The sequence below is a fragment of the Amblyraja radiata genome, chromosome 1 (assembly GCF_010909765.2).
Source record: "Amblyraja radiata isolate CabotCenter1 chromosome 1, sAmbRad1.1.pri, whole genome shotgun sequence".
In the NCBI taxonomy this organism is placed as follows: domain Eukaryota; kingdom Metazoa; phylum Chordata; class Chondrichthyes; order Rajiformes; family Rajidae; genus Amblyraja; species Amblyraja radiata.
This window is the reverse complement of record NC_045956.1, coordinates 175,433,667-175,505,755: the sequence shown is the minus strand read 5'-3', so window position 1 is coordinate 175,505,755 and position 72,089 is coordinate 175,433,667. Positions and strand designations below refer to the sequence as shown.

Here is a 72,089-nt window from a genome sequence, read left to right as displayed (position 1 = left end):
ATTAGTTTAGTTTAGACATACAGCAAGGATACAGGCTCTTCGGCCCACTGAGTCCGCACTGACTACACACTAGGGGCAATTTGCAGAAAACAATGAACCTACAAACCTGCACGTCTTTGGAGTGTGAGAGAAAACCGTAGCAGCCGGAGAAAACCCACACAGCCACGGGGAGAACGTACAAACTCCGTACAGACAGCACCAGTAATCAGGATCGAACCCGGGTCTCTTGCGCTGTAAGGCAGCAACTTTACCACTGCACCACCGTGTCAGATGTACAGACGGACAAAATGGATGGGCAAGAGCAAAGCAGATGGAGTATTAGGTGTGATGACGTCTACTTCAGAAGGAAAGGACAGAAATATCGCAGATTTTTAAACGTTGAGAGAAGAGAAAATCTTGATGTACAAAAGGACATAGGAATTAGAGGTAGGGGGCGCTCGGGTAGTGGAACTGCCGCTTCACAGCTCCACTGGCCCAGGTTCAATCCTTACCACTGGTGCTGTCTGTAAGGAGTTTGCACGTTCTCCCTCTGACCACCGCGTGCTCTGGTTTCCTTCCACATCCCAGAGACATGTGATTAATTGCTTATTGTAAATGGTGCCTCTTGTGCAGGTGAATGGTGGAATCTGGGGAATTAAGGAGAACGTCAAGAGAATAAAATGAGATTAGTGTAAATGGGTGCCTGATGATTGGCACAGACCCGATGGGCTGAAGGGCCTGTTTCCATGCTAGGTATCTGGCTTCTTGATGTTGAGGTTATCATGGAGATTTGGTTGAAAGGAAGACAGCGCTGGCAACTCAAGGCCAATTCATTATCACATGTACAAACGTACAGTGAAATTCCTTTCCTGTGAACAATATTGCCTTATCTAAGCACAATCACCGATTAGTACAAAGCGCATAGAAATCGTCCACTGGGACTTCAGTCACCAGGTTTTGGCACCATTTTCAAACCCCAGTTCGGTCATAAGTTCATAAGTGATAGGAGCAGAATTAGGCCTTCGGCTCTTCAAGTCTACTCCACCCTTCAATCATTGCTGATCTATCTTTCCCTCTCATCCCCATTTTCCAGTCTTTTCCCCATAACCTCTGACACCCGTACTAATCAAGAATTTGCCAATTTCCCCCTTAAAAATACCTATTCACAGTCTCCAAAGCCATCTGCGGCAAGGAATTCCACAAATTCACCACCCTCTTACTAAAAAGATTCCTCCTCATCTCCTTTATAAAGGTATGTCCTTTTATTCTGAGGCTATGGCCTCTGGTCCTAGACTCTCCCACTAGTAGAAACATTCTCTACACATCCACCCTACCCAGTCATTTATTTGGTAATTTTCGATGAGCTCCCCCCTTATCCTTCTAAACTCCAGTGAGTACAGGCTCAGTGCGGTCAAAGTCTCATGATATGTTAACCCAATCATTCCTAGGATCATTCTCGTAAACCTTTGTTCAGTGCTAATGTGTAGGAAAGAACTGCAGATGCTGGTTTAAATCGAAGGTAGGCACAAAATGCTGGAGTAACTTAGTGGGACAGGCAGCATCTCTGGAGAGAAGAAATAGGTGACGTTTTGGGTCCCATCAACCTGAGGAGCACCTTCAGCAACAGACTGGTTCCACCAAGATGCAGGACAGAACGCCACAGGAGATCCTTCTTCCCTGTGGCTATCAAACTGTACAACTCCTCCCCCTTCTGTCTTGGGGTAGACCGACTCCCCCCCCCCCCCCCCCCCCCCCCCAGTCTTTGCACTTCCCCAATCCTTCACTCATCACTTTAATTTCATGTTTCATGTATCTTGTGTTATACGACGTATGTTATTTGATCAATTTCTATGAGGGAAATTGAACATATAACATACAACAGTCATAGTGTGGAAACAGGCCCTTCAGCCCAACTTGCCCACACCGACCAACAATTCCCAGCTACCCTAGTCCCACTTGCCTGCGCTTGGTCCATAACCCTCCAAACCTGTCATATCTACAGTATGTACCTGTCCAACTGTTTCTTAAATGATGGGATAGTCCCAGCCTCAACTACCTCCTCTGTCAGCTTGTTCCATACACCCAACAACTGTGTGAAAATGTTACCCCTCGCATTCCTATTAAATCTTTTCCCCTTCACCTTGAACCTATGTCCTCTGGTCCTCGATTCGCCTACTCTGGCTAAAAGACTCTGAGCATCTACCCGATCTATTCCTCTCATGATTTTATACACCTCTATAAGATCACCCCTCATCCTCCTGCGCTCCATGGAATAGAGACCCAGCCTACTCAACCTCTCCCTATAGCTCAGACCCTCTAGTCCTGGCAACATCCTCGTAAATCTTTTCTGAACCATTTCAAGCTTGACAATATCTTTCTTATAACATGGTGCTAAGAACTAAACACAATACCACAATACCCCTGGGATAATAAAGTTATATTGTATCGTATCGTAAGGTAGCGTATTCCTTTTTTCCAGATATGCTGCTTGACCCATTGTTACCCCACCACTTTGTGTCTATCTTTGGTAGCTCAGGACCGCTCTCTAGTTGTTGATATGGATCAGTTGCCTGATATGGCCCAAACACAGACAAATGGGAGTAACTCTGGCAGGCAAATAAGTTGGCATGGACAAGTTAGGCTGATGGCCTTTTTCCATGCTGTATAATTCTACAAATTCAAATTGACAAAGAGACACAATAGCACTCTCCAAGGCTGCTACACTCTGCTCTACGATTAATCATTGGCGTTAAGCATCACTGCTCAAGGAGTAAATCACCAATTAATCCAATTATTGAGGGGGGGATCTGACTAATGCAAGTCTAGGAATGAGTTGGAACTCTTTGTGCACTGTGCACAAAGTTTGTGTAATTAAGGGACACGTGAAGTGGGTTTAATGCTCTCCCTCTGAATGACAAGTCCATTCCTATAAACCCATCTTTAATGTGAAATCACTGCCTGAAATTCATCATCAATGTGATCGTTCAGAAGTTTCAGGGGCCAGAGTGAGGGAGAAGGTCACACAAGGAACTGCAGATGCAGGAACCTTGTGTAGGACATAAAGTGCTGGAGTAACTCAACGGGTCAGGCAGCATCACAGGACCACATATGTAGGCCATGTTTTGGGTTGATATTCTTCTTGTCATATGACAGTCATATGAAGAAAGACTGGATAGGCTCGGCTTGTACTCGCTCGAATTTAGAAGATTGAGGGGGGATCTTATAGAAACTCACAAAATTCTTATGGGGTTGGACAAGCTAGATGCAGGAAGATTGTTCCCGATGTTGGGGAAGTCCAGGACAAGGGGTCACAGTTTAAGGATGAAGGGGAAATCCTTTAGGACCGAGATGAGAAAAACATTTTTCACCCAGAGAGTGGTGAATCTCTGGAATTATCTGCCACAGAAGATAGTTGAGGCCAGTTTGTTGGCTATATTTAAGAGGGAGTTAGATGTGGGCCTTGTGGCTAAAGGGATCAGGGGGTATGGAGAGAAGGCAGGTACAGGATACTGAGTTGGATGATCAGGCATGATCATATTGAATGGCAGTGCAGGCTCGAAGGGCTGAATGGCCTACTCCTGCACCTATTTTCTATGTTTCTATGTTTCTATGTTTCTTCGGAATGATTGTTGTGTAGGGATAAGGTGGGGAGGGGATAAAGCTGAGTGAGAGGTGGCACAGTGATGCAATAGTAGAGTTGCTGTCATATAGGCACTTGCATAGCCTGAGACCCGAGTTCTGCCATGGCGACGTTTCCACCTTTAACTTTCTGGGGTCATCAATAACACTGTGGCACAGCGGTAGAGTTGCTGGCTTACAGCGGCAGAGACCCGGATTCGATCCTGACTGTACGGAGTTTGTACGCTCTCCCTGTGACCAGCGTGGATTTTTTTCGACAACTTCGGTTTCCTCCCACACGCCAAAGACGTGCAGGTTTGTAGGTTAACTGGCTTGGTATAAGTGTAAATTGTAAATTGTCCCTCGTGTGTGTGCAGATAGTGTTAGTGTGAGGGGATCCTTGGTCAGTGCAGACTCGTGGTCAGTGCGGACGATAGGCCTGTTTCCGCAATGTATCTCTAAACTGAACTGGTATTATAGGGCACCTCTAGTCCAGTAGCCATTTTCCCAAGCTAATGGCACCAGAGAAATGTGGGAGCTGAGGCATGGAAGTGGGAATTGATGTGAATCCTAGCAAACTGCACATGGTTATAGGAATCCTAATGAGCTGCAGGCACATCCCAGCGGCAGACCTGGCGTGCCTACCACGTAACTGGGGAACTAGGATGGAGAGGGCGGCACGGTGGCGCAGCGGTAGAGTTGCTGCCTTATGGGCCGGTCCCACGAGCGATTTATTGGGCAACTGCCGCAAAATTGTCAACATCTTGGAAATTTTGGGGCGACAATGGCAACAATTTTTGCTATCGTTGGTTGTCGTAGCTTGTCACCAGGTGTAGTAGGTGAATTCCATTAAAACTAGTCCCTGGTAGTCACCTAAAGAGTCGCCTACGTGGGACAGGCCAACAGAGACCTGGGTTCGATCCCAACTACGGGTGCTTATCTGTACGGCGTTTGTACGTTCTCCCCGCGATCTGCATGGGTTTTCCTCCCACACACCAAAGACGTACACGTTTGTTGGTTAAATTGGCTTGGTGTAAATTTAAAATTTGTGTCCCTAATGTTAATGTGTGGGGACCGCTGGTCGGTGCGGACTCGGTGGCCTGAAGGCCCTGTTCCTGCGCTGTATCTCCACATTAAGCAAATCTAAAATATGGCACCTCGGACATATTTTGTGCCTCTGTGCTGCACTGGGTGACAACCAATATGCTTACTCAGATCTTCTATGTTTAAAAGCTGAGACAACAATGAATTTCAGTGGTGTCTGCTCATGCGTTACAGTGTACAATCATCGTTGTCCAGAAAAGCTCTTCAGACATAGAAACATAGACAATAGGTGCAGGAGGAGGCCATTCGGCCCTTCGAGCCATGGCTGATCGTCCCCTATCAATAACCCGTGCATGCCTTCTCCGCATATCCCTTGACCCCACTAGCCCCTAGAGCTCTATCTAACTCTCTCTTAAATCCATCCAGTGACTTGGCCTCCACTGCCCTCTGTGGCAGGGAATTCCACAAATTCACAACTCTCTGGGTTAAAAAAGTTTTTTCTCACCTCAGTCTTAAATGACCTCTCCTTTATTCTAAGACTGTGGCCCCTGGTTCTGGACTCGCCCACCATTGGGAACATTTTTCCTGCATCTAGCTTGTCCAGTCCTTTTATAATTTGATATGTTTATATAAGATCCCTCCTCATCCTTCTAAACTCTAGTGAATACAAGCCTAATCTTTTCAATCTTTCCTCATATGACAGTCCCGCCATCCCAGGGATCAATCTCGTGAACCTACGCTGCACTGCCTCAATCACAAGGATGTCCTTCCTCAAATTAGGAGACAAAAAATGTACACAATACTCCAGATGTGGTCTCACCAGAGCCCTATACAACTGCAGAAGAACCTCTTTACTACTATACTGAAATCCTCTTGTTATGAAGGCCAACATTCCATTCGCTTCCTTCAGACATTCTGGCCTGTAATCATTTGATAAATAATTAGACTTTGTTGTTTCACGTTTGAAATCAAATTAGCAAATGACCTTGGGGTGTACCTGGACAGTGAATTGGACTGGTCCAGGAACGCTGAGGCACTGTATAAGAAGGGACAGAGACGGCTGTACTTTGTGAGGAGGTTCCGCTCTTTCAACATCTGCAGTAAGATGCTGCAGATGTTCTAACAGTCAATGGTGGCCGCTTCTTCGCTGCCCTGTGCTGGGGCAGCAGGGCAAAAGCCACGGACACCAACAGAATTAACAGGCTCATCAGGAAGGCTGGGCTCTGGCCTGGGAGTGGAGTTGGATTCATTGGTGATGGTCTTGGATGGAGGGTGGTCCTCAAACTGTGGAGCATCCTGGACAATACATCTCACCCCCTCCATGACATACAGGTCAACCTGAGGAGCACCTTCAGCAACAGACTGGTTCCACCAAGATGCAGCACAGAACGCCACAAGAGATCCTTCTTCCCCGTGGCTGTCAAACTGTGCAACTCCTCCCCCTTCTGTCATGGGGTAGACTGACTCCCCCCCCTCCATCCCTCCCTCCCCAATCTTTGCACATCCCCAATCCTGGACTTTGCACTAGTCATCTTTCATGTATCTTGTTGTGTTTTATGACGGTTGGCAATTTTCCTCCTGGGATAAATAAAGTTCTATCAGAAGATCATAAGTGATAGGAGAATTAGGCCATTCAGCCCATCAAGGCTACGCCATTCAATGATGGCTGAACTCCATTCTCCTGCCTTCTCACCATAACCTATTGCACCGTATAGAATATCACACGGGGTAAACCTAAATATAAACCTCCAGAAATTAAAAGGGAAATTGCTGGAAACACTCCACGGATCAAGCAGATCAAGACTGCTTGCATCACGGCCAGGTTCGGCAGCTTTAAAGCCCAGGAACGAAGAAGACTGCAAACAGTGGTGAAAATTGCCCAGTCTGTCACGGGTTCTGACCTCTCCACTATCGGAAAGGATTTACAGTAGTCGCTGCCTCAAAAAGGCAGCCAGCATCATCAGAGAACCACACCACCCTGGCCACACACTCATTTCACCCCCGCCATCGTGAAGATGGTGCAGGAACCTGAAAACTGTAACGTCCAGGTTCAGGAGCAGCTTCTTCCCTACAACCATCAGGCTATTAAACTCGAAGATAGACACAAAAAGCTGAAGTATCTCCGCTGAGTTACTCCAACTGTTTGTGTCCTCGTATCTTCGGTTTGAACCAGCCTTCTTGCGCAGGCTATTAAACGCTACAACTTCCAAATAAGCTCTGAATACACACTGAACTTTTTTTTCTCGTTTATTATATTGTTCACAGAGTACTATGTTTACATATTCTGCTGTGCTGCTGCAAGAAGAGAATTTCATTGTTCTGGTCTGGGACTGATAATACAGGTGCACAACCTTTTATCCGAAGATCCAAATAACGAAAACCTCCGAATAGCGGCCATTTATTTCGGTCCTTGAAGAAAGGTCCTTGAAAACGTTCACCGAGGGCGGCCCGCAGAGGTGACAGCGGAACCTCCGGTCGGTCCTCGAAGAAAGGGGAACTAAATCCCCATTCATAAAAGAGAAGATGAGGGTATATTGCGCGGGAGGGTTAATAATTGACAATCTGCTGCTACCTGCCCGCTGAGTTAAAAAGTTCCCACGGTAGACTCACGATATACAGTGTTTCGTGAGTCTTGCGTGGGAACTTTTTAACTCAGCGGGGCAGGCAGCAGCAGATTGTCGCTCGCTTCAGTATCACCCCACCTACACCTCTCTGCTTCCCGGCCATGTGTGTGACCCCTTCCCTCCCCTCTCCAGCTCCCCGCTCATTGCACCGGCGCGGGGGCTTTGCACTGTCTTCACGTCGGCGATTGCAGCAGGACCGTGCCAGGACCAATTGGACACCGACCACCAGGCCCACCGCAAGCACGGAGATCCCAGAGACCCACAGCCAACAGCAGCCCAGCCCAGCCCCACTCCAACTACAGAGGAACCTGGGTTGCGGATGACGGGGCGCAGCTCGGGGCGTCGTAGGGGCCCATCGGGGAGCGGCCACTCAAAGCCACGCCGGGAGATGTAGGGCCCTGCCCCGGTCTTGATGTTGGAGCCCCCGGCGGGCGCTAGCAAGTCCGCGGCAATTTACAGCCGCGCCGGGCGTTGTAAGGCCCCCCTCCAGGTCACTCTCAACCTCTATGATCTTTGCTCTCAACCCCGTAATTCGGGCGGGAGAAGTCGCCGCTGCCGGTGCCCCGCAAAGCAGTCTCCCACCGGAGACCCGCGAGCTCCCGGTGTCACCATCCACCGGAGTCGGGTCGCAGCAGCTCGCCCCCGCAGCTCTCCACGCTCCGAAGCTGGCTAGCTCCACGGAGGTAGGTCCGTAGGTCCACAGCTCCCACCGACCCCCAGGCCCACTGCAAGCACGGAGATCCCAGAGACCCACAGCCAGCAGCAACTCCAGCCCAGCTCCGCTCCAACTCCAGAGGAACACGTAGGGGCAGAAGCTGATGGTGTGCAAGGTACGTCTTGTTCTTGGGGTGGCGGATGAGGGGGCGCAGCTCGGGCTGTGGGCGAACTGCCACTTGTCGCTGTAGCGGCCAAAGATCATAGAGGAGCTCCTCTATGATCTTTGGTAGCGGCCCATCGGGGAGCGGATTCCTCTGGAGTTGGAGGGGGAGGGGGGTATTGTGCTGTTTGATCGCCCCCTGCTATCCCAGGGACAGGGAGACACAGCGGCTTTTTAGACTGGTGGGCAATCACTTCCAAAGTTCTGCCCACACAGTCAGTACACTTCTCCTACACTGTATTTCATACAAACATTTATTCTGCAAGAAAAAACGACATTGAAGATTCAAACTCGCGATCGAGTAACTGCCAGGATCAAGGCGCAAACTCGCGACCTTGCGGATATGAGCCGAGCACTCTACCACTGAGCCAGCCATTAAAATCTACGCTAAAAAATTTCCATTCCGAAGACCGACAAATTCTGAATTACGAAAAGTGTCTGGTCCCAAGGCTTTCGGATAAAAGGTTGTGCACCTGTAAAACACTCTTGCGTTGACTCCAGCAACATTGGTAGAAAGTGGAGCAGAGCTAAAACTCCAGGTCTCTTGACTCACAAAGAACTGCAGATGCTGGAAACTTCAGCAAAACACAAAGTGCTGGAGGAACTCAACGGGTCAGGCAGCCTCAATGGAAGGAATGGATAGGTGACTCTTCACCAGACAGATTGGAATAGCGGGGAGAAAGATGGAAAAAAGGTGGGGGTGTGACAAAGCCCAGCAAGTGATAGGTGCTTTACCTCTCTCTCCGTCCCTTCCCCACTCTTGTCGTCCTGCTAGTTTTTCATTGTTCGCATCCATATAGGTATAGGTACCTGAGGTCCATATAGGTACCTGAGGTACCTGAGGTACCACGGTCTAAGCGGAAGCTCAGAGGGGATAGAGCCTTTACTGTTGCTGCTCCGGCACTCTGGAACACCTTGCCGTTGCACATCAGACAGGCCCCCTCACTGTCCATCTTCAAATCCTCCCTAAAAACTCATTTTTATTCTCTGGCTTTCGACACTGGCTGACACATTGCTCCTGTTTTTAGTGCTTTTAATGTCTTTTATTTTTAACTGTTTTTAGTCCTTCGTTTTACGGTTTTTAATGGTTTGTAATAACTTTTTGTCCATGAGTTCTCATGTACAGCACTTTGTGGCAACTGCGGTTGTTTAAAGCGCTCTATAAATAAAGTTTATTATTATATTATATTATTATATATGCCTTCGTTATCACTCTTCCACAGGCAACAATGGACCATTGTGGGCTCAACCTCTCCTTCAGTGCCGGCACTGATTTGTCCGGTAACTTTTCATACTTCTAGTTTCCCTCTCCCCTGACTCTCAGTCTGAAGGGTCTCGACCCGATACGTCAACCATTCCTTTTCTCTGGAGATGCTGCCTGACCCGCTGAGTTATTCCAGCATTTTGTGTCTATCTCAAGTGAAGGAGGGGTTGCTGACAGATGGGTGGATAAAGGCTAGAGATGAAAATAAGACAAAAAGCTGTCGGATAAGAAAATGATTGCGAGCAATTTTCGGCACCATATCTGAGGAAGGATGTGCTGGCTCTGGAGAGGGTCCAGAGGAGGTTTACAAGAATGATCCCAGGAATGAGTAGGTTAACCTATGATGAGCGTTTGTCAGCATTGGGCCTGTACTCGCTGGTGTTTAGAAGAATGAGGGGGGACCTCATTGAAATGTACAGAATAGTGAAAGGCCTGGATAGAGTGGATGTGGAGAGGATGTTTCCACTAGTGGGAGAGTCGAGGACTAGATGTCATGGCCTCAGAATTAATGGACGTTTTTTTAGGAAGGAGATGTGGAAATATTTCTTTAGTCAGAGGATGGTGAATCTGTGGAATTTTTTGTCACAGAAGGCTGTCAGTGGATATATTTAAGGCATAGATAGATAGATTTTTGATTGGTACCGATGTCAGTGGTTATGGGGAGAAGGCAGGAGAATGGTGTTAGGAGAGAGAGAGAGAAAGATCAGCCATGATTGAATGGCAGAGTAGACTTGATGGGTCGAATGGCCTAATTCTACTATCCCTTATGACTTTATGGCCTTAAGAGAGTTGAAATGTAGCCAGAGGGAGGGACAAAGATGGATGGAGATGGGGAGCACAAGGGGATGAAGGGGGTGCGGGAAGTCTATGACCTTATATTAGAAAGGTTGAAATGTTCTGATGATGGACCTCTTTACAGTTGCAAGTAGCAAATCCTTACTCTGAACAGGTGACCCCTGTTCGGTAACATCTCCCAGTGGAAAATAGCCTGACCCGCCCTGTAGGAATTTTATAGTGCAAGGACTTGAAATGTTAACTCTATTTCGCTCTCAGCAGATGTTGCCACATCTGTTGAAGATTTCCAGAACACTCTTCTCTAAGTTCATGTGTGATAGGAGCAGAATTAGGCCATTCGGCCCATCAAAACTGCTACACCATTCAATCATGGCTGATATATCTCTTCTTCCTAACCCCATTCTCCTGCTTTCTCCACATAACCCCTGACACCCGTACTAATGAAGAATCTATCTATCTACCCTATTTCCCGACAATGAAGACGCTATTTTTTACCATAAAATAAAATGCGTCTTGGAGTGTTAGATTGTTAACCAAGAAAGATAGACTTGGCTATCCCTCAGCAGGGATATACAGCAATATCAAGAATGATGTTGTTGTACTGAGGGATAGCCAAGTCTATCCCTCATTGCTGGCAGTTGATTTAAAAGGACAGCGCCGCTGGGGGGGGGGGGGGGGGGGAGAAGAGTTCCTTTCACAGCGTGTGGGGAGTCTGGCCCGGGTTAGCACAAAGTAGCAAACTTGGCTGGGCTGCCAGCGGTAAAGTTGCGGGGAGGGCAGGAGCGTTGAGAAGGAGGAGGTCGGGGATCATGCCAGCAACTCACTCAGTAGCTCGGGTGGCTGCTAGCGGCTGCCGGGACCGGACAGCGGGACCGGCCGCCACCTCAGCGCCTTCTGCCTGCCCGCCCGCCCGCCAGCCACGGTGTCCTTCGGCACAGGCGCAACCGGTGGAGGTGGTGGCTGGCGGGTAGCTACTGGGGTTGCGTCTTCGACGCAGGTGCATCTTCATTGCCGAGAAATACGGTATACCTTAAAAATATCCATTCACTTGGCCTCCACAGCCTTCGGTGGCAATGAATTCCACAGATTTACCACCATCTGTCTAAATAAATTCCTCCTCATCTCCTTCCTAAAGGGACATCCTTTAATTCTGAGGCTTTGACCTCTGGTCCTAGACTCGCCCACTAGTGGAAAAGTCCTCTCCACATCCACTCTCTCCAGGTGTCAGATATTTCAGCATATCTCAGAGGTTGTATGGTAATGGTACAGGAGTTAAAGACTAGGTTATTATTTCAAGGGATTACATTCCAGAGATCTAAATTCAAACCTCACCTTGGTAGCTGTAGAATTTTAATTCGGTAAATAATCTGTAATTTGAAACAACAATGACACTCTTCTGAGCAAAGGAATTCCTTCTTATCTTCGTCATAGAGCATGGAAACAGGCCCTTTAGCACAACTTGCCCATTCTGACTAAAATGCCTCATCGATGTTGGTGCTACCTCTCTGCGTTTGGCCCATATCCTTCTAAACCCCCATGTAACTTGTTTTAGTTTAGTTTAGAGATACAGCATGGAAACGGCACATCGGTCCACTGAGTCTGCACCATCCAGCGATCCCTGCACACTAACATTCTTGCTAGAGGCAAGAAACATGTTCCTGATATTGGGGGAGTCCAGAACCAGGGGCCACAGTTTAAGAATAAGGGGTAAGACATTTAGAACAGAGATGAGGAAAAACTTTTTCACACAGAGAGTGGTGAGTCTGTGGAATTCTCTGCCTCAGAGGGTGGTTCTCTGGATGCTTTCAAGAGAGAGCTAGATAGGGCTCTTAAAAATAGGGGAGTCAGGGGATATGGGGAGAAGGCAGGAACGGGGTACTGATTGGGGATGATCAGCCATGATCACATTGAATGGCGGTGCTGGTTCGAGGGGCCGAATGGCCTACTCCTGCACCTATTGTCTATTGTCTATTGTTTATTGACACATGTACCGAGGTACAGTGAAAAGCTCTGCTTTGCATTCTATCCAGATCAGATATACCATACATAGATACAATCAGTTCAAACTCAAGGACAATAGACAAAGAGAAGGGCAAGATACAGAGTACAGAATATAATTCGCAGCATTGTGACGCATCAGTTCCTCAGACAAAGTCCAATGGGGTAGAGGTGAATCGAACAGTCCTCCAGCATATGGAAGGATGATTCAGAACGATGGGGAAGAAGCTGTAAATGAGGCTGGTGGTGTGCGCTTTCAAGCTTCTGCACCTTCTGCCACATGGGAGCAGGGAGAAGGAATAATCAGGGTGCTCATGCTAGTTTACAAAAAAGGACACAAAGTGCTGGAGTAACTCGGAGGGTCAAAAAACTCGAAACGTCACCTATGCATGAGAATAAAGAGGAAGAAGTTTAGACTTTATTGCCTTCCATCACAGTGAGGAACGTGGGGAATCCGTTGTGGTGGATGTTTATGTTAACTGTTATCTACTTGGGTGTCTTGTTGCTTTTTTAAAAATTTGGCTGTATGGAAATCGAATTTCACTGCACCTTAATTGGTACATGTGACAATAAAAGACCTTTGAAACCATTGATCTCCAGATAGGGAATGGTTCATGTTTTCTGGGATCTCGTCATGAATCGTATGTTCATAAGTTCATAGGTTCCAGGAGCAGAATTAGTCCATTCAGCCCATCAAGTCTACCCCACCATTCAATCATGGCTGATCTGTCTTTCCCTCTCAATGCCATTCTCCTGCGTTCACCCCATAACCCCGGACACCCGTATTAATCAAGAATCTGTCAATCTCCACCTTAATAATATGGATTGGGTGGCACGGTGGCGCAGCGGTAGAGCTACTGCCTTACAGCGCCAGAGACCCGGGGTCGTTTCTGACTAATGGGTGCTGTCTGTACGGAGTTTGTACGTCCTCCCCATGACCTGCGTGGGTTTTCTCCGAGATCTTCGGTTTCCTCCCACACGCTAAGGACGTGCAGGTTTGTAGGTTAATTGGCTTGGTGTAAATGTGAAAATTGGCCCTTGTGTTTGTGTACGGCAGTGTTATTGTGTGGGGATCGCTGGTCGGTGCAGATCCGGTGGGCCGAAGGGCCTGTTTCTGCGTTTCTATCTCCAAATTAAGTCTTGGCCTCTACATGAATTTCACAGTTTCACCACCAGAACCCGAGCTACTATCCCCTATCTGCAAACACCGAGATACTGCAGAGGGTTAACATCCCAGCACAGTCACTCTCATTAGTCGACGAGAAAATGAGTCCGTCGCAATTTCTGTGACCCTAACAGTTTTTTATGAGAATGAGGTGCAGGTGTGGGTTAGGCTTTGTTAGCCATAATCTCTTTTCAACTCTCTTTCTCTCTGCCTCTCGGCAGAGGAAGCTTTGAATAAGTTTGACATAATTAGTTCACAGCCCTTGCACATTGCCTTTTCAGACATAGGCCAGTTTCATGTCCTTTTGATGGGATCTGACAGGCATAAAAATAATTAATGATATCTCACCCCAACAATGACCTGCCTCAATGGATAGAGAAGTGGCAGTTTCTGAAAATAACCATTTAATTGACCAACACTGAGAAGCACATATCAATGCAACTTCATTATTCAGCTTCAACCCGCATTCGTGTTGTGGCTGTAGTTTATCTTGTTTCCCAACAGAAGAAGTTGAGTTTAAATTCATTGAACGTTACAATTTGTTTTGACAACAATCCCGGACTCTTAAAATAAGTGCATGCGTGTGAATAATCTAATATATTACAAGCCTCGATACAAATTGCTATGGTCCCGTTGCGATAAACCAAGAAACCTATAACTCTGAAGGTTAGAGGGACATTTGCACGCAGACCACAAAATAAATGCAGGCTGACATTCGGGATTCATTTAGATTCGTTTAGTTTAGAGATACAGCGTGGAAACAGGCCCTTCGGCCCACCGAGTCCGCACCGACCAGCGATCTCCGCACATTATTCACTGGAGTTTAGAAGGATGAGGGGGTTCTCTTGTAGAAACATATAAAATTATAAAAGGACTGGACAAGCTAGATGCAGGAAAAATGTTCCCAATGGTGGGCGAGTCCAGAACCAGGGGCCACAGTCTTAGAATAAAGGGGAGGTCATTTAAGACTGAGGTGAGAAAAAACTTTTTCACCCAGAGAGTTGTAAATTTATGGAATTCCCTGCCACAGAGGGCAGTGGAGGCCAAGTCACTGGATTGATTTAAGAGAGAGTTAGATAGAGCTCTAGGGGCTGGTGGAGTCAAGGACACGGGGAGAAGGCAGGCATAGGTTATTGATTGGGGACGATCAGCCATGATGACAATGAATGGCGGTGCTGGCTCGAAGGGCCGAATGGCCTCCTCCTGCACCTATTTTCTATGTTTCTATTAACACCATCCTACACACAGTAGGGACTATTTACATTTGCACCAAGTCAATTAACCTACAAACCTCTACGTCTTTGGAGTGTGAGAGGGAACTGGAGATCTCGGAGAAAATCCACGAGGAGAACGTACAAACTCCGTACAGACAAGCACCTGTTGTCAGGATCGAACCGGGGTCTCTGGTGCTGTAAGGCAGCAACTCTACTGCTGTGCCAGCCAACCCAGTAAAATACAAAGTGAATTGTCTCCTTTGGTCAAGTGTGACAATGTGATTTTTGTTTCTTTATTCCACTTCTGACAATTGTTCCTACTGAAGGCAATAAAACAATATCTCAGAAAGGGGATCTAAAAGTTATTCAATGCAATGTTGTATTATTGATACCTGCAACCAATTTCTGCCCCTTTATTGATTGAACGATACAGCATGGAAACTGGTCGTTCTGCCCACCGAGTTTACGCTGGCCATTGATCAGCCTTTCACACTAGTTCCATGTCATCCCACTTTCTCATTCCACACACACCAGGGGCAATTTACAGAGACCAATAAAACTACAAAGTCTTTGTAGTGCTGGAGGAATCCAGAGCACCCGGAGGAAACCCACGGGGTCAAAGGGAGAAATTGCAAACTCCACACAGATAGCACCCAAGGTCAGGATCGAACTCACGTCCCTGGCGCTGTGGTGCGGCATCTCTGCCAGCTGTGCCACCCAACCACGGAAGATCAAGAAATCAAATTTCTCAACCAAGATGTCATTTTCGATTTCTCTTTCAGCTCATTCGGAGCAGCCAAAATGCAGTTTGCATCCATGATCATTCCATATCGGTAGCGATTGAAAAGGTTTGACGATTGAAATTGAAGCTCTTGAAATTGAGGGTAGGAATGTTGATGGTGTGGAAGAAGGCTGATAATGGGCAAATGCACAAATTACAAATCACAAATTAGCACTGTGGCGCAGCGGTAGAGTTGCTGACTTACAGCGCCAGAGTCCCGGATACGATCCTGACCTAAGGCTGCTGTCTCTACGGAGTTTGTACGTTCTCCCCGTGACCGTGTGGTTTTTCTCCGGGTGCTCCGGTTTCCTCCCACCCTCCAAAGACTACAGGTTTGTAGGTTAATTGGCTTAGATAAAAAATTGTAAATAGTCTCTCATGTGTAGGAAAGTGCTAGTGTACAGGATTGGTGGGCCGATGGGTCTGTTCCCGCACTGTACCTCCAAAGTAAGCACAAATAAACCAAGATAGACACAACATGCTGGAGTAAGTCAGCGGGACAGGCAGCATCTCTGGAGAGAAGGAATGGGTGACGATTCGGGTTGAGACAATTCTTCAGAATGGAGGGCAGAGTCTGAAGAACTTCTAAATCTGCTGAGTCTGAAGAAGGATCTCGACCCAAAATGTCACCCATTCCTTCTCTCCACAGATGCTGCCTGTCCCGCTGACTTACTCCAGCATTTTGTGGCTATCTTTGGTTTAAACCAGCATCTGCAGTTCCTTCCTATACGAAACTAAAATTGGATATGGTGCCTCACAAGGATGGGATGGAGATTCAAGTTCAATAGTTACTAACAACTTTGATATAGACCATAGGTTTGCCAATGACTCAATGGTAGACTGATAGCATTGTAGACTGCATGTGGAATAAACCATGGCAAACACAGGATAATGTTGGATCATTCATTGTGAGTTTAAACATGATGACTTGTTGATGAGAGAACTTCATAAACGACTGAGAACCAGAAAGTCCAAAGAGATTTGGGTGCCAATTTTAACGCAACATTAAAATATTGTGTTACTAAACAAGACGTCCAAACGTTTATGAAATGTTGGCTTTTGTAACTTGGTTGATACAGAGAGAATTGTGACAGATATGCAACCATCTGGTTAGACCATACCCACAGATTGTGATCTGTCTGGGCAACATATCTCAGAAAGGATGTTCTTGCCAACGAGAGTTAAAGAACGCTCAGAATTAAAGGACGTTCTTTTAGGAAGGAGATGAGGAGGAATTTCTTTAGTCAGAGGGTGGTGAATCTTTGGAATTCTTTGCCAGAGAGGCTGTGGAGGCTAAGTCAGTGGATATTTTTAAGACAGAGATAGATAAATTCTTGATTAGGACAGGTGTCAGCGGTTATGGGGAGAAGGCAGGAGAATGGGGTTAGGAGGGAGAGATAGATCAGCCCCACCATGATTGAATGGCAGAGTAATCTTGATGGGTCGAATGGCCTAATTCTGCTGATATCACTTATGATCATATGATATTATGCTGTTTAGATTTATGAGCATGATACCTGATAAGTTATCGTATTATTGTCTATGGTATATTTATTTGTTGAGTTATTGAGGAATGACAATTAAAGAATAGTCTCTAACCTCTCACCTGAATCAGCCTATTACCTACCATGCTTTGTCCTGCCCCCCCTCCCTACCAGGTTCCCCCCCACCCCCCTGCCCCCCCACCCCCCTGCCCCCCCCCCCCCCCCCCCCAAACAATTCGCCTGAAGCTTCTGGATAGGCATATAGAAGAGCTGGGATATGAATCATGTGCAGGCAGAAATGCTCAGTTTAACCTGGCATCATGTTCGGCACAAACAATGTGGGCCGAAGGGCCTGATCCTGTGCTGTAGCATTCTGAGTTCTATGTTCCATGTCCAGACAGATGAGAGAAGTTTATCTTGGCTGGAGTAACTCAACGGGTCACATAGAAACATAGACAATAGGTGTAGGAGTAGGCCATTCGGCCCTTCGAGCCTGCACCGCCATTGAATATGATCATGGCTGATCATCCAACTCAGTATCCTGTACCTGCCTTCTCTCCATACCCCCTGATCCCTTTAGCCACAAGGGCCACATCTAACTCCCTCTTAAATATAGCCAATGAACTGACCTCAACTACCTTCTGTGGCAGAGAGTTCCAGAGATTCACCACTCTCTGTGTGAAAAATGTTTTCCTCATCTCGGTCCTAAAAGACTTCCCCCTTATCCTTAAACTGTGACCCCTTGTTCTGGACTTCCCCAACATCGGGAACAATCTTCCTGCATCTAGCCTGTCCAACCCCTTAAGAATTTTGTAAGTTTCTATAAGATCACCCATCAATCTTCTAAATTCTAGCGAGTACAAGCTGAGTCACGCAACATCTCTGGAGGAAAGGAATATGCCGCCTGTCCCGTTGAGTTACTCCAGCATTTCGTGTCTGCCTCTTCCCGTTGAGTATTTCTTTCCTTGATCGATGCTTGATCAACATCATCAGCAGTGATCCGTTGAATCAATTTACAGCTCCTTACAGAACCACAACCAACAAAGGGAGACTGCGGAGATCGGGACTTGACGGGGGTGGAGGACGGCTCTTTGACTGCACAGGAACTAACACTTGGCAATTATCAAAGACCTTCTGCTCATTACGGTGGGGAACACCTGCGTAGAATGGATAGATGCATTGCTGGAGCTTCCTATGAAATTGTAGTGGATGAAGAAGTCTAATGCCACAGTGAGGGCCATCAAACAAAATGACTCTCGAATCAAAGAATTCACCTGTCTCCAAATGAGCAGCTACCACTTACACTCGAACAATGCTGTTCCCGCAGGATGTTATCACCAACAAAAGAATAATTGGCAGATGGATGTGGCAGAAATAATGCACAGAGAGTTATTGGACACCCTTTTGAGAAATGGAAAATTACTGCGTTGAATAATTTAAATTCATTGAGTTAAAGTTGGGGATTCTTTTATTTCACGGTTGAATAAATGATGGGTTCGTGATGGAAACATATTTTGAGCTTTTAACTCCATTTGGGCTGTGACTCTAAAACCGTTTAAAGACTCGGTGGCGCAGCGGTAGAGTTGCTGCCTTACTGCGCCAGGGACCCAGGTTCGATTCTGACTACGGGTGCTGTCATTCAGGAGTTTGTACGTTCTCCGGGAAAACCACGCGGTCACAAGGTGAACGTACAAACTCCGTACAGACAGCACCCGCGGTCAGGATCAAACCCGGGTCTCTGCTGTAAGGCTGCAACTCTACCACTGTGCCACTGTGCTGTCCACTTGCCTTTTGCGTTTTCTCCTTTTCCATTGGGAATGAGATACAAAAGCTTGAATTTTAGTTTAATTTAGTGTTCTGTCACGTGTACCAAGGTACAGTGAAAAGCTTTTGTTGCATGCTAACCAGCCAGCAAAAAGACGACACATGATTTCAATCGAGCTATTCATAGTGTGCAGATACATGATGAAGGGAATAACGTTAACAACTTTAGTGCAAGAGAAAGTCCAGTAAAATCCAATTAAAGATAGTCCGAGGGTCTCCAATGAGGTGGATAGTAGCTCAGTACTGCTCTCAAGTTGTTGGTAGGATGATTCAATTGCCTGATAATGTACCTCCGGGTTCAAGAACTGCTTCTTCCTCACTATTACCAGTCTCTTGAATGTATTAAGGATGTATTTCTGATCTTCCAATCTACCTTGTTGCTGCCCTTGCACTTTTTTATCTGCACTTTCTCGGCACTGTGGCACTATTTTCTGCACTTTGTTCCGTTTCTCCTTTTGCATTACCTATTGTACTCATGTATGGTATGATTGCATTCATGAATGGTACGATTTGCTTGATAACCCATAAAATAAAAATGTTATACTGTATCTCGGTACAACTGATAATAATAAGCCGATATCAATAAACTTGTGATCAGGTGAATACACAGTGAAATTCTACATTCATTGCATCAGCCATAAAGGTGGAGGTGGGGATGATTCATGACATAGTAACCAGTCTTCCAATAGTAAATGCAGATGCTGGAAAATCGAAGGTAGACAAAAGTACTGGAGAAACTCAGCGGGTGCAGCAGCATCTATGGAGTGAAGGAAATAGGCAACGTTTTGATCCGAAACCCTTCTTCAGACTGAATTACGGTGTTAGAGAAATCAATATTCATACCATTTGGCTGTAAGCTACCCAAGCGAAATATGAGGCGCTGTTCCTCCAATTTGCGTTTAGCCTCACTCTGACAGTGGAGGAGGCTGAGGACAGAATGGTCAGTGTGGGAATGGGAAGGGGAATTAAAGTGTATAGCAACCGAGAGATCAGGTAGATCCAGGCTGATTGAGGGAAGGTGTTCAGCGAAACGATCGCCCAGTCTACGTTTGGTAATGGAGAGACACAGTTTTGGGCCAGAACTCTTGTTCAGACTGATTGTCGTAGTGGGAGAGGAAGTCCTGATGTGCCGTGGCCATACCCCGGTCTGAATCAGGATCTCCGTTCCTTCATCCCATTCCGTCTCTCCAGAGATGCTGCCTGTCCTGCTGAGTTACTCCAGCATTTTGTGTCAATTCCGGAAGCAGACCTGGATCACCCGCCGCTGAACTGGAAACACCACCTGGAGTGAGAGTCTCATTGGAGGCTCATCGCCTGCACGTCCCTGACCACCGGCAACCTGAGAGGAGGGTGTGGGCGGCATTACCAGAAAAAGGCCAGTAACAAAAACCGGTGGTCTTACCGTCCACACCCTCAAGTACAAGGCACATGGACAGGAAAGGTTGAGAGGGATATAGGCCCACCGCAAGCAGGTGGGACAAGTGTAGATGGGGCAGCTTGGTCGGCATGGGCAAGTTGGGCTGAAGGGCCTGTTTCCGTGATGTACGACCCTTTGTCTGTACCAACTATCAACACCACTTTACACCATCCGCTGTTTTCATTCTTGCCACAATCTCTACACTCTCTCCGCATTCATTAGCAACAACTGGAGAACAGTCCTGAACTACCAACTACCTCATGGGAACTACCCACTACCTCTTTGATCGGACTTTACTGGCTTTCTCTTGCACTAAAAATGATTCACGATATTCACTTTATCCTGCATCTGAACATTGTGGACTGCCCGATTGTAATCATTGTCTTTCCGCTGACTGGTTAGCATGCAACAAAAGCTTTTCACTGTACACCGGTACACGTGACAATAAAGTAAGTTAAACGGCTGCCTAAGTACAGTGTGAAAATGTTTTGTTGCGTGCTATCCAGCCAGTGAAAAGACCATTCATGGTTGCACTCAAGCCTTCCACAGTGTACAGATATAGGAGAAAGGGAATAACGTGTGGTGCAAGGTCAAGCCCAGTAAAGTCCAATTGAAGATAGTTGGAAGGTGTATCAGGCATAAGCCACCCATACCACGATAAAATTAAACTCCTGGGTTGCAGATTTTGAAAAGACCTCTGTTGGGCCTGGGATTGTCAGACAACACTATCAATACGATGACAGCATCTCACCGCATGTCCACAAGGAAACAATGAGGTAGATGTTAGTTCTTACCCTTAAGATTCTACCACCCTGTAAGAGGCAATTTAGTGGTCAATTAATACATGATTTAGTTTAGTTTAAAGATACAGCGCAGAATCAGACTGTTCGGCCCATCGAGTCCGCACTGACCAGCGATCCCCGCACATACACCTACAACACTATACTGCACCTGGGACAATTTTTACATTTATACCAAGCCAATTAACATAGGTCTTTGGTGCATGGGAGGAAACCAGAGACCCCGGAGAAAACCCATGCAGGTCACGGGGAGAGCATGCAAACTCCGTCCGGACAAGCACCTGTAGTCGGGATCGAACCGGGGTCTTGGGTGCTGGTTAGTTGGTTGAACGTACGAGAAGCTATAGTCCTGGCAAAAATCTCCATTGCCCGCTTGTCCAAGGCAAGATAACATGAAATGGACTCCTCTGACTTTGAATGGACACCTTCAATAAGCTGGCTTTTGAAATTGTACATGGGAATCTGTGAGATGTTGCAAAGGTCTCTGCCCCAGCCTACAAGCAGCCACATGCAAAGGTTTATCACCAAAATCTCCAGCACAGTTCTCGGTCATTTAAGATCATGAGTAATTTCAGCAGCAAGAGAAGGTACTAACCTGCTCTGCCACTAAGGAAAAATTTACCTGATGTACTGTTTAAGAACAGTATATGGGGATATGTTCATAAGTTCTCATAAGGTCATAAGTGATAGGAGCAGCATTAGGCCATTTAGCCCATCAAGTCTACTCCGCCATTCAATCATGGCTGGTCTATCTTTCCCTCTCAACCCCATTCTCCTGCCTTCTCCCCTGGCACTCTTACTAATTAAGAATCTGTAAAATCTCTGCCCTAAAAATATCCATTGACTTGGTCTTCACAGCCGTCTGTGGCAATAGATTCCATAGATTCACCACCACTCTATCCAGGCCTTTCACTATTCTGTAAGTTGCGGTGAAGCATCTCTGGAGAAAAGGAACAAGTGACGAAGAACCCAGTCTGGAGACTGGTCTCGACTATTCCTTTTCACCAGTGATGCTGCGTGACCTGCTGAGTTTCTCCAATATTTTCTGTCTATCTTCAGTGTAAACCAGCATCTGCAGTTCCATCCTATCCAACTTGAAAGGTGAGCCAATGAATGGCAATTGAATTAGACTTTAACTCTGTCAAATCATAGAGTCATATAACGTGGAAACAGACCCTTCATTTGGACGGATATTGTCGGAAGGTTGCACATCAAGATGCAGCAGTACAATTTGTTGATGAGAACACCCTTGGAGAATTTCATAGCAAAAGGATTTGAGTATAGGAGCTGGGAGGTTCTACTGCAGTTGTACAGGGTCTTGGTGAGACCACACCTGGAGTATTGCGTACAGTTTTGGTCTCCAAATCTGAGGAAGGACATTATTGCCATGGAGGGAGTGCAGAGAAGGTTCACCAGACTGATTCCTGGGATGTCAGGACTTTCATATGAAGAAAGACTGGATAGACTTGGCTTGTACTCGCTAGAATTTAGGAGATTGAGGGGGGGATCGTATAGAAACTTACAAAATTCTTAAGAGATTGGACAGGCTAGATGCAGGAAGATTGTTCCCGATGTTGGGGAAGTCCAGGACAAGGGGTCACAGTTTAAGGATAAGGGGGAAAACATGAGAAAAACATTTTTCACACAGAGAGTGGTGAATCTCTGGAACTCTCTGCCACAGAGGGTAGTTGAGGCCAGTTCATTGGCTATATTTAAGAGGGAGTTAGATGTGGCCCATGTGGCTAAAGGGATCAGGGGGTATGGAGAGAAGGCAGGTACGGGATACTGAGTTGGATGAGGTCTTACGGTGAGAGGGGAGAGATTTAAGTGGGAGCTATGAGGCAACATTTCCACTCATAGTGGAGTCCGTATCTGGCATGAGCTGCAAGGTAGCTGGAGGAGTGGGTCGAAGACTTTTAGTTTTGCTTAGTTTAAAGATACAGCACGGAACCTGGCCCATTGGACCACCGAAGCCACGTCGACCAGCGATCTCTGCACACTAACACTATGCTACAAAAGATATTTGGACTAATATAGGGATAGGAAGGGTATAGAGGGCTATGGGCTAAATATAGGGATAGGAAGGGATAAAGGGATAGGAAGGGTTTAGAGGGCTATGGGCCAAATATAGGGATATAGGGATAGGAAGGGTTATAGGGATAGGAAGGGTTTAGAGGGCTATGGGCCAAATGCAGGCAAATGGGACTAGCCCAATATGCCCGCTTGGTCAGTACAGACAAGTTGGCCTAAAAGCCCTTTTTCTGTACTGTATGGCCCCGCTAACCTCATTTTTAAAAACCCTGAGAGACTGCTTCCACCTCTCCTGCAGGCACTAAATTCCAGATCATTATCACTCTGTGGAGAAAAGATCGACTCCCATTCTCTCTTGTATTCTTCAGCCAAATGATCTGTGCCCCCAGAACTTTAACTAGCTGCTGATAGGAAAATCGTCCCTTTGTGATGTGGAACACCCTCAACCTTTCTTGCTCCAGGGGAAAAAAACACTTAAATTCTCCAGACTAACCCAGCAGCCAAAATCTCTCATTCCAGGAGTCAGGAGTGCTTTATTGTCACATGTCCCAAAACAGATAGTTGAAATTCTTACTTACTCCTGGAACATTTCTGGTGAATTCTGTCTACACCCATAATAGGAGCTTTCTGTTTTGTGGTAACTAGAATAAGAAACAAATGGGCGGCATGATGGCACAGCGGTAGAGCTACTGCCTTACAGCGCCAGAGACTCAGGTTCGATCCTGACTACAGGTGCTTGCCTGTACGGAGTTTTACGTTCTCCCCGTGACCTGCATAGGTTTTCCCTGAGATCTTTGGTTTGCTCCCACACTCCAAAGACATACAGGTTTGTAGGTTAATTGGCTTGGTATAAATGAAAAATTGTTCCCTAATGTGTGTAAGATAGTGTTACTGTGCGGGGATCGCTGGTCGGTGCGAACTTGGTGGGCCTGTTTCAGCCCTGTATCTCTAAACTAAACAAATATTGCAGTCAATATGAATACAGTGAAAAGAAAGAACTGCAGATGCTGGTTTATATTAAAGATAGACACAAAGTGCTGGAGTAACTTAAAGGGTCAGGCAGCATCTCTGGAGAAAAAGCATAAGTGACGTTTCAGACCGATGAAAGGTCCCGTCCTGAAACGTCACCTATTTTTGCAAGTTTATTATTTGTGTAAACCAGCATCTGCAGTTCTTTCTTTTCACTGTATAGAACATAAGGTGGAAAAGGCAGTTAGCATGCTTGCCTTCATTGGGACGGATATTAAGTTAGAAGGTTGCACATCAAGATGCAACTGACATACATATAAGTATGCAACATATGTATAAATACCCCAGCATTTTGTGTCTATCTAAAGTTTTATACAGGTTCAAATTAACCATGCTGATGGTGGGTCGACATAACAGTGATTTATTGTTGGAGAGATTTTAAAACACTTTGTTCTTGGTGGTAACATTGGGTCTCTCTCTCTCTCTCCAAAGGATTTCAATCACCGCGAAGGGCATTATTTTTCCAGATCATTTCAGTGAGAATCTTTGGCAGATTTGATAAGGGTTTTATTTACCACGATCAGGTTTCGGAAAATGCTTACCTCCAGATTAAGGGACAGTTTCTTCCCAGATGTTATCGGGCAACTGTACCTTCCTATCAACAACTAGAGAGTAGTCTTGAGCTGATTGGAGACCCTCGGACTTTAATCGGTCTTTACCTTGCACTAAACGTTATCCCCTTTATTCTTTATCTGTAAAATGTGGACAACTCAATTGTAATCATGTATACAAAAATGCTGGAGAAAGTTAGCGAGTGCAGCAGCATCTATGGAGCGAAGGAAATAGGTGACGTTTCGGGCCGAAACCCTTCTTCAGACTGTAATCATGTATAGTCTTTCCGCTGACAGGTTAGCGCGCAACAAAAGCGTTTCCCTGTACCTCGGTACACTTGACAATAAATTAAATTAAGATTCAGGTGGATTATTGCCACCTGTACCGAGATACAGCGAGAAGCTTTGTTTTGCGTGCTATCCCATCAGATCAGATAATTCTATGTATCAATACAATTCAGTCAAACTCAAATACAATAGGTCAGTCAGAACCTTTTCCCCAGGATGGTAAAAATCAAATACTAAAGGGCATACTTTAAGAGGTGGGGGGGGGGAGTTTTAAGGAGATGTGTGGGGCAACTTCTTTTACAAAGTGAGTGCCTGGAACACACTGCAAGGGTTGAGAGTTGAGGCAGACACAATAGTGGCATTTAGAGGGTTTTGGATATGGAAATGCAGGAAATGGAAAGATATGGATTATGCGCAGGTAGATAAGAAATGTTTTTTCCATTATGTTCAGCACAAGACATTGCCGGCTGGAGGACATGTTGTTATGCTGTTGTGGTCTCTGTTCTAGGTAGAGCAAAGGGAGAGAAGAGTGATTTTAGAGAGTAAAGCGATTGTGTAGGATGTTAGTAGATCATTTTAGTTTAGTTTATTATAATTGTCACATGTACCAAGGTACAGTGAAAAGCTTTATGTTGTGTGCTATCCAGTCAGCAAAAAGGCTATACATGATTACTACCAAGCCATCCACGGTGCCCAGATACAGGATAGAGGGTTTCATGTTTAGTGAATGACAAAGTTCAGTAAAGCCTGATTAGATATAGGTTGAAGGTCTCCAATGAGGTGGATGGGAGGTCAGGACCACTCTCAAGTTGTTGATAGGATGGTTCAGTTGCCTGATAACAACTGGGAAGAAACTGTCCCTGAATCTGGAGGTGTGCATTTCCAAACTTCTGTACCTGTAGCCCAATGGGAGAGAGGAGAAGAGGAAGTGATTGGGGTGAAACTGGTCCTTGATAATGTTGGTGCCAAGGCAGTGCAAGGTGCAAATGGTGTCAATGGAAGTGAAATTAGTTTGTGTGATGGTCTGGGTTGCATCCACAATTTCTTATAGTCTGGTTCCCAAACCATGCTGCGATGCATCCTGATAAAATCCTTTCTACTCCTCCTTTGGGAAGCAGGCAAAGAGATGTCAGACGGAAAATGAAATCTCCAAATGTGAAGGAAGGAACTGCAGATGCTGGTTTAAACTGAAGATAGACACAAAAATCTGGAGTAACTCAGCGGGTCAGACAGCATCTGTGGGGAGAAGGAATGGATGACGTTTCTGGTCGAGACTCTTCTTCAGACTGAGAGTCACGGGAAAGGGAAACGAGAGAGATATAGAAGGTGAAATAAAGAGCTATAGAACAGAAATTAACACAAAAATGCTCGCCCATATAAAATCATGAGAGGAATAGATTGGGTAGATGCACAGAGTCCCTTGCCCAGAGTACGTGAATCAAGGACCAGAGGACATAGGTTTAAGGCAAAGGGGAAAAGATTTAATAGGAATCTGAGGAGTAACCTTTTCACACAAAGGGCGGTGGGTATATGGAACAAGCTGCCAGAGGAGGTAGTTGACAAGATATATAGAGGTAGAATTAGGCCATTCGGCCCATCGAGTCTACTCCACCATTCAATCATAGCTGATGTCTACCTCCTTCCCATTTTCTTTCCTTGTTCCCATAACCTTTCACACCCAGATGAGGCAAGGATTATCCCAACGTTTAGACAGGATCATGGATAGGACAGATTGGGAGGGATATGGGCCAAACGCAGGCAGGTGGGACTAGTATAGCTGGGACATGTTGGCCGGTGTGGGCAAGTTGGGCCGAAGGGCTTGTTGCCACGCTGTATCACTCAATGACCTATATTTCCCTCTTTACCCCTTCCCCCATTCTTAGACTCAAAGATCTTAGAGCATCTTTGCTCTTACCTCTGAGATCCTGCCATGAAATGCCTGGCGACCCGCCTTCTCACGTTTGGAGAATGTCTATAATGATCGTCGCGGGAATCTCTTGTTGTGGGTCGCCTGCCTGTTAAAGAAATGAACCACCCGAGGGAGCGTTTAAATAGCTCGCAATTGTAGTGCAGATCATTATTAGTCTGTACCTGACGCCCGCCTAATTAACCTGGGCGTTTCCGATGGAACTGATTCCATTGATAGCCTTTTTGCAACATAGAACATGGAAAGAAACATCGGCCCTTCGAGCCAGCACCGCCATTCAATATGATCATGGCTGATCATCTAAAACCAGTACCCCGTTCCCGCATTTTCCCCCATATCCCTTGATTCCTTTAGCCTTTAGAGGTAAATCTAACTCTCTCTTGAAAACGAGAGGTCAAAAAAATCTGTGGACCTGTCTAAAAATCTGTTGCCTCCTATTGTTGAGGTACCGGAGTGGAAAAGACATAATTGTGGAGCCATTTACAAGCTCAATTCAGGAGGTTGTTTTAATTTGTCGGCCCTCTCCAGCGGGCTCGCTAAAGCATGGTATAGCACAGCAAGAGGCCATTCGGCTCACAATGTCCGTGTTGCACACGAGTCCAGGTTAAACTAACTTCCTCTGCCTGCATGTTATCGATAGTCTATACGCCTATCTTAAACGCCGCAATAGTACCTGCCTCCACCACCATTGCTCCCAGTTTAAATGTCCATACATCACGGAAAACGGTCCTTCGGCCCAACTCGTCCGTGCCGACCAAGATACCCCTGTGTGTTCCTCTCCCACTCCTGTCGCTTGTATTAAGGGGTGCGCGGCTGACTGAAGTGCAGGAAGGAACTGCACATGCCGGTTTATACCGAAAATAGACGCGAAATGCTGGAGTAACTCAGCGGGTCAGGCAGCATCTCCGGGGAGAAGAAGGAATAGGTGACGGTCCGGGTTGGAGCGGGAGCCCTTCGTGGGAATTCAGACTAGTTATCGACCTTGGGTCAGCACATCTCAGTCCAAGGCGCTGCTGGCGAAGTGACTTTATAAATGCAAGTTGTACTGATTAAATAAACCGCTCCCGGACTCGTTAATCTGGCCGTCTCTTGTAAATAGTTTCTTAAATTGTTCCCTCGTTTACTGACAGCGGGGCCTGAACTGACCAGGTTCGCACAGGCGGATAAGAACAAGCTATTGGCTCCACCCATACTTTTTTTTAAAGTTTTATTTTTTATTTTAATCTCAGACCCGGACTAACGTAATTAAAGTGCCCCCGCCTGAAGACGGGTCCCAGCACTAAACGTCGCCTATCCACGACGTCCAGAGATTAGTCTTTAGTCAGAGGGTGGTGAATCTGTGGAATTCATTGCCACAAACGGCCAAGTCAATGGGTTAAGGCGGAGATTGATTAGTACGGGTGTCAATAGACAATAGACAATAGGTGCAGGAGTACGCCATTCGGCTCTTCGAGCCAGCACCGCCATTCAATGTGATCACGGCTGATCATCCCCAATCAGTGCCCCGTTCCTGCCTTCTCCCCATATCCCCTGACTCCGCTATTTTTAAGAGCCCTATCTAGCTCTCTCTTGAAAGCATCCAGAGAACCGGCCTCCACCTGTGGAATTCTCTGAGGCAGAGAATTCCACAGACTCACAACCCTCTCTGTGAGAAAAAGTGTTTCCCCGGTGTCCGGGGTTATGGGGAGAAGGCAGGAGAATGGGGTTGAGAGGGGAAGATAGATCAGCCGTAATTGGATGGCAGAGTAGACTTGATGGGCCGAATGGCCAAATTCTACTGCTAGAATGTATGAACATGACCTGCCAAGTTAGTCCAGCAATCTGTTTTGAAATGGAAGTATTGTAAGCGTTAGACATCTGTACACCTTTATTACAACATAACTTTTAATATTTTAATACACTTCCAATAGATCGCCAGTTAAAAGTTCTAAAACTGCAGCAATTAATTTACACAACTTTCAGAAAAAAGATATAAATATAACTACAACTTTCAGGATATTATTTACATAATATAAACAATGATTGAATTACACTCCTTTCTGTGTTACAGCAGTAATTTCCTCATCAGAGGTGTGCTAATGGATGGTTTATTCCAATGGTTAATGCACAATGAAAGATGCCTAAATAGGAAATAAAAAATAATTTTGCAGTTTAACAAACAAGAACAGATGTAATTTACAGATTAGAAGTGTTAAAAAGCAGGCCTCCAGATTCAGGGACAGTTTCAGACAGTCTGAAGAAGGGTCTCGACCCAAAACATTACCTTTTCTTTTTCTCCAGGGATGCTATCTGACCTGCTGAGTTACTCTAGCGTTTTATGTCTATCTACTGATTCTTCCTGGCTGTTATCAGGCAACTGAATCATCCTACCACAACCAGAGAGCAGAGCTGAACTACTATCTACCTCTTTGGTGTCCCTATGACTATCCTTGATCGGGCTTTGCAGGCTTTACCTTGCACTAAATGTTATTATTTTATCATGTATCTATACACTGTAAATGGCTCAATTGTAATCGTGTATTATCTTTCTGCTGACTGGTTTGCACGCAGCAAAAGCTTTTCACTGTACCTCGGTACACGTGACAATAAACAAAACTAGATTGAAGCGGGAATTAGATTTTGAGTTTTTTTTAATCTCATGGGTCAAATAAATGTTTGTCTCAAATGATGACTAATTCATAAATATTTACTTTTCGGAAATATCTTTGCTTGGCCTACTGCAAACTGCAGATGCCCCAAAAATGGCACAAATGATGGAGTAACTCAGCAGGTGATGTTTCTGGTCGGGACCATTTACTTTAGATTTTAGAGATACAGCGTGGAAACATGCCCTTTGGCCCATCAAGTCCACGCCTATCAGTGATCGCCCCTACACGAGGGACACTGCAATTTACAGAAGCCAATTAACTTACAAACCTGTAAGTCCTTGTGGAGTGCGGGAGGAAACTGGAGCACGTATAAAACCATGGCAGTCACGGGGAGAAGGTAGAAACTCTCAGTGGTACAGACAGCACCTGGAGTCAGGATCGAACCAAGGTCTCTGGGGCTGTAAGGCAGCAACTCTACCCTTCTTCAGATTGAGACTCAGAAGAAGGGTCTTGACCCGACACGTCACCTATCCATGTTCTCCAAAGTTGCTGCCTGGCCCGCTGAGTTACTCCAGCACTGTGTGTCTTTTTCATTTGGCCAAACTGAGTATTGAATTAGTCCAGCACTTATTGCGATTGTCCAGGTTCAAATTTAACCATTCATTCCTGGAGAACCATACAAAAAAGCTGATCTTGGCCAATGTCCGTTCAATTGACATGGCAGTATTACATTACACAGGACTGCCAATTGTCAGTAGTCCCCAGTAACCTCAAACAGGTGGTCAATGGGAGCCTTGGCCACTCACACACACACATGACTACAGAAGGTCATCACACCTGTGGAGGTGATCTGGCAGGTAAATTGGTTCATGGCACCTTTTCAGTCCCTTCGACATAGCACTGGCCGTGGGTATTCACGGCGGACTGCGTCCCTGTACAAAGTGATAAAATATATGCAAGAATGGTGTGTGACAAATGTTAGAAGTCCTGCGAGGTTCTTGATGTGAGCCGAGGACAAAACGGGTGCTGATGGGGAGAGAATGGAAAATAGAGGGAATGAAGTAAGGCCGGATTGAGTCAAAATGCAGTGAATGTGGAGATGGTGAGAGAATGAAGGTGGGGTGGGTGGAAATGGATGGAGAGAACTAAGATCGGTGGCAATGGAGAACAAGAAGTGAGGAATGTCAAAAGACATTAGCACAGATATGTGGGTAGGAAAGGTTCAGAGAGATATGGGCCAAATGCAAATATCTGGGACTAGCCCACAATGCTGACTTGATAGGCATGGATGGGCTGAAGAACCCGTTTCCATGCTGCTTCGGTGACTCTATTGGAGACGGATAGAGAATAAGGATGGGGTGAGAGTGGGAATGGTGAAGATAGAGGTAGCGAGAGTGAAAACAGAGAGATTGGGGATGAGGAGAGAGTGGAGCGAGGGAGGAGTAGGGAGAGTAGACATGGGGAGAGTGGAGTGGGAGTGGGGAGTATGGAGAGTGAAGATAGTGAGTGTGAGGAATGGGGAGTATGGGGAGTGAACATGGGGTGAGTGGAGTGGGAGTGGCGAGTAGGGGGAGGGGGAGAGTAGGTGTATGGGTAGTGGACATGGGGAGAGTGGAGTGGGAGTGGCGAGTAGGGGGGTGGGGAGAGTGGGTGTATGGGGAATGTAGGTGGGGGAGAGTGGAGTGGGAGTGGCGAGTAGGGGGATGGGGAGAGTGGGTGTATGGGGAGTGGACATGGGGAGAGTGGAGTGGGAGTGGCGAGTAGGGGGGTGGGGAGACTGGGTGTATGGGGAATGTAGGTGGGGGAGAGTGGAGTGGGAGTGGCGAGTAGGGGGATGGGGAGAGTGGGTGTATGGGGAGTGGAGGTGGGGGAGAGTGGAATGGGAGTGGGGAGTGGGGACAGAGAGAGTGAATTGGCAGCGAGGATAGAAAGAATACCCACAGAAATAGTGAAGATAGCATGAAAATAGGGAGAGTGGAGTGAGTAGGGGGAGAGAGCAGAGATGGAGAGAGAGCTAGGAGCTGGAGAGAAGGGAGATGGTGGAGAGTGGAGGTGCAGAGAGAGAGAACTGGGAGAGTGGAACGGAGAGACAGTGAGCCTAGAGTGTGGTGATGGAGTGAGATATTGAAGACAGCATTACAGTTAAACAAGGAGGATAGGGGCTATGGATGGAGGGGGGGGGGGGGTTGGGATTTGGGGGGGTTCAGGATTCAGCACCTTCCCTGGGGTAGATCAGACTGTCTACGCTGAAGCTATTGTAGAAGTGGCTGTTGAATTGGTTCCCCTGGCCCCCGGGGAAGGGGCTGTAGTAGGCAGAGCGGTTGAGATGGCAGGCGTCCGTCCCCCCGTCCGCCGCTTCCTGCGAGGATCGAGGGCCGCTGGACAAGTAGGAGCCCAGAGGGGCAGCCCCTCGCTGGGTAAAGTCGCTGCTCAGCCCCGCGGACATGGGCCGAGCCATGGAAGCCATGCCGTTGAAGAAGCCGTTGACACAGGGGCTGGACGAAAGCTTCGGGTGGTCGGAGGCGGCGGCGGCGGCGGCGGAGCCCCGCGAGTGATCGGGGTCGTGGGAGGCCGCGTCCAGCAAGACGGAAGGTGTCTCCGGGATCTGCAACCCCACAATGTCCTGGCTTTTAGCGGCCAGCGAGTGGCTGACCCCCGGGTTAGAATCAGCCCTCCGTTTCCTTTTCCTGCGAAAGTTCCCATTGTCGAACATTTTCTCGCAGTTAGGATCCAAGGTCCAATAATTCCCCTTCCCTGCGGGAGAAAAGTAATTCCAATTGACTGATAGTTCATATGCAAGTTAACAGATCGCTCCCCGATAAGTTTGGTTTAGTTTAATTTACAAATACAGCGCGGAAATAGGCCATTCGGCCCCACGGACCAGCGATCCCCGCACATTAACACTGTCCTACACACACACTAGAGACAGTTTTCCATGCATACCAAGCCAATTAACCTACAATTAACCCGTAGGTCTTTGGAGTGTGTGAGGAAACTGAAGATCCCGGGGAAACCCCACGCAGGTCACGGGGAGAAGGTACAAACTCCGTACAGACAGCACCCGTAGTCGGGATCGAACTCGTGTCTCTGGCGCTGTAAAGGCAGCAACTCTACCGCTGCGCCACCGTGCCGCCCTGAAATAACTCCAGTAAACAAAAGTCTCGACCCGAAACGTTGCCCATTTCCTTCGCTCCATAGATGCTGCCTCGCCCGCTGAGTTTCTCCAGCATTTTTGTTGTCTACCAGTAAAATACAAAGTGTCGGGGGAACTCAGCGATTCCGGCAGCATCGGTGGAGAGAGTTTAATGACGAGGTTTGGGGGGGGGGGGGGGGGGGGGGGGGGGGGGGGGGGGGGGGGGGGGGTGGGGTTGGGGGGGGGGGGGGTCGGGACCCTTCTTCAAACTCCAGTAACTTTATTTTAGAGATACTTCGGCCCATCTATTCCACGCGTCCACCCGTTCACCAAAGTTCAATGTTATCCCACTTGCTCACCCACCCCCTACAAACTACCGACTGAGATCATAGATACATAGATACATAGAAAATAGGTGCAGGAGTAGGCCATTCGGCCCTTCGAGCCTGCACCGCCATTCAATATGATCATGGCTGATCATCCAACTCAGTATCCCGTACCTGCCTTCTCTCCATACCCCCTGATCCCTTTAGCCACAAGGGCCACATCTAACTCCCTCTTAAATATAGCCAATGAACTGGCCTCAACTACCCTCTGTGGCAGAGAGTTCCAGAGATTCACCACCCTCTGTGTGAAAAATGTTTTTCTCATGTTTTCCCCCTTATCCTTAAACTGTGACCCCTTGTCCTGGACTTCCCCAACATCGGGAACAATCTTCCTGCATCTAGCCTGTCCAACCCCATAAGAATTTTGTACGTTTCTATAAGATCCCCTCTCAATCTCCTAAATTCTAGCGAGTATAAGCCAAGTCTATCCAGTCTTTCTTCATATGAAAGTCCTGACATCCCAGGAATCAGTCTGGTGAACCTTCTCTGCACTCCCTCTATGGCTATAATGTCCTTCCTCAGATTTGGAGACCAAAACTGTACGCAATACTCCAGGTGTGGTCTCACCAAGACCCTGTACAACTGCAGTAGAACCTCCCTGCTCCTATACTCAAAGTTCAGCTATGCATCGTGTTTGGCGCAAATATTGTGCTGTATTGTTCCATGTTCTACCTTCCCTACACGCTAGGGGCAATTTACAGAGGCCATTTAAACTTGGCACGTAGGGAGGAAACCGGGAAAACCACGCGGTCACAAGGTGAACGTACAAACTCCACACAGACAGCACCCGAGGTCAGGATCGAACCCCGGTCTCTGGCGCTGTGAGGCAGCGGCTCTACCAGTTGCGCGTCCGCAGGCCCGTCCACACCCTAGTCTAGATTAGAGACAACGGCAACAAAAGTTAACAGCCACCGTCCCCGGCAAGTCTGGATTCCGAAGATAGACACACAAAATGCTGGAGTAACTCAGCGGAACAGGCAGCATCTCTGGAGCAAATGAATAGGAGACCCTTCTTCAGACCGGATTCGGAATCTTTTCATATCCTGAAGAAGGTCCCGACCTGAAACGCCGTGTGTCCACTCCCTCTACACACACTGCCTAGCCCGCTGAGTTACTCCGGCAACTTTTGCTCGTTTTGTGGTAAGCGCTTTTGGCCGGACTGGGGCGGGCTGTTGATGAGAACAGGGCGGTGGGAGAGACCTGGCCAAGGTTAACACACCACCCACCGTAACCGCTACAGCTCGACCACATTCATATCTTCCTCCGACCACCCGTTTAGGGTTAAAGTCTGAATCCACCGAGCTTTTTCCCGAAGAAAGGCACAACATGCTGGAGTAGCTCAACGGGACAGGCAGCATCTCAGGAGAGAGGGAATGGGTGACGTTTCGGGTGAAGACCCTTCTTCAGACTTCTTCTTTGAAGAAGTTCTCCTCTCTACGACGAGAGCTCAGCAACATCCTCTCTCGTTGCCACATCACTCATTCCTTCTCTCCAGAGATGTTGCCTGTCCCACTGAGTTACTCCAGCATTTTGTGTCTATCTTCGGTTTATCCTCTCTAGCATGTTCCCCTAACGTTGCCCCTGTCCTACTTAGGAAACCTGAACGGAAACCTCAGGAGACTTTGCGCCCCACCCAAGGTTTCCGTGCCGTTCCCGGAGGTTTTTGTCAGTCTCCCTACCTGCTTCCGCTACCTGCAACCTCCGGCAACCACCTGCAACCTCACCTGGGTGGGGCGCAAAGTCTCCAGAGGTTTCCGTTCAGGTTTCCTAAGTGGGACAGGGGCATCCACATAATTTGGAGTCTGAAGAAGGGTCCCGGCCTTGTTCACCGTTGCTTTTTGCGTCGTCGGTTCTACTATATCTCTCGTGACCCTCAGACTGAAGAAGGGTCCGCTCTAGATCCTAAAGTCACCTATTCCTTCTCTCCAGAGAAGCTGGCTGACTCGCTGATTTACTCTAACATTTTGTGTCTATCTTCGGTTTAAACCAGCACCTTCCTACATAATGTTGGGAGTGTTAGTTACATTAGCCTTTGGCGATGGTGTTGATGATGCATGCGTTACGACGCGCACCGATGCTGGGAACTATATTCTACACTCTGTACTCTACCCATTGTACTTGAGTGACGATTGCGTCTATGTATGGTATATCTGATTTGAAGATAGACACAAACTGCTGGACTAACTCAGACGGTCGGCTAACTGAATTACTCCAGCATTTTGTGTTTCTCATCGGTATAACCAGCATCTTCAGTTCCTTCTCACACACAGCATATATCATCTCTGTAGGAAGGAATAGCAGATGTTGGTTTATACCGAAGATAAACACAAAGTGCTGGAGTAATTCAGCGGGCAGTGCAGCATCCCTGGAGAAAATGATGGTTGATGTTTCGGGTCAGAACCTTTCTTCGAGGAAGGACATTCTTGCTATTGAGGGAGTGCATCTTAGGTTCACCAGGTTAATTCCCGGGATGGCGGGACTGACATATGATGGAATAATGGGTCGACTGGACGTGTTCACTGGAATTTAGAAAGATGAGAGGGGATCTAATAGAAACATATAACATTATAAAAGGATTGGACAGGCTAGATGCAGGAAAAATGTTCCCGATGTTGGGGGGAGTCCAGAACCAGGGGCCCCAGTTTAAGAATAAGGGGTATGTCATTTAGGTCTGAGATGAGGAAAAACTTCTTCACCCAGAGAGTTGTGAATCTGTGGAATTCTCTACTACAGAAGGCTGTGGAGGCCAATTCACTGGATGTTTTAGATTTAGCTCTTAGGGCAAAATAAAACAAGGGATATGGGGGTAAAAGCAGGAACGGGGTACTGATTTTAGATGATCAGCCATGATTATATTGAATGGCGATGCTGGATCGAAGGGCCGAATGGCCTACTCCTGCACCTATTTCCCTGTGTTTCTATGTTTCAGACTTGGTATCTGTGTTTACTGTGTAGGAAAGTGTTATAGATGCTGGTTTAAACGGAAGATCCACACAAAAAGATGGAGTAACTCAACGGGTCAGGCAGCATCTCTGGAGAGAAAGAATATGTGACGTTTCGGGTCGAGACGCTTCTTCAGACTGAGAGTCGGGGAAAGGGAAACCTTGATATCTGATCTGTTTGCATAACATGCAAAACAAATCAAGAAGGGTCCCGAGCCGAAAGGTCACTATGTCCATGTTCTCCAGCTATGCTGCCGGACCCGCTGAGTTACTCCAGCACTGTATCTCGGTATAGGTGACAATAGTAAATCTAAACCTAAAATTCCTGCATAGTTATCGCCCCACAGTTATCGACACACACACACACACACACACACACACACACACACACTCACACATGGCTCCCGTTAAATCTGAACCCACAGCGCAACAATTGAGGGGGTGGGGTGGGAGAGAGTGGTGGGCGTATGGAACAAGCTGCCAGAGGAGGTAGTTGAGGCTAAGACTATCCCATCGTTTAAGAAACAGTTAGACAGGTACATGGCTAGGACAGGGTTGGAGGGATATGGACCAGCAGGTGGGACTAGTGTAGCTGGGACATGTTGGCCAATGTGGGCAAGTTGGGCCGAAGGGCCTGATTTCCACACTGTATCACTCTATGATAAGAAACATAGAAAATAGGTGCAGGAGTAGGCCATTCGGCCCTTCGAGCCTGCACCGCCATTCGATATGATCATGGCTGATCATCCAACTCAGTATCCCATCGCTGCCTTCTCTCCATACCCCCTGATCCATTTAGCCACAAGGGGCACATCTAACTCCCTCTTAAATATAGCCAATGAACTGGCCTCAACTACCTTCTGTGGCAGAGAATTCCACAGATTCACCACTCTCTGTGTAAAAAATGATTTTCTCATCTCGGTCCTAAAAGACTTCCCTCTTATCCTTAAACTGTGACCCCTAGTTCTGGACTTCCCCAACATCGGGAATAATCTTCCTGCATCTAGCCTGTCCAACCCCTTAAGAATTTTGTAAGTTTCTATAAGATCCCCCCTCAATCTTCTAAATTCCAGCGAGTACAAACCGAGTCTATCCAGTCTTTCTTCATATGAAAGTCCTGACATCCCAGCAATCAGTCTGGTGAACCTTCCCTGTACTACCTCTATGGCAAGAATGTCTTTCCTCAGATTAGGAGACCAAAACTGTACGCAATACTCCAGGTGTGGTTTCACCAAGACCCTGTACAACTGCAGTAGAACCTCTTATACTCAAATCCTTTTGCTATGACCTGCGCGGGTTTCTCTGACTATATGACTAAATGACTATGACAAATTACCCAAACGTTTCAACCAAGGGCGTTTGTAGCTCACGAAACCAGTTTAATTGAGGATAGAACTGCAGATGCTGGTTTAAATCGAAGGTAGACACAAAAAGCTGGACTTAACTCAGCGGGAGTAATTCAGTCTGAAGAAGGGTCTTGACCCGAAACGTCACTCATCCCTTCTCTCCATAGTTGCTGCCTGTGCCGCTGAGTTACTCCAGCTTTTTGTGTCTACCAGTTTAGTTTAGTTTTAGTTTAGAGATGCAGCGTGGAAACAGGCCCTCCAGCCCACCGAGTCCCACCGACCGACCATCGATCACCCGTACAGTAGTTCTATGTTAGACTAGGATGGCATCCTGCATGCAAGGGGCAATTTACAGAGACCAATTAACCTATGAACCTGTAGGTCTTTGGAGTGGTGTGTGAGGAAACCGGAACACCCGGTGGAAACCTACGCATACACAGGGAGAATGTACAAACTCCGTACAGGCAGCACCCGTAATCAGCATCGAACCCGGGTCTGGCGCTGTGAGGGTGCAACTATACCGCTGAGCCACCGTGCCGCTCGGATGCTGCTCTGTAAGAGGGGTTAAACCCTTGCTCCAATTCTTCACACACACACACACACACACCCCCACCCCCACACACACACACACATACATCCGCCCCCCACACACACACACACACACCCTCCCACCCCCACACACACACACACGCACACGCACGCACACACACACACACGCGCGCACGCACGCACACACACGCACACGCACATACACCCCCCACACACACACACGTACACGCACATACACCCCCCCCACACACGCACATACACCCCCACACACACACACACCCACACACACACATACATTCCCACACACACACACACACACACACACATATACACACCACACACACAGACACACACGCACACGCACACACACCCACACACACACACGCGCGCACGCACACACACACACACACGCGCGCGCACACACACGCACACACACACACACACACACAGACACAAGGGTACAGGAGTTGAGCTGTAAATGTAGAAACAAGGAACTACAGATACTGATTGACAAAGACGCACACGAAGGCGCAGCAGCAGGGTTCGATCCCGACTACGGCTGCTGCCTGTACGGAGTCTGTACGTTCTCCCCGTGGGTTTCTCTGCTTTTCTCCCACATTTCATAGACGTGCGGGCTTGGTCGTTAACTGACCCTCTGTAAAATTGCCCCCAGTGCGTAGGATTCGACAGTGGGATAACGTGGAACAAATGTGCACGGGGTCATCGTTGGCCGGCCTTGGCTCGATGGGCCGTACGGCCTGTTTCCACGCTGCGTCTCTAAACTAAACTTTGTGCAGGAGTAACTCAGCGGCACAAAGTGCTGGAGTAAATTGAAGCTGTGGTCCCAATCTGAAACGTTACCTCTCCGCATTTCCCAGAGATGCTGCCTGACCCGCTGAGGTACTCCAGCACTCTGTGACCTTCGGGGATTGAGCCGTATTCTCTAGACGAATGGGAGTTGGCTTAATTGAAAGGTACTGTGTTCTTGCGCGACTTTTCAAGGCAATACGTTTCCCTTAAAAAAGACAGAAAGTGCTGGAATAATTCAGAGGGTCAAGACCGTCAGAGGGTCTTGAGGGGGGCGGGGGAGGGAACGTTTTCACACTGAGAGTCGCATATATATGGAAGGGCTGCCGAGGAGGTCGTTGAGAAAGGTGCACTAACAACATTTAAAATAAGTTTGGACAGATTCATGGATAGGAAAAATTGAGGTAGAGAAACGAGGAATTGTAGGTACTGATGTACAAAATAATCCCTTACTGGATCCATCTTCTCCAGAGATGATGCCTGACCCGCGGAGTTACTCCAGCGCTTTGTGTCTACTGAGGTTGAGATAGATATGCGCCAAGCGTGGGCAAATTGGGACTAACATAGAGGGGGCAGTTTGGTCGGCGTGGATGCATTGGGCCGAAGGGCCTGTTGCCTCACTGAATAACTCCTTGACTCTGTGAGTCGCCGAGTTTGTTGAAGGGATCCCGGGAATCATTCGGGAGGGCCATGACGACTGAGTATATTTAAGCACAGATTGGCCGATCACAAAGATAATGGGATATCGTGCTCTAAGAAATTTAAACAAAAGACAGACACAAAATGCTGGAGTAACTCGGCCGGTCAGGCAGCATCTCTGGGGGAAATGAACACGCGACGTTTCGGGTCGAGACCCTTCTTCAGACTGAGTTTAATTCAGTTTACCTTAGAGATACGGCGGGAAACAGGCTCTTCGGCGCACCGAGTCGGCGCCGACCAACAATCACCCCGTGACTATACTAGCACTATCCTACACACACACCCGGGAATATTTACAATCTTTGCTGAAGCTAAATAACCTACAAACCTGTCGGTCTTTGGAGTGTGATGGGAACCGGAGCACCCGGCGAAAACCCACGCATTTCACGGGGAGAACGTGCAAACTCCGTGCAGACGGCACCAGGGGGTCAGTATCGATCCCGGGTGCCTGGCGCTGTACGGCAGCAACTCTACCGATGATCCACAGTGGCCAAATTCAGCCTGTATCTCAGTGACGGACTGAACGAACTGTTCCCGCTTCTATTTCTGATGATCTTATGGTTGTTGTTTGAGACGTTGAGAATTGACGTTAAAGAGGTCCCGAGACATGTAGACACATTGTAGACACGGCGAGAATATTTTCACCCAAGGATAAAACACAAATTGCTGGAGGAACTCAGCGGGTCAGGCAGCATCTGTGGAGTGAATGGACAAACGACGATTCGGTCTGAAGGAAGAAGGATTCCGACCACAATCATCCTCTGTCCATTTCCCTCCACGGATGCTGCCTGACCGGCCGAGTAGCACTTTGTGTTTTATTCAAGATTTCCAGCATCTGCAAGTCTCTTGCACTTTCCCGCCAAATAATATTCGATCTGAAACATTAACGCTGTGTCTCTATCCACAGGTAGATTAATTTGTAGATATAGGGGCGGCACAGTGGCGCAGCGGTCGAGTTGCTGCCTTTACAGGCCCAGGGACCCGGGTTCGATCATAGGATCGGACGGAGTTTGTACCATCTCCCCGTGACCCGCGTGGGTTTTCTCCGGGTGCTCCATTTCATCCCACACTCCAAAGACGTACAGGTTTATAGGTTAATTGTCTTGGCAACATTGTAAATTGTCCATAGCGTGTGTAGGATAGTGTTAATGTGCGGGGGTCGGCGTGGACCTCGAAAACTAACATTTGTGCCTATCTTTTAAATTAACAAAATATAAAGTTGTTGGAGGATCTCAACTGGCCAGGCAACAACTGTAGAGCGAAATGGATAGGGGAAGTTTCGGATCGAGCCACTTCTTCAGACACCAGGCAGGAACTAATGCAGGTGCTGGAATCTTGCATGGAACGCAAAGTGCTGGAGTATCAGCGGCTCAGGCGGCATCTCCGGAGTGCACGGACAGGCGACGTTTCCGCTCTGTGTCGGGACTTTTCATTCTCCAACCCTCCTTCATACTTTGTTCAGGATTCCAACATCCGTAGTTCTTGTATTCACTGTATATAGGCGTGTATTCACTGGAGTTTAAAAGGATGAGGGGATTCTTATAGAAACATATAACATTATAAAAGGACTGGACAAGCTAGATGCAGGAAAAAATGTTCCCAATGTTGGGCTAGTCCAGAACCAGGGGTTACAGTCTTGGAATAAAGGAGAGGCCATTTAAGACTGAGGTAAGAAAAAAACTTTTTCACCCAGAGAGTTGTGAATTTATGGAATTCCCTGCCACAGAGGACAGTGGAGGCCAAGTCACTGGATGGATTTAAGAGAGAGTTAGATAGAGCTCTAGGGGCTAGTAGAGTCAAGGGATATGGGGAGAAGGCAGGCACGGGTTATTGATAGGGGACGACCAGCCATGATCACAATGAATGGCTGTGCTGGCTCGAAGGGTCGAATGGCCTCCTCCTGCACCTATTTCTATGTGTCTATGTTCCTTGTGTGATCATAGTTAATGTTGAGCGCTACCCACATTTTCTGTCTTAACTTTCACGTTAACCTTCTTCCACCTGGATGCGACCCGACCTGCTGAGTATTTTGACTTAAAAGAAGACACATAGTGCTGGAGTAGCTCAGCAAGTCCGGCAGCATTTCTGGAGGTCTTGGATAGGTAGCCTTTCGGGTCGCGGCCCTTCTTTAGACTGCTTTGGACTAAATAATCATTATTTTGTGCTTATAGTATTTGCTTCCTATTTTTGTTTCAGATTTCCAGCATCTACAAGCTCTTCATAGAGTCAAGCAGCGTGGAAATAGGTCCTTCGGCCCAACTTGCCCCTACCGACCAGCATGCCCCATCTACACTAGTTCCACGTGCCAGCGTTTGGCCCCTATCCTTCTAAATCATCCTTACCAATGCACCATTCCAAATGTATTGTCGAAGTTGTTGCATCACCTGCCTCAACTATCAAATTCCTTACCTTCCCCACAGCCAATATTGTGGGCTCCACCTTGCCTTGATCATCGCTATCTTTTTTGCATATCTTTCATTCATTTGTACTACAGTTTAAGTGGGTCACAGTTTAAGAATAAGGGATAGGCCATTTAGGACTGAGATGAGGAAAAACATTGTCCCCACCACAGAGAGTTGTGAATCTGTTGAATGCTCCGCCTCAGAAGGCAGTGAAGGTCACATCACTGGATGTTTTCAAGAGAGAGTTAGATTTAGCTCTTAGGCCTTAACGGAGACGAGGAGACACTTTTTTCTCACAGAGAGTGGTGAGTCTGTGAAATTATCTGTTTCAGCGGACGGTGGAGGCAGGTTCTCTGGATACTTTCAAGGGAGAGCTAGATAGGGCTTTTAAAAATAGCGGAATCAAGGGATTTGGGGAGAAGGCAGGAACGGGGTACTGATTTAGAATGATCAGCCACGATCATATCGAATGGCGGTGCTGTCTCGAAGGTCCGAATGTCCTACTCCTGCACCTATTGTCTATGTTTCTATATTTCTATGTTTCTATGTACTTTCTATCTCCCTCGTTTCTCTCTTCCTTGACTCTCAGTCTGAAGAAGGGTCTCGACCCGAAACGTCACCTTTTGCTTTTCTTTAGAGATGCTGCCTGACCCATTGAGTTACTCCAGCTTTTGTGTCTATCTTCGTTGTAAACCAGCATCTGCAGTTCCTTCCTGCACCTCCGCTGGCAGCTCGCACCACATACCCGCCACCGTGGAAAAGCGTTGGTATTTTTTTTAATTCACATGTTTAATCAATAATGTTATATTATTAATGTTTAATGTTTTATGTGTCATTCCTAACTGTCACTGTACGTCATGTTGTCACTTGCGGGCGGAGCACCAAGGCAAATTCCTTGTATGTGAATATTTGGCCAATAAACTTATTCATTCATTCATTCATTGTTTTCTCGTTACAAATACTGGTACGGAACGGTAGAGCGGAACGACCATTGGATAGTTCATAAATTCATAAGTGATAGGAGCAGAATTAGGCCATTCGGCCTCTCAAGTTTACTCCCGTCATTCAACCGTGGCTGATCTGTCTTTCCCTCTTCACCCCATTTTCCTGACTTCTCCCCATAACTCTTGACATCCGTACTGATCAATAATCTAACTCTGCCTCAAAAATATCCATTGACTTGGCCTCCACAGTCTTTGGTCTTAGACTCTCCCATTAGTGGAAACATCCTCTCCACATCCATTCGCCTGCCTTCTCCCATAACCCCTGCCACCCGTACGAATCAAATAATCTATCTGTCTCTGCCTTAAAAATCACCATTGGCTTGACCTCCACAACCTTCTGTGGCAATGAATTCCACAGATTCACCACCAACCTCTGACAACAGAAATTCCGACTCATCTTGGGAGGAATTTCATGTTAAGGGGTTGGACACGCTAGAGGCAGGAAACATGTTCCCGATGTTGGGGGAGTCCAGAACCAGGTCTAAGAATACGGAGTAAGCTATTTAGAACGGAGACGAGGAAACACTTTTTCTCACAGGGAGTGGTGAGTCTGTGGAATTCTCTGCCCCAGACGGCGGTGGAGGCAGGTTCTCTGGATGCTTTCAAGAGAGAGCTAGATAGGGCTCTTAATAATAGCGGAGTCAGGGGATATGGGGAGAAGGCAGGAATGATCAGCCACGATCACATTGAATGGCGGTGCTAGTTCGAAGGGCCAAATGGCCTACTCCTGCACCTGTTGTCTATTGTCTATTGTCTATCATCTCCTTCCTCGATAATGCATGTACAGAAGAACACTTACCCGGGTCATCCTCGTCTCTGGGCACTTTCTTGAAGCAGTCGTTGAGGGACAGGTTGTGGCGTATGGAGTTCTGCCAGCCCGCCTTGCTCTTCTTATAGAAGGGGAAGTTCTCAGCCACGTACTGGTAGATCTGACTCAAGGTCAGCTTCTTCTCCGGGGCATTCTGGATGGCCATGGCGATGAGCGCGGAATAAGAGTAAGGAGGTCTGACCAGCTTGAGGAGTTCCTCTTGGCTGGTGAGAGATAGCCAGCCCAGGTCGGTGCCGGCGAAGCCCGGGGAAGCGGGCAAGAACTGCTTCTGGCTGCCGCCGTAGGCAGGGGACACGAAGGATCCCGAGCCGCTGCCGTGGATGGTAATGTGGCGGACGCGTTGGTGCCGGGCCCGTTGAGCCAGAGGTACGGGTTGCTGGCTCCGTGGTATTCAACCAGCGGGTAGCTGGGCCCTCTCTGCGACCCGTGCAGGTTCTTGCTGGTGATACATGTTGTACTTGTCGCAGTACACGGCCATCTCGCGGAGACCTGCTGCGCGCTTTTGGCGCCGTGGTGGCCCGAGTTTGAATGTTGGCGGGTCAGGCAGGCCGACTGAGCTCATAATCCCACCGCGGGGGGAAACCTGGGGGGGAGAGGGGGGGAGGGAGGGGAGAGGCGGGGAGGGAAGAACTATTCAGCTTCCTGCGGCGACAGGTTGCAAAGAACTGCCAAGGGAATGGTGTATTTATACACCTTTATCTCCAAATCACTGCGCCCCAGGGGGCGTGGGGGGGTGGGGCGGGGAGTCAGGTAAGAGTTGGCTCCAAACCCCACCCCTCTCTCTCCCTCTTCCCTCTCCCTCTAGAGAGGAGAAAAGAGGGAGGTGGAGAGAGAAAGAGAAAGGAAGAGTAGAGAAAGCGAGAGAGGGGGAGAAAAGAGGAAGGGAGAAGAAAGAGAGAGAGGAGAGAGTAAGAGAGGAGAGAGACGAGAGAAGAGTAGAGATAGGGGGAGATGAGAGAGAGAGAGAGAGAGGAGATGAGAGAGAGAGAGAGAGAGAGAGTAGAGAGGAGAGAGATAGAGGGAGAGAGAGAAGAGGGGAGAGAGAGGAGAGAGAGAGAGAGAGAGAGGAGAGGAGAGAGAGAGAGAGGAGAGAGAGAGAGAGGAGAGAGAGAGAGAGAGAGCTAGAGAGAGAGAGAGAGCGAGATAGGAGCGAGAGAGAGAGAGAGAGAGATAGAGAGAGAGAGGAGAGAGGAGAGAGAGAGAGAGAGAGCGAGAGAGTAGATATAGGAGATCGCGAGATCGAGGAGAGCTAGAGATATCTCTATCTCTCTCTCTATATATACTCTCTCTCTATCCTCTCTCTCTCTCTCTCTCCTCTCTCTCTCTCTCTCTCTCTCTCGCTCTCTTTCTCCCTCCCTCTTCCTCTCTCTAGCTTCCCCACAGTTGGGAACTTTGGTTGGGAAGTCCTCGCTGGAAGAGGGGAGGTGTTGGACTGGAACAATAGTGACAGCTCGCCAATCGGGCGCCAGACGCACCGAGAGCGACCCATTCTCAACGTCGCCTCTCAGGCCGCCGCGTCTATGCAGTGGATTATGGAACCACCTTTTCAAACGAATAAGAGAGAGAAAAGAAAACTTTCCAATACAATTCCCCAACTCTGCAATAGGACCCCTTAATCTGGTCTGAAGAAGGGTCTCGACCCGAAACACCAGCCAGAGTTGACATCTCTCCAGAGATGCTGCCTGTTCCGCGGAGTTATTCCAGTTTTTTGTGTCTATCTTCCCCTTAACCTGTTTATCTTGTACACTCTTCGTTGGAAAACGGGTTAAAAGATCAAACTATTGTACGTTCAGCCGGGAGGTTTTGGATGTCTTGTAATTTATTTCAAATAAAAAATGCGTTAAACGTATAGGCTCGCAAATAGATTAAGAACCCAAAAATATTCAGATGATATTCACACTGGTCTTTCACTCTAAGCACTTTCAACAGAATACGAAGGAGATTTTCGGAGACTACAGTCTTAAACTTTGTTCCGTTGCACGCCTTTCACAGCTGAACTGTGATGCTTGGGAATTGAAGGAGACACTATTCCATGGATAGAAGTTACCCCTTCTGCCTTCCTCGCTAAACTTCTCTGAGCTCTCTGTGAGAATTTCTAGCGCCCGTGATCCAGTCTCCCAAAGACATTAATGGGCATACACATTTGGAGCACAATCGTATTTGAAATATCCGGCAACTAAACTCCATCTTCAACAGGTGGCCAAAATGTGGTCAAAACGGGGTTGTGAAGGAACGAAGGGAAATGATCCCGAATTATAGGGACTTTCTGAACTAATAATATTTCGTAAAATAGGCATCCATTTTTATTTTAGTGTATTATTGTGCCGAGATACAGTGAAATGTTTTTATTGTTATGTGGTATCCAGTCAACGAAAACACTATTTACGATTACGCTCAAACCGCCCACAGTGTACAGACACAGGATAAAGGGTGGAACAGTAGTGCAAGATAAAGTCCAATAAGGTCCGATGAATGGTAGTTCAAATGTGTCTAATGAGGTAGATGGGAGGTCAGGACCACTCGCTAGATCGTTTGGGACCTCGACGTTTTGGGTCGAGACCCTTCTTCACACCCTTCTTCTGGACCCGAAACTTCAACTATTCCTTGACTCCAGAAATGCTGTCTGACCCGCTGAGTTACTCCAGCATTTTGTGTCTATCTTCGGTTTAAACCAACCAGCATCTGCAGTTCCTTCCTACGACATTTTGAGTAGCTGGGAATGCAGACTGGGGATGTCAATCAGATATCTGCAGAAGAACAATATTCTTGTGTTTCGCGGGAAGATGTTTTAAAATATAGACTCGTAAAGGAAGTATTTCGATGAGGTTAGACATAAAGAGCTGGAGTAACTCTGGCAGCACCTCTAGAGAAAATAAGTAGGTTAGACCCTTCTTCAGACACTTCTCCCCGACCCGAAACGTTACCTATTACTTCTATCCTGACCCGCTGAGTTACTCCAGCTTCTTGCGTCTATCTTAGATCTTTATTGAGCTTGTTTCGATCTAATATGGAAAAGTATCAGTTCCATCCTACACATCTCGATGAGGTTTGTTCGTTGGTTTTAATATTCCACCACTCTTATTTCGTTGTGTACCCGTGTCAGGGCTGTGTGACAACGCGGATTAGATCTTTGTTGATGCAGGAAGGAACTGCAGATGCTGGTTTAAACCGAAGATAGACACAAAATGCTGGAGTAACTCAGCGGGACAGGCAGCATTTCTCAGCGGGACAGGCAGCATGTCTGGGTAAAGTCCAGAGGTCTCGACCCGAAACGTCACCCATTCCTTCTCTCCAGAGATGCTGCCTGTCCCGCTGAGTTACTCAAGCATTTCGTGTCTATCTTCGATCTTTATTGAGGTTGTTTCGATCTGAATACGAAAAAGCTCACGCTGACTCGGTGAACGGAATAACAAATTGGCATCGCGTTGCATCTCCTCCCACACCGTCCGTTCGCCCAGTATCTAAGAGTTTACTTTCAACGTTGTTAACTTCAAACTCCAGGCGTCGTGTTACATAGAAACATAGAAAATAGGTGCAGGAGGAGGCCATTCGACCCTTCGAGCCAGCACCGACATTCATTGGGATCACGCCCTTGATTCTACTAGCCCTTAGAGCTCTATCTAACTCTCTCTTAAATCCATCCACTGATATAAGATGTTTTAAATCTCCACTGCCCTCTGTGGCAGGGAATTCCACAAATTCACAACTGTCTGGGTGAAAAAGTGTTTTCCCTTTATTCTAAGACTGTGGCCCCTGGTTCTGGACTCGCCCAACATTGGGAACATTTTTCCTGCATCTAGGTTGTCCAGTCCTTTTATAATTTTATATGTTTCTATAAGATTCCCCCTCATCCTTCTAAACTCCTGTGATTACAAGCCTAGTCTTTTCAACCTGCTGGGAATTCTAGGGTTCAATTGCAGCAGAATTGTATGCAAGCTTTTAAGCGAAAGTGTTGAGAATTGTAGTGTAGATAAAAATGCTGGAGAAACTCAGCGGGCGAGGCAGCATCTATGGAACGAAGGAAATAGGCGACGTTTCGGATCGAGACCATTCTTCAGATATTGTAGAGTGGTTGGTTCATGGTCTTTACTCGGGAAATTGAGGCTTTAGAGTAGTACAGCACGGGAACAGGCCCTTCGGCCGAACGCCCAAGACGACCAACATGTCCCATGTTTTAATGCCTGCCTCAACTACCTCCTCTGACTGCCCGTACCACATACCCCCCCCCCCCCCCCCCCCCCCCCCAAAAAAAGTTGTCCTCCAGGTTCTTATTAAATATTTCACCTCATACCTTAAACCTACGCCCAGCGGTTCACGACTCCCCTACCCCGGGTAAAATACTGTGTGTGCATTCAGCCCATCTACTCCTCTCCCGTTTTTGGACACTTTTATCAGATCACCCCTCATCCTCCAGCGCTCCGAGGAATATGGTCCCAGCCTGCTCAACCTCTCCCTGTAGTTCAGGCACTCGTGTCCTGGCAACGCGACCGCGGGACATCCGCGGATGGACTTTGCTGGTGCGCGCTACCAATTTTGCGAGTGCATTTCTGTCGAAAATTAGAGTTAAATTGAGAAAATAAGGGTGACATGAAAAGGCGAAGTGAACGGCCGGCATTCTGTGAAACCACAAGTTGGGTGTAGGTTTTCCATTGCAGTAGTGTGTTTAAACAATGCCCATGAAACGTTTGAAGCGCGGCGCACCTGGCTATATATCAGACCCGACTTGACCCCGGGGAGGGAGAAAAATAATCAGCTGGAATCGTGACTATCTCCCGGCGCCCGTCCCTCTCCCACACTCATTGAGACGGATATGCAGTGGAACAGGTTTGGGGACCAGGACTGATTATCATGCTGAGCGATTGCTATCCTGGAGGTGAGTCATCGTGGAGAGAGGGATAGATCTGGTCAACTCGCAGTTTCCAACATTACGTATTGTTTCAAAAACAAAAGCGAATGTGATTCGGACGGGGTTGGTTCACATTATAAACAGGCTGCTTCAGTTTTTGTTTTAAACAACTAAGCGCCGGAGGAACTCAGTATATCAGGCAGCATCAGACCGAAATATTGTCTATTGTCTAATAATTTATGTAGGAAAGAACTGCAGTTGCTGGTAGATGCTGGAGTAAATCAGCGGGACAAGCAGCATCCCTGGAGAGAAGGAATTGGTGACGTTTCGGGTCGAGATCCTTCTTCAGATTAATACTTTAGTGTAGTTTAGTTTCTTAATGTCACTTCTTCAGTCTGAAGAATGGTCCTGGCCAGAAAAGTCACTCTGTCCATGTTTTCTGACCATGAGATGCTGCTTAACCAGCTGAGTTACTCCAGCATGTTGTACCTTCTTTTGTAAACCAACATTCTGCAGTTCCTTGTTTCTTCAACTTTAGTCTACAACCAAACCAGAGAGCGGTGCTGAGCTACTATCTGCCTCACTGGAGACCCTCAGACAATCGTTAATCGAACTTTACTGGTCTTTACCTTACACTAAGCGTTATTCCCTTTATCCTGAATCTGCACACTGTGGACGGCTCGGTTGTATAGTCTTTTTGCTGACAGGTTAGCACGAAAGAAAAAGCGTTTCACTGTACAAAATTCTTAAGGGGTTGGACAGGCTAGATGCAGGAAGATTGTTCCCGATGTTGGGGAAGTCCAGAACAAGGGGTCACAGTTTAAGGATAAGGGGGAAATCTTTTAGGACCGAGATGAGGAAAACATTTTTCACACAGAGAGTGGTAAATCTGTGGAATTCTCTGCCACCGAAGGTAGTTGAGGCCAGTTCATTGGCTACATTTAAGAGGTGAGTTAGATGTGGCCCTTGTGGCTAAAGGGATCAGGGGGTATGGAGAGAAAGCAGGTACAGGATACTGAGTTGGATGATCAGCCATGATCATATTGAATGGCGGTGCAGGCTCGAAGGGCCGAATGGCCTACTCCTGCACCTATTTTCTATGTTTCTATGTCTCCAATGAGGTAGATGGGAGGTCAGGGCCACTCTCTAGTTGGTGTTAGGATGGTTCAGTTGCCTGATAACAGTGGGGTAGAAACTGAATTTAACTTTGCTCTCAGCAGAATCTCAGTGCTTAAATAAGGCGAAAATGTTCTATTTGAGAATAACGCTTCATGGTGTTAGTTTGGTAACAAGGAACTGCAGATGCTGGTTTAAACCGAGGATAGGCACAACAATCTGGAGTAACTCAGCGGGACAGGCAGCATCTCTGGAGAGAAGGAATGGGTGATGATTCGGGTCGAGACCCTTCTTCAGACCCTTCGACCCGAATCGTCACCCATTCCTTCTCTCCAGAGATGTTGCCTGTCCCGCTGAGTTACTCCAGCATTTTGTGTCTATCTTCTGTTTAAACCAGCATCTGCAGTTCCTTCCGACAGATTTATATAAAACACTCGGAGTTGCTTCTCCCAGGCGCCAAAAGCTCAACTCGTTTCATTATTTTTAAAAAAAGGATGAGGCGCTAAATAGTGAAGATATGGGGAACGTGACAGGGTGTGAGAAAGAGAAACGTTCGCTTTCAATCAGTCGAGACAGTCGGGTTTACATTTATCAACCTGTTGCAAGATTTGGGCTCAATCTGATTTCCATCACTCTGATGTTGACAAAACAATAGACAATAGGTGCAGGAGTAGGCCATTCGGCCCTTCGAGCCAGCACCGCCATTCAATGTGATCATGGCTGATCATCCACATTCAGTACCCCGTTCCTGCCTACTCACCAGAAAAACCAGCTTGGTATTAACAATATGGACGGTATTCTTCATCAAAACATAAGGCGCTGGTGGAACCCAGCGAGTCAGGCAGCATCTGTGTATGGAGGAACTGATAATACTGGTTTACACCGAAGATAGACACACAATGCTGGAGTAACTCAACGGGACAGGCAGCGTCTCTGGAGAAAAGGAACAGGTGACGTTTCCAGCCAGACAGTCCGAAAAAGGGTCTCGACCCGAAATGTCACCCATTCCTTTTCCACAGAGATGCTACCTGACCCGCTGCGTTACTCAAGCATTTTGTGTCTATCTTCAGCATCTGTGGAGGGGCTGAAGAAGGGTCCCGATCGGAAAATTAAAATCGTCAGTCCATTCCCTGCATAGATGCTGCCTGAGCCGCTGAGCTATACAACACTTTCTGTCTTGCTCATCAATCCAGCATCTCCAGTCTCTGATGTTGGCATCTGTGGAGGGAATGCACTGACGACGTTTCTGGTCGAGACTCTTAATAGACGCGTTTTTTTTTAAACAATATCCTTCGGTGACAATAGCAGTATGCCGGGTCCCTGACATTTTTGGAAATGGCTATTAGTGATAGGATTATCCCAACTTTGTTGGGATCTTCTCATACAGTTGGAACATGATGTTACAAAGGGTTGTTGGCGAAGCGTGTTTGGAGTTTTGTGTTCGGTTTTGACAAGGATGCCATTAAGCCGGAAAGAGTACAGAGATTTATGAGAATATTGCCAGGACTTGAGGGTCTGAACTACGGCGAGAGTTTGGGCAAAATGGAGCTATATTCATTTGAGCGCTGGAGGCTGAGGGATGAATTTATAGTTCACGGCCACGGTGGCGCAGCCGGCAACCCGGGTTCGACCCAGACTACGGGTGCTAGCTGTACGGAGTTTGTACGTTCTCCCCGTGACCTGCGTGGGTTTTCTCCGAGATCTTCGGTTTCCTCCCACATTCCAAAGAAGTACAGGTATGTAGGTAAATTGATAGGAGAAGAATTAGGCCATTTGGCCCATCAAGTCTACACCGCCATTCAATCATGACTGATCCATCGCTCCCTCCTAACCCCATTCTTCTGCCTTCTCCCCATGACCCCTGACACCCTTATCTCTGCCTCAAATATAATCAGCTAACTTGGCCTCTACAGTCTTCTGAGGCAAAGAATTCCACAGATTCACCACCCTCTGACTAAAGAAATTTCTCCTCATCTCCTTCCGAAATGAATGTCCTTTAATTTGAGGCTATGACCTCTAGTCCTAGACTCTCCCACAAATGGAAACATCTTCTCCACATACACTCTATCCAAGCCTTTCACTATTATGTACGTTTCAATGAGGTCTCCCCTCATTCTTCTAAACTCCAGCTCGTCAAATGAATATAGTAGGGGTGAGAAATCTGGAAAACTGGATTGTAGTAGAAGGGAGCTTCTTGACCCACTGACCCACTGAGTGGACCAGCACAGTCACAGTCATTCAGCATGGAAACAGGCTCTGCAGTTACTTTGCAGAACATGGATAGGTTGCTTTTCAGATCGGGAGTCCCGACCTATCCATGTGCTCCAGAGAAGCTGACTGACCCGTTGAGTTACTCCAGCACTTCTTTTTGGAAAACTAACATCTGCAGTTCCTCGTGTCTCTATACACTGAACGATACCCATTGAATAAACTAACTAACCTCTGTAAATGTGTGAAGTGCATTTCCAATGGAACTAAAATAGACACAAAGAGCTGGAGTATCTCAGTGGGTCAGGCAGCATCTGTGGAGAGAAAGGATGGGTAATGCTTTGGGTCGGGACCCTTTTTCAGACTCAATCTCAGTCTGACTCAGTCTGAAGAAGGGTCCCGACCAGAAACGTTACCCATCATTTTTCTCCACAGATGCTGCCTAACCCGCCTAGTTACTCCAGCATTTTGTGACTGTCTTTGGTGTAAATAAATAGAAATAAATCCAATCTCCAGTTTGGAAGTAAGTCAACGAAACCCAATGCCATTAGTTGCCTCATCGATTATTAATGTGAAATTGGTAGCCACTTTGACACCAGGGAGGGTGGCACGGTGGCGCAGCGGTTGAGTTGCTCCCTTACAGCGCCAGACACCCGGGTTCGATCCGGACTATGTGTGCACGTGCTCCCCGTGACCATGTAGGTTTTCTCAGGGTGCTCCGGTTTCATCCCAATCTCCAAAGCCGTGCACTACTTACAATAGGTTATTTGGCTCCTGCAAATTGTGTGTGTTGTGTGTAGGATAGACCCAGTGAACACGTGATGCTGGTCTGCATGGACTAGATGGCCCGAAGGGTCTGTTTCCACACTGTATCCCTAAACTAGGATATAGTTGTGGCTCTGTTCATCAGCTCACTAATCACCTGCCCTAAAGCATAGTGGGTGAAGGATATTTTCTAATACATTTTTCAGGATCTAGGTGTCTCTAGTAAGGCCAGCATTTATTGCCCATCTCTAATTCCCCACGAAAAGGTGATGATGAGCAATTTAATTAATCTGCCCCGTCCTTCTGATGAAGGCCCTGCTATTAGACAATGTATTCCAGCACCATCCGGTGACAAAGAACAGCACAGTTCTGGGCTTCACGGTGGCGCAGCGGTAGAGTTGCTGCCTTACAGCGCCAGAGACGCGGTTTTGAACCTGTCTGAACGGAGTTTGCACGTTCTCCCCGTGACCTGCGTGGGTTTTCTCCGAGCGCTCACGTTTGCTCCCACACTCCAAAGACATACATATTACTTTGTAAGTTAATTGGCTTCTGTGGAATTGTAAATTGTCCCTAGAGTGTAGGATAATATTAGTGTACGAGGTGAAAACTGGTCGGCAGGGTGAGCTGAAGGGCCTGTTTCCATGCTGTATCATTAAACTGAAAAGTACAGCACAAGAACAGATCCTTCAGCCAAACATAATGCCAAGACCAACTCTTATCAACTTGTCCTAGATCAATGTCAATAGACAATAGACAATAGGTGCAAGAGTAGGCCATTCGGCCCTTCGAGTCAGCACCGCCACTTAATGTGATCATGGCTGATCATCCCCAATCAGTACCCCGTTCCTGACTTCTCACTGTATCCCCTGACTCTGCTATTTTTAAAAGCCCTATCCAGCTCTCTCTTGAAAACATCCAGAGAACCTGCCTCAATATCCCTCCATATCCATGTGCCTATGCAAAAATCTCTTAAACGCCATTATCGTATCTGTCTCAACCACCACCCCCAGCAGCGCGTACCAGGCACCCACCACTCTCTGTGAAAAAAAACTGTCCCACACATAGAGTGATAGAGTGATACAGTGTGGAAACAGGCCATTCAGCCCCACTTTCCCACACCGCCCAACATGTCCCAGCTACACTAGTCCCACCTGCCTGTGCTTGATCCATATCCCTCCAAACCTGTCCTATCCATGTACCTGTCCAACTGTTTCTTAAACGTTGGGATAGTCCCAGCCTCAACTATCTCATCTAGCAGCTTTGTATGAAAAGGCTACCCTCAGATTCCTATTAAATCTTTTCCCCTTCACCTTAAACCTATGTCCTCTGGCCATCGATTCAGCTACTGTGGGCAAGTGACTCTGTGCATCTACCCAATCTATTCCTCTCATGATTTTATACATCTCCTTTCAAGTTTGCTCCTCCAACCTCCAAGCTATGCCTTTTTGTATTTGATTTTTCAATTCTGGGTAAAGGGTTCTGACTATCTACCATTTCTATGCATCTACCCAATATACTTTATCGGTACCCGATTTCTTAGTTCCCCTTCTATGTGATGGTGGTGACGAGACTAATATACATGGTGTTTGATGACATGCGACGCAAGGAGAAAACAACACGCTTGAGTAACTCAAAGGGTCAGGCAGCGTCACAAGAGGACATACATGGACAACGTTTAAGGTCTGAAGCAGTGTCCTGGCCAGAAATGTCACCTACCTATGTCCTCTGGAGAGGCTTCCTTAACCTCCGAGTTACTCCAGCACTTTGTGTTTGACATCAGATTCCAGCATCTGCAGTCGTATGATTATGGTCTTAGAGCCATATAACAAGGCAACTGGCCCTTCAGCCTAATTTGTTCATGGTGCCCCATCTAAGCTGGTCCCATTTAACCCTATTTGGCCCTTATCCCTCTAAACCTTTCCCATCCAAGTATATTTCAAATGCTATTATAGTACCTGTAGCGCCTTCTCTGGCAGCTCAGTCCATATACACACCAACATCTGAGTGAATAAATTGCCCCACAGGTCCCTATTAAATCTTTTCTCTCTCACCTTAAACCCATAGTATTTTCTCTGGATTTTAAGTAAATGACTGTGTATTCATCCTATCAATCGCCTCATGATTGTACACCTCCATGTGATCACTCCTCATCCTCCTGTGCTCCAAGGAATAAAGTCCTAGCCTGCCCAACGTCTCCCGATAACTCAGCCTCTCTAGTCCTGGCAACATCCTAGGAACATTTCTCTGGACTCATTACAGCTTCAATTCTTCCTGCAGCAAGGTGGCGAAAACTGAGCATAGTACTCCAAAGGTGAAGGGGAAAAGTTTTAATAGGAACCTGAGGAGTAACTTTTTCATACAAAGGGTGGTGGGTGTGTGGAACGAGCTGCCAGAGGAGGTAGTTGAGGCTGTTTAAGAAGCAGTTAGACAGGTAAATAGATAGGACAAGTTTGGAGGGAAATGGACCAAATGCTGGCAGGTGGGACTAGTGTAGCTGGGACGTGTTGGGCAGTGTGGGCAAGTTGGGCCGAAGGGCCTGTTTCCACGCTGTATCACTCTATGACTATCCATGACATAGTTATCTTCACCTCTGCAGCCGGCATCTCTCATCATTTGAGCCCTTCCCACCTTTCCTCAGAGCTACTCTTTGTGTACATTTAACACCCACGTCTAGGCCCAATAGCACTATTATTGAAACCACTGTCAGGCTCTCTCAGTCAGTGCAAACCACATCAAAACAGTTCCCCTCACACTGCCGATACTCTGAGAAGGAATGAGGTAAGAGACACTTTGATGACTTTCTGGTTCAGCACAGAATACTTTATTTGTAGGTAGGAAGGGAAGTGCAGGATCTGATCTGATGACAGTAATTCAATCCCAGGCTTTGGGTGATGTGTATGAACCACAGAACCTTGGGATTTTAGTTTACTGTGTTATCTCAACCACCTGATCTAGTGATAGGCTTGAGAATGGCCGCCATCTATCATCACAACACTGTTTGCCAAAGTCATTTTTATTTTAAGCTGATCCTTGTGTTTTTAGGCTTGAGAAATTATACCGGGCGCAGAGGTAGAGTTGCTGTCGAGACCCGGGTTCGATCCCGACTGCTGATGCTGTCTGTACGGAGATTGGACGTTCTCCCCGTGACCTGCGTGGGTTTTCGCCTGGGTCTCCAGTTTACTCGCACACGCCAAAGGTGGATGGGTTTGTTGGTTAATTGGCTTGGTATAATTGTAACTTGTCCCTAGTGTGCGTGGGATAGTGTTATGTCCCTGTCCCACTTAGGAAACCTGAACGGAAACCTCTGGAGACTTTGCGCCCCACCCAAGGTTTCCGTGCGGTTCCCGGAGGTTTTTGTCAGTCTCCCTACCTGCTTCCACTACCTGCAACCTCCAGCAACCACCTGCAACCTTCGGGAACTGCACGGAAACCTTGGGTGGGACGCAAAGTCTCCAGAGGTTTCCGTTCAGGTTTCCTACGTGGGACAGGGGCATTAGTGTGTAGGGATCGCTGGTCAGAGCGGACTTGGTGGTCGGAATGGCCTGTTTCCATGCAGTATCTATACAGGAAACTAAACTAAATTTTGTAAAATTGTAATATTAAACGCCCGGAAATGATGAAGATTACAGAAAATGATGAACACCGCCCAGTCCATCACAGGTACCGACCTCACCACCATTGAATGGATCCATAGGATGTGTTGCCTTAACAAGGCAGCCAGCAAATATATTGGAACTCAATCAACCCTTTAGAGATACAGTGCGGAAACAGGCCGTTCTGCCCATCGAGGCAGTGCCAACCAGCAATCGACCCGTACACTAGCACTATTTTACCCACTGTCCCGCTGAGTTACTCCAGCATTTTGTGTCTACCTTCGATTTAAACCAGCATCTGCAGTTATTTCTTACACATGTTTGTCGGTTACTTGGCATCTGCAAATTGTCCCTTGTGTGTAGGATACAACTAGTGTCCGGATAGAACTGGTTGGCATGGACTCGAAGGGCAGAGGGGCCTGTTTCCACACTGTATCTCCAAAACTAAGACTAAAACTTGTAAAAAAAAGCTCAATCACTGGGATAAAATGTTAGGGAAAGAAGTGGCCAGGATCCAATAGTTTGCATCCAAGGCTTTTAGTTTAGTTTAGCGACAACATGGAGGGAGGATTTAATAAACGCTTACTGTATAATGCCTGGCTATGGAGTGGATATGGAGACAATGTTTTCATTAGTGGGAGAGTCTCAGACCATATGACACGATTCGATACGATACAATGGAACTTTATTGGTGTCCAGGGGCATAGTCTCGGAATAAAAAGATGTACCTTTAGAAAGGAGATGAGGAAGAATTTCTGTTGCCAGTTAGTAGTGAAGCTGTGGAATTCATTGAAGCCAAGTCTAAATTTAAAACAGATATTGACTGGTACTTGATTAGTGCGGGTGTCAAAGGTTTCAGGAAGAAGACAGGAGAATGTGGTTGAGAGAGAAAGATAGATCAGCCATGATTGAATGGCGGAGTAGACTCGATGGGCCGAATGGCCTAATCCTGCTCCTATGACTTATGAATATTATGGAACTGGTCGTTTTGGCCAGTCGAGTCCATGCCAACCACCGATCGATCACCAGTTCACACTCGGTCTATGATATCTCATTTTCTCATCCACTCCCTACACACACTGGGAATAATTAACAGAGGCTAATTGACCTACCATCCAGCATGTCTTTGGCATGTGATAGGAAACTGGAGCACCCGGAGACCCACGTGGTCACAAGAACATAAAAACTCCACACAGACAACACCCAAGATTGGGCTCAAACCCGAGCCTGAGTTCAGTTGAGTTTATTGTCACGTGTACCGAGGTACAGTGAGAAGTTTTTGTTGCGTGCTATCCAGTTAGCGGAAAGACAATACATGATTACAATCGAGCAGCCCACACTGTTCAGATACAGGATAAAGGGAATAATGTTTTGTGCGAGATAAATTCCAGTAGTCTGGTTAAGTTAGTCCGAAGATCTTCCATGAGGTTAATGGGACGAGGTAAGATAGATTCATTTGCAGGATAAATGACTCTAAAAATGTAATTATTGTGGCCTTGTCAAACATAAGGGTTAGCACTACACGCTACGAATCCCAGCTGTGGAGACACTGGTATCATTGTCTCGTTGTAGGACATTGATCATTCTTTTAATCTGGATTTTTAACTTATGTATTGTATTTTTTTAAATATAATTTATGATGCTTTTATGTGATATACTAAGATTTTATATGTACTTTATGATATTTTTTAATATGCAATGCATTTAAAAAAATGTAATGTTGCCCCTTGTCTGGACCTCGAGTCCGTAATAAAGTTTGTTATTATTATTATTATTATTATTATTATTATTACATGCACCACCCTCTTCCCCTATCACGCTTCTGAATTGTTCTTCTACAAGCTAGGGTAGTGTCCGATTCACCTGGAGAAAACCATGCAATCACCAGGAGAACGTACAAACTCCGTACAGACAGCGCCCGTAGTCAGGATCGAGCCTGGGTTTCTGGTGCTGTAAGGCAGCAACTCTGCCCTCCCCGTTGATGTAGACTCTGTGGGATGGAGGAGCTGCATTTCTCAACTCACAGACTCTTAGATTCATAGAGTGAGTGATACAGCGTGGTAACAGGCCCTTCGGCCCAACTTGTCCCACAACAGCCAACATGTCCCATCTACACTAGGTCCACCTGCCCATATCACTCTAAACCTGTCCTATCCCTGTACCTGTGTAACTATTTCTCAAACGTTGGGATAGTCCCTGCCTCAACGATACCATGCACTGCAGATTCACCTCCATGATATTCCACCACAATGCTACATGGTGACAGATTAAAGCACCCTCCTGCTAAGACCAGGCAGTCAGTAGGTCCCATCTCAGTCATAGAGTGTGGAAATAGGCCCTTTGGCCCAACCTGCCCACACTGACCAACATGTCCCATCTATCCTAGTCCCACCTGCCTGTGTTTGGCCCAGATCCCTTTAAACCTATCCTATCCATGTACCTGTTCAAATGTTTCTTAAACGTTGCGATAGTACCTACCTCAACTACCTCCTCCAGCAGCTCATTCCATGCACCTACTATGGGCAGCACAGCGACGCAGCGGTAGAGTTACAGCCGTACAGCGCCAGAGACCCGCGTTCGATCCTGACTACAGGTGCTTGTATGTATGGAGTTTGTATGTTCTCCCCGTGACCTGCTCCAACATCTTCGGTTTCCTCCCACACTCGAAAGACGTACAGGTTTGTAGGTTAATTGGCTTGGTCTAAATGTTAAATTGTCCCTAGTTTGTGTTGGGCAGTGTTAGTGTGCGGGGATCGCTGGGCGACGCGGACTCGGTGGGCCAAAGGGACTGTTTCTGCACTGTATCTCTAAACTAAACTAAACTAAGCTAAACTAAACTAAACTAAACTAAACTAAACCAAACTCAATTAACTGTGTAAAAAGGTTACCCCTCAGGTTCCTATTAAATCGTCCTCCTCCCTCCCTCCCCTCACCTTAAAGCTGCAGTTTAAGGGCTGGGAAGATTCATTGATAACTTTACTGATGGCTTGCAGTGGGAAAACCAAAGGCGTGGTCCAGGCAGATCGCATGATAAGGTGAAGAGGCGGTGAGTCCCACAGACCACCTCTGTTGTTCCAGGCAGATTGTGATTGATTGCAGTATTAGGTTGAAAGGTTCCTCTCAGCATTGAGGCACCCTGCCCCAGGGAGCCGGTGTAATAAAACCACCAGCCCTGTTCAAACAGCCCTACTCAAGGAAAGATTCTGCAATTTGTACCTTTCCTGTAAAAACCTCCTAAACAATCCCAATCACTGCTATTTCCCTCCCTTGGTGCTGTGTAATTCAATGGAACACAGAACACAGAATTAGGCCATTCGGCCCATCAAGTCTACTCCGCCATTCAATCACAGCTGATCTATCTCTCCCTCTCAACCCCATTCTCCTGCCTACTCCCCATAATCCCTGATATCCGTACTAATCAAGTATCTGTCAATCTCCGCCTTACAAATTTCCATTGACATGGCCTCCACAGCCGTCTGTGGCAATGAATTCCACAGATTCACCACCCTCTGACTAAAGGAATTCATCCCCATCGCCTTTCTAAAGGTATGTCCTTTTATTCTGAGGCTATGAAACATAGTACAGGACAGCACAGGAACGGGCCATTCAGCGCACAATGTTTATGCCAAACACGATTCCAAGTCGGAAGAGGGTCTCGACCCAAAACGTCAACCATTCCTTCTCTCCAAAGATGCTGCCTGTCCTGCTGAGTTATTCCAGCATTTTGTATCCATCTTCGATTTAAACCAGCATCTGCAGTTCTTTCGGACACATGAGGCCAAGTTAAACTGATCTCATCTGCCTGTTCATGATCGATATCCCTCTATTTCCTGCACTTCCACATGCATATCTAAAAGCCTCTTAAATGCCACTACCGTACCTGCCTCTAACCCCACCACCCATGGCAATGCGTTCCAGGTCCCCACCACTCTTTACGTAAAAGAATTTGCCCCGCAGATTTCCGTTAAACGTTCCACCTCTCAGCTTATAGTTATGCTCTCTAGTGTTGGACAATTCCACCTTGGGAAAAAATGGTTCTGACTGTCATAACGTCATAAGTCATGAGGTCATAAGGAATAGGAGTAGAATTAGGCCATTCAGCACATCAAGTTTACTCTGCCATTCAATCACGGCTGATCTATCTCTCCCTCCTAACCCCATTCTCCTGCCTTCACCCCATAACCTCTGACGCTCATACTAAAGAAGAATCTATCTATCTCTGCCAGAAAAATATTCACTGACTTGGCTTCCACAGCTTTCCTTGGCAAAGAATTCCACAGATTCATCACCCTCTGATGAAATAAATTTCTCACTGATACCCACCTTTGTGTCATCTGCAAATTTGCTAATGTTACTTGTAATCCCTTCATCTAATGTCCCTGTCCCACTTAGGAAACCTGAACGGAAACCTCTGGAGACTTTGCGCCCCACCCAAGGTTTCTGTGTGATTCCCGGAGGTTTTTGTCAGTCTCCCTACCTGCTTCCACTATCTGCAACCTCCGGCAACTACCTACAACCTCCGGGAACCGCACGGAAACCTTGGGTGGGGCGCAAAGTCTCCAGAGGTTTCCGTTCAGGTTTCCTAAGTGGGACAGGGGCATTAATCATTAATGTATATTGTAAATAGCTGCGGTCCCTGCACCGAGCCTTGCGGTACCCCACTAATCGCTGCCTTCCATTCTGAAAGGGCCCCTTTAATCCCTACTCTTTGTTTCCTGTCTGCCAACCAATTCTCTATCCATGTCAGCACTCTACCCCCATTACCATGTACCCTAATATTTCCCACTAATATCCTATGTGGGACCTTATTAAATGCTTTCTGACACCTCCTCTGCACCTACTCCAAAGCCTCCACATCTTTCCTGTAATTCCCTTTATCCTGTATCTGTACACTGTGGGCAGCTTGATTGTAATCACAAATAGTCTTTTCACTGACTGGATAGCATGCAATGAAAAAGCTTTTCTCTGTATCTCGATACATGTGACAATAAATAAGATAAGCGACTGGAACCGATCGCAATACTCCAAATAAATGGAGAACCCCAATACTTCAATTTAATTGTTCAACGGTACATTATTATCAAATTTATCTAGATGCAATTCATTTTTTTGCTTGGCATATACTTCAGTAAAATCTTACTATACATAAACATTATCATACATGGTACAATAGTGCAGCATTTGTATTGTGGGAATAGTAGATCACGCTGAGGCATTGCACAAACAATTGGCATGTTTCCGACGCCATCTTGTATCCTTCAGGTTTCAAACTGCTTATGAGTATAGGGTCTTCATCATCATCGGCGGTCACACGAAACGAGTGTGACTGTCCTCTCCATAGGATCGTCTACTTGTGGGTCTGCAGATGTCTGTAGAGGCCGATCCGCGATCCACACACCTTGGTGCAACGTGGGCAGTAGAGACTGGTGGTGGTTGGCAGTCATCGAGCCCCCTTCTCTCTCTCCTTAAAGGCCTGTTATCCTGGCTACGGCACTGGGTCAGCGTTGCACGGGTCGACCTGGCCATGCAATGTTCATAAGGTCATAAAGTCATACGGAATAGGAATAGAATTAGGACATTCGGCCCATCAAGTCTACTACGCCATTCAATCATGGCTGATCTATCCCTCCCTCCCAACCCCATTCTCCTGCCTTCTCCCCATAACCTCTGACGCTCGTACTATCTATCTCTGCCAGAAAAATATCCACTGACTTGGCCTCCACAGCCTTCTATGGCAAAGAATTCCACAGAATCACCACCCTGTCGGTGATCTCCGTCGCTACTCCACGGGGGTGGGAGTTAGTGGAGTGGCTATTACCAGGGAGAAGGTGCTTGGGAAGCTGAAAGGGCTGAAGTTGGATCAGTCATCTGGAGCCTAGGGTTCTGAAAGGTGGCTTTAGATATTGTGGAGGCATTGGCAGTGATATTTCAAGAATCACTAGTCAGGAGTGGATCCAGATGATTGAAAAGTTGCCAATATTACCCCGCTGCACAAGGAGGGAGCAAAGCAGAATAGTGGGAACCTTAAGTTATGTGTAGGATAGTTGGTGGTTGGTATAATTTTACAGCCTATTCTTAAGAATGAGATTACGGAGTATTTAGAAGTTCACAACAAAATAGGTCGAAGACAGCATGGCTTTGTGAGATCTTGCTTGACAAATTTGCTGGAATTCTTTGAAGAAGTAAATAGCAGGACAAACACAGGAAAGTCGGTAGATGTTGTTTATCTGGTTCTCATTGCACCTCCGATTTCTGGATTATCTCCCCATTTAGAAGATAGTCTACGCCTTTATTCCTACTACCAAAATGCATGACTCCATACTTTGCTACACTATATTCCATCTACCACTTCCCTGCCCACTCTCCCAACCTGTCCAAGTCCTTCTGCAGAGTCCCTGCTTTTTCTACAATACCTGCCCTTCCACCTATTTTTGGATGATCCGCAAACTTGGCTACAGAGCATTCAATCCTCTCGTCCAAATCTTTAATATCCACGTGAGGAGCAGTGGCCCCAGCATCGAGCCTTGTGGAACTCCGTTAGTCACTGGCAGCCAACCAGATAAAGCCCCCCTTATATTGCCACTCTTTGTCATCTGCCATCCAGCCAACCTGCTATCCATGCTAGTATCTGCCCTTTGATACCGTGGGCTCCCATCTTCCTTAGCAGCCTCATGTGTGGCACCTTATCAAAGGCTTACTGTAAATCTAGTTAAACAATGTCATTTGGTAGACAAAAGTGCTGGAGAAACACAGCGGGTGCGGCAGCATCTATGGAGCAAAGGAAATAGGCAACGGTTTGGGCCGAAACCCTTCTTCAGACTCATCCATCCATGGCATTCAGACTCACTTCATCCATTTCACCACCAACTTCCATCCGGCACTCAAATACACCTGGACCATTTCCGACACTTCCCTACCATTTCTTGACCTCACTATCTCCATCTCAGGTGATAGACATCTGACCGACGAACCTCCACTCATTAGTTCAATACGATGACTGATGATTTAAATCTAATATTATTTTAAAATTATATGTAATTAAACACAAAAAGCTGGTGTAACTCGGCGGGACAGGCAGCATCTCTGGAGAGAAGGAATGGGTGACATTTCGGGTCGAGACCCTTCTTCAGACTGGTTAGGGATAAGTAAAACGAGAGATATAGACGGTGATGTGAAGAGATACTACTCCAGCTTTTTGTATCTATCTTTGGTTCAAACAAGCATCTGCTGTTCCTTCTTACAAATGATGTATTAACATGTTAATAAATTATACATTTTATATTAATAAATTATATAACATTAAATATAATGTTACATCTAAATTCCGAGAAAGAGCAGCATTCCTGAATAATGCGAGGTTTTTTTAATTCAGCAAAGGATGGCTAAGAAATTGGTAAAGAAAGAAAAAGTAGAATATGAGGGTAGAATTAGGGTAAACTAACAAAAATCGTAATAATAACTGAGAGTTGCTTTAGATAAAAAATAGAAAATAATAGCGAAGGAAAATCTGAGCCTCCTAGAGAGATCTGATTTGAATGGGGAGTAAGAAAATGGCATACAAATCAAATTACTTTGTGGAAAATGAGATAACACTCACCCAGAAATACTGGATAACAAAGACTGTGGTGCAAAAGGAAAAAACAGAAGAAAATAAAGGAACACAACTATAGACGATGATGAGCCTGAAAACTGATCATTCCCAATGACCGGATAAACTTTATCCCAGAGTTTCGAAAGAGATGGCATTGGATCTGGTGGAAGCTTTGGATATCATCTTCCAAGTTATTACAGATTCAGGAATGGGTCCATCATATTAGAGGATTAACAAACATGACTCCACCAGTTGGGATGTAATGTTAAAATTGTACAAGGCATTGGTGAGGCCAATTCTGGAGTATGGTGTACAATTTTATTCGCCTAATTATAGGAAGGATGTCAACAAAATAGAGAGAGTACAGAGGAGATTTACTAGAATGTTGCCTGGGTTTCAGCAACTAAGTTACAGAGAAAGGTTGAACAAGTTAGGGCTTTATTCTTTGGAGCGCAGAAGGTTAAGGTGGTGCTTGATAGAGGACTTTAAAATGATGAGAGGGATAGACAGAGTTGACGTGGATAAGCTTTTCCGCAGCTCGAGTGGGGAGGGGAGGAGACTCGGGCACCTGGCACAGTTCCAGGAGCCTGACTTCGGTTAACCCTTTCAACGAACAACTCACTTTTAACAATACTAAAACCATTTACAAATAGTTAAGAGATAAAGAGTGAGGAATATATGTAACTTAATACATGATTAGATTTGATAAGTTGGAATGAAACATATATATATATATACTGCAACTGGGTGAAATAGAACTTATTTGGAAACGGTACCGACCCCCTAGGGTTTGGGTAATAAAGGCAGCGGGGCTAACTTTTTAACATCTACGCCGGAAGCGATATAGATGTCGTACCCCACAGACGAGTGGGTCACTCACTACGGTGTCCGAAACTCAGACACCGTAAATTTATTTGATATACTTTTTTTTTTTATTATCACAATATGTCACATCTATGTGTTTTCTTTTCAAGGACAATCGCAGAGGGGAACTACCAAGGAAGTCTATATTATAAATGCTCCCAAAATAACCAGAGTCCTGAGGTATGAATGCACCATAATAAATAAGGTCATCAAAATAGGTAGAAATGTATGACGACAATCAAAAGAAAATGGGAGGAATCACACTATGCAGTTGGAATATAAGGGGTATTAATGAACCTATTAAAGGGGCAAGATACTAGCTCAGTTGAAATCATACAACACGGATATTTCGTTTCTACAGGAAACGCATCTTAAACATCAAGATCAGACGAGACTGAGGGCGAACTGGATAGGCCAAACATTTCACTCTTCATTTACTTCCAAATCTAGAGGTACCGCTATCATTATTCGTAAAGGAATTCCATTTAAATCAAAGAATATTATTTCAGATAAGGAAGGGAGATACCTTATAGTAGCAGGAGAGATCAATAATACGCCAATTACGTTGGTAAACATATATGCGCCCAATTTTGATAATCCTCAATTTTTAATAAAATTCTGAATATAATTGCAGAATGTAATTATCAAAATGTCATAATTGGAGGAGACTTTAACTGTGTTTTAGACCCTTATCTAGATAAATCGATGCAAAAACAAAAAGGTAATAGGAAATCTAAAACCAGTGAACTTTTACATACATATATGGAAAACACAAATATAGTAGATGTGTGGAGGATTGCAAACCCGATGGGAAGGGATTATTCGTTTTATTCAACGGTGCATAAAACATACTCACGGATAGACTATTTTCTTGTGGATACAAAATTAATTCCGCACACTATGAACCCTAAATACCACACTAATGCGATCTCAGACCACTCCCCGTTAACTTTTGTTTTAAAACTAGAAGGAATGTCTATGAATAAATCGTTCTGGAGGTTTAACTCGCAAATTTTAAAAGACCCACAAGGGAGTATATATCTAAAAAAACAGATGGACCTATTTTTTGAGATAAATGATACACCAGATATATCCCCCACGCTATTATGGGAATCCTTCAAAGCATTTATTAGAGGAGTCATTATTTCATTTCAAGCTTATCAAAATAAAAAGAATAAGAATGAACAAAGACATTTAGAAGAACAAATAAAACAATTAGATACAGATAATGCTAAAGATCCAACTATGGATAAACATAATAAAATCCTATTATTGAAATTCAAGCTAAATAAATTACTGTCAGAGAAAGTTATAACATTATTTCAAATCACAAAACAAGAACACTTCGAATTCGGGGATAAACCCCACAAACTTTTAGCACGCCAACTGAAAAAACGGGAAAAAGAGAATGCAATATTAAAGATTAAATCAGATAGAGGGGAATTATTAACATTACCCAAGGATATCAATAAAAGATTTGCTCAATTTTACCAGAATCTATACACATCTAAAACGTTAATAGACAATAATAAAATTTCAGAATTTCTAGATAACTGTAACCTACCACAATTAGAACTGAGGGAACAAGAGGAACTGGGAGCACAAATTACTTCTAAGGAGATAGAAGACACAATAAAAACACTAAAGAATGGAAAAACACCAGGACCAGATGGATTCAGTAATGAATTTTATAAATCTTTTTATGACATAGTTACTCCACGATTACAGAAAATGTATACATATGCTTTTGAGGAGCAAAGCTTACCTGAAACACTAGCAGAATCAACGATCATATTAATACTTAAAAAAGATAAAAATATAGAAGAACCAGGTTCATATAGAGCTATTGCTTTGTTAAATACGGATCAAAAAATAATAGCGAAAACACTAGCCAGTAGACTAAGCAGGTATGTTAGTAGATTAATAAATGAGGATCAAACAGGATTTATACCTAAGAGACATTCATTCAATAACTTGAGACGTTTGCTTAACATAATGCACTCACATAAATCTCACGACCAAGAGTTAGCTATCATCTCACTGGATGCAGAAAAAGCGTTTGATCAAGTAGAATGGGATTATATGATTAAAGTATTGCAAAAATTCCAATTGGGAGAGAACTTCATTGCATGGATAAAACTATTATATAACAAACCTACGGCTAGAATACTAACTAATAATATATTATCCTCGAAATTTGAACTATCAAGGGGCAATAGACAAGGTTGCTCATTATCTCCGCTGTTATTTGCTTTGGTAATTGAACCCCTTGCTGAAAAAATAAGAACACACCTGGATATTTACGGTTATAATACAAAATATTCAAATAACAAAATATCCCTATATGCCGATGATGTACTACTGTACATCACAAAACCACAAATTAGTATACCGAATATATTAAATTTAATTGAGGACTTTGGATCCTTTTCAGGATATAGAATAAATTGGAACAAAAGTGAAATTATGTCGATAAAACCAAAAGACTCAACACATCTCAGGAAATTCCCCTTTAAAATAGCTACAGAAAAATTCAAATATTTGGGAATTGAAATTACTAGAAATTACCAGGATATGTTTAAAGCCAATTATAATCCCCTACTTAAGAAATTAAATAATTTGATTAAATTCTGGAAAACACTTCCGATGTCCTTAATAGGTAGAATAAACGCTATAAAAATGATTTTCTTACCACAAATTCTATACCTATTTCAATCAATACCTATATATCTCCCAAAAAAGTTTTTCAAAAAATTGGACTCAGACATTACAAATTTCATATGGGATTATAAACCCCATAGAATACAAAGAACACACCTTAATAAACGAAAAGAGTGGGGGGGTCTAGCGCTCCCTAACTTTATGTATTATAATTGGGCAGTAAATATTAAAAATATGATTCACCTGCTGGACAATTCTGCCCAGCAGGCGGACTGGATTGTAATGGAAAAAGGGGATTGCTCCCCGAGTAATATAGGAGCGATTATCCTCTCACCAATAAATCTGAATAATAAAATTATAATAAAAACCCAATTATACATAGCACAATTAGAACATGGAAACAAATAAAACAGAATCTAAAATTAAGAAACCTATCTCTCTCAATACCAATAGCCAATAACCCATCGTTTAAACCATCAATCATAGACAAATCATTTATACATTGGGAAAGAATGGGAATCAAAACGCTCGAAGATCTGTATGAAGTGGGAAAATTACTATCATTTCAACAACTACAACTGAAATATAATTTGAAAAATAACCAATATTTTAAATATCTTCAAATTTGTGATTATTTGAAAAAATACACAAAAGACTATCATAATATGCCTTCCGACTTACTGGATGAAGCAATGAAGACAAAGGCGGAATCAGCTAACTTAATATCGTACTTATATAATATCATTTTAAACATAGAAATACCCACAACAGATGGAATTAGAAGAGACTGGGAACAAGAATTAGCTATAAAAATTTCAAAAGAGAGCTGGGATAAACATTTACTACAGGTGCATAAATGCTCGATCAATGTACGACATACGCTTATCCAATTCAAAACATTACATAGACTATACTATTCAAAAACTAAATTAAATAAAATCTTTCCCAATGTTTCACCAATCTGTGATAAATGTCTGTGTCAAGAAGCTACCATAGCGCATTCTTTTGTTTTTTGTACAAAAATCCAAAAATTCTGGCATGGAATATTTGATATTTTTTCAAAATTAATTAAAATAAAACTGGTACCAAAACCAGAATGGATCATTTTTGGGATATCGGAAGATATCCCTGAATTAAACGTGTATCAGAAGAATTTACTCAATTACGGGCTAATAATGGGAAAAAAGCTCATACTTAAATTCTGGAAAAATGCGCCCACACCAACAATAAAAATGTGGATATCAAATATGTTTGAAACATTACATCTGGAAGAGATGAGATTCCTCTTAGCAGATAAAGCAAACCAATTCCAAAAGACGTGGTCTACGTTTATGGACCTATTACAAGCATGAGGTGCAATAGTAATTTTAAAAAATAAATAAATAAATAAATGGTATCAGGACCTGGCATTGGGAGATAAAACAACAAAAACAGACTTGGTTGGTAGTCTTTCTGCGGAATTTAATGTTATAATAGAGCGATTGTCCTTACTTTCTTTTTCTTTCTTTTCTAGGGTCTACTTTCTTACTTTACTTCCTTCTCTAACTTCTTTTCTAAGGGGCTTTCTTTTCCCAACACTCTTCTGCACTTCACAACTCTTGCGCACCTTCTTTACTTTCCTTACTTCTATCTTTTTCTTAAAGCTTTAAAAAAAAAAAAAAAAATGAAGCGGTACAAAAAATGTATTAAGATATGTGTTGTGTGTTATTGTAATTTACCGTACTTCTAATAAAAATAAATAAATAAATAAATAAATAAATAAATAAATAAATAAAATGATGAAGGGATAGACAGAGTTGACGTGGATAAGCTTTTCCCACTGAGAGTAGGGAAGATTCAAACAAGAGGACATGACTTGAGAATTAAGGGACAGAAGTTTAGGGGTAACATGAGGGGGAACTTCTTTACTCAGAGAGTGTAGCTGTGTGGAATGAGCTTCCTGTGAAGGTGGTTCGATTTTATAATTTCAAAATAAATTGGATAGTTATATGGACGGGAAAGGAATGGAGGGTTATGGTCTGAGTGCAGGTAGATGGGACTAGGGGAGAATACGTGCTCGGCACGGACTAGAAAAGCCGACATGGCCTGTTTCCGTGCTGTAATTGTTATATTTAAGGGGGAGATAGAAAATGAGGAATTGTTTAAGAAACAGTTGGACAGGTACATGGATAGGACAGGTTGGGAAGGATATGGGCCAAAGGCAGGCAGGTTGGACTAGTGTAGATGGGACATGTTGGCTTGTGTGGGCAAGTTGGGCTGAAGGGCCTGTTTCCACGATGTATGACTCTGACTCTGAGGTAGACTTCCATCGTTCAGGAAATGGTAGAAATTATAATAATTGAGCAATATCAAAACAGTAGATCATTGAATAAAGTCAAACAAATAATTATACAAGTCCAAAAGGATTTACATGAAAGAAATAGTATGTTAGCATTCATAGCAAAAGGATTTGAGTATAGGAGCAGGGAGGTTCGACTGCAGTTGTACAGGGCCTTTGTGAGACCACACCTGGAGTATTGAGTACAGTTTTGGTCTTGGTGAGACCACACCTGGAGTATTGCGTACAGTTTTGGTCTCCTAATCTGAGGAAAGACATTCTTGCCATAGAGGGAGAACAGAGAAGGTTCACCAGACTGATTCCTGGGATGTCAGGACTTTCATATGAAGAAAGACTGGATAGACTCGGCTTGTACTCGCTAGAATTTAGAAGATTGAGGGGGGATCTTATAGAAACTTACAAAATTCTTAAGGGGTTGGACCGGCTAGATGCAGGAAGATTGTTCCCGATGTTGGGGAAGTCCAGAACAAGGGGTCACAGTTTAAGGATATAGGGGAAAGTCTTTTAGGACCGAGATGAGAAAAACATTTTTCACACAGAGTGGTGAATCTGTGGAATTCTCTGCCACAGAAGATAGTTGAGGCCGGTTCATTGTCTATATTTAAGAGGGAGTTAGATGTGGCCCTTGTGGCTAAAGGGATCAGGGGGTATGGAGAGAAGGCAGGTACAGGATACTGAGTTGGATGATCAGCCATGATCATATTGAATGGCGGTGCAGTGCAGGCTCGAACGACCAATTGGCCTACTCCTGCACCTATTTTCTATGTTTCTAAATCAAGTTTAATTACCCTATTTGTATAATGGAGTCACAAAGCTATACAGCATTGACAAAGGCCCTTCAGCCCAAGTCACCATGCCGGCCACAAGGTCCAACTAATCCAGTCTACGTGCCTGCCCCAGCCCCTATTGCTCCAACCTCTTTCTATCCTTGAAGCTGTTGGAGTGTTTTTTAAATGTCTCAATTATACCTCCTTCTGCCACTTCCTCTGGCAGCTTGTTCTATATATACACCACTCTCAGTGTGAAAAATTCTACCCTTAGGTCCAATTATAATTTTACCCCCCTCACCTTAAACCTATATGCCCTTTAGTTTTAGACTCCCAAAACTGGGGAAAATACTGTCTTTTCACGTTTTCGATGCCCCTCGTGATTTTGTAGACCTCTATAAGGTCACCTCTGAGCCTCCTATACCCCAGAAGAATTCCCAGCCGCTCCTTACAGCTCAAATACCTCATAAGATCCCTTAGTTGTGACCACTGCCCAGTCCATCATCGGCTCTGACCTCCCCACCATCTAAGGGATCTATCGCAGTCGCTGCCTGAAAAAGGCGGCCAACATCATCAAAGACCCACACCATCCTGGCCACACACTCATTTTACCATTGCCAGCAGGAAGAAGGGACAGGAGCCTGAAAACTGTAACGACCAGGTTCAGGAACAGATTCTTCCCTACAGCCACTGGGCTATTAAACACAACAGTAAATAAGCTCTGAACTACAACAAACTATTATTATTATTATTGCACTTTATTTGTTTATATATTGAGTATATGTGAATGTGTATATATACACACTCAACTTTGTTTTCCCCGTGATGTACTATGTTTACATATTCTGTTGTGCTGCAGCAAGTAAGAGTTTCATTGTCCTATCTGGGACACATGACAATAAAACATTCTTCACTCTTGACTCCTGACAGTAGGTTGGTCAACAAGGTAAGAATTGGAGTATTTTGAAGAGATAACCAAGTGGGGTGGCACGGTGGCACAGCGGTAGAGTTGCTGCCTAAAGGCCCTGTCCCACTTTCCTGAGTTACTCACGAACTCTCCCTAGTTTTCCCCTTGATTCGAACTCGGGGAATGTCGGGTAATGTCGGTAACGAGTCCGTAGGAGCCCGTAGGAGTCCGTAGATGTTTCGTAGCGGCTCGTAATGTCAGCCATAGGAACTCGGGGTATCAGGTAAGTCGGGACGTTTTTTTCAACACATGGATAAATGTCCACGAGTTTAAAAAAATAGCCCCCAGTACCTACGAGCGGCTACTACCATAATTCTCCGAGTTCGAATCCAGGGTAAAATTCGGGAGAGTTCGTGAGTAACACGTAAAAGTGGGACAGGGCCTTTAGAGTGCCAGAGACCCGGATTCGATCCTGACTATGGGTGCTGCCCGTGCGGAGTTTGTGTTCTGCTTGTGATCGCAGGGGTTTTCTCCAGTTACCCCCCACACTCCAAAGATGTACAGGTTGGCAGTACAATTGCCTTCTGAAAATTGTAAATTGTCCCTAGTATGTAGGATGGTGTTCGTGTATAGGGCGATCGCTGGTAGGAACGGACTTGGTGAGCCGTAGGGCCTGTTTCCACCCTGTATCTGAAATATACATTCAAATTTGTAGGTTAATTGGCTTCTGTAAATTGTCCCTGGTGTGTAGGATGGTGCGAGTGTACAGGGTAATCGCTGGTCAGCATGGATTCAGTGGGCCCAAGGGTTTGTTTCCACGCTGTATCTCTAACGTTTAAAGTGTACAGTAAAGTCTATATGGACGCGTATCATGTCCTTGGTTGTTCTGCCCCCCTGTTTGCTGTCATTAACTTCACTGGAACCCAGAGCATGGAGATGAGTGCAAACTGTAGCCAACATCCATGCCCACAATTAGTGCAGGTTGTCAAAGATGAATCCCTCATCCCACAACTTCCAGTAACACGTCTCAGTGTAAAA

The 72,089-nt window shown here is 45.7% G+C and overlaps 1 protein-coding gene across 1 annotated transcript; it reads right to left on the bottom strand.

The window, feature by feature from the left end:
* Positions 1-31,388: 31,388 nt before the first annotated feature.
* On the bottom strand, positions 31,389-43,873 carry foxi3 (forkhead box I3). The gene is given in 4 exon segments (XM_033035507.1): positions 31,389-32,052; positions 43,366-43,717; positions 43,720-43,789; positions 43,791-43,873. Coding segments are annotated over 4 exon segments (1,056 nt in total). The 3' UTR covers positions 31,389-31,501.
* Between the last annotated feature and the right edge of the window lie 28,216 nt (positions 43,874-72,089).